This window comes from Arachis hypogaea, chromosome 3 (genome assembly GCF_003086295.3).
Source record: "Arachis hypogaea cultivar Tifrunner chromosome 3, arahy.Tifrunner.gnm2.J5K5, whole genome shotgun sequence".
NCBI classification, from domain to species: Eukaryota; Viridiplantae; Streptophyta; class Magnoliopsida; order Fabales; family Fabaceae; genus Arachis; species Arachis hypogaea.
This window is the reverse complement of record NC_092038.1, coordinates 2,935,597-2,996,544: the sequence shown is the minus strand read 5'-3', so window position 1 is coordinate 2,996,544 and position 60,948 is coordinate 2,935,597. Positions and strand designations below refer to the sequence as shown.

At 30.5% G+C, this 60,948-nt stretch overlaps 6 protein-coding genes across 10 annotated transcripts; 2 read left to right on the top strand and 4 right to left on the bottom strand.

The window, feature by feature from the left end:
• Positions 1-1,519: 1,519 nt before the first annotated feature.
• On the top strand, positions 1,520-3,882 carry LOC112787865 (expansin-A6). Its single transcript, XM_025830399.3, has 3 exons — positions 1,520-1,844; positions 2,084-2,402; positions 3,076-3,882. The coding sequence occupies exons 1-3, from the start codon at positions 1,691-1,693 to the stop codon at positions 3,383-3,385; spliced, it is 783 nt and encodes a 260-aa protein (XP_025686184.1). The 5' UTR covers positions 1,520-1,690; the 3' UTR covers positions 3,386-3,882.
• Positions 3,883-8,377: 4,495 nt separating this feature from the next.
• Positions 8,378-11,068, bottom strand: LOC112787849 (factor of DNA methylation 4). Of its 2 annotated transcripts, none has more exons than XM_072225817.1 (6): positions 10,242-11,068; positions 9,790-9,962; positions 9,430-9,498; positions 9,084-9,332; positions 8,812-9,003; positions 8,378-8,624 (listed from the first exon to the last, which is right to left on the bottom strand). In XM_072225817.1, the coding sequence occupies exons 1-6, from the start codon at positions 10,873-10,875 to the stop codon at positions 8,601-8,603; spliced, it is 1,341 nt and encodes a 446-aa protein (XP_072081918.1). In that variant the 5' UTR covers positions 10,876-11,068; the 3' UTR covers positions 8,378-8,600. The 2 variants fall into 2 exon arrangements, with proteins under 2 accessions (XP_072081918.1, XP_025686183.1); XM_025830398.3 differs by having other exon boundaries at positions 9,084-9,338; positions 10,242-11,066.
• Positions 11,069-36,796: 25,728 nt separating this feature from the next.
• Positions 36,797-39,828, top strand: LOC112787807 (serine/threonine-protein kinase PCRK1). Its single transcript, XM_025830394.3, has 4 exons — positions 36,797-37,405; positions 37,984-38,250; positions 38,723-38,845; positions 39,051-39,828. The coding sequence occupies exons 1-4, from the start codon at positions 36,974-36,976 to the stop codon at positions 39,621-39,623; spliced, it is 1,395 nt and encodes a 464-aa protein (XP_025686179.1). The 5' UTR covers positions 36,797-36,973; the 3' UTR covers positions 39,624-39,828.
• Positions 39,829-40,553: 725 nt separating this feature from the next.
• Positions 40,554-43,700, bottom strand: LOC112787833 (probable serine/threonine-protein kinase PBL10). Its single transcript, XM_025830396.3, has 7 exons — positions 43,117-43,700; positions 42,954-43,024; positions 42,233-42,558; positions 41,804-41,939; positions 41,563-41,705; positions 41,339-41,462; positions 40,554-41,254 (listed from the first exon to the last, which is right to left on the bottom strand). Exons 2-7 carry the CDS (start codon positions 43,003-43,005, stop codon positions 40,827-40,829), a joined length of 1,209 nt encoding a protein of 402 aa, XP_025686181.1. The 5' UTR covers positions 43,006-43,024; positions 43,117-43,700; the 3' UTR covers positions 40,554-40,826.
• A 5,203-nt stretch (positions 43,701-48,903) lies between these two features.
• On the bottom strand, positions 48,904-50,222 carry LOC112787780 (mitochondrial import inner membrane translocase subunit TIM9). 2 transcript variants are annotated; one of them, XM_025830392.3, is made up of 3 exons: positions 50,084-50,222; positions 49,871-49,986; positions 48,904-49,467 (listed from the first exon to the last, which is right to left on the bottom strand). In XM_025830392.3, exons 2-3 carry the CDS (start codon positions 49,963-49,965, stop codon positions 49,281-49,283), a joined length of 282 nt encoding a protein of 93 aa, XP_025686177.1. In that variant the 5' UTR covers positions 49,966-49,986; positions 50,084-50,222; the 3' UTR covers positions 48,904-49,280. The 2 variants fall into 2 exon arrangements, with proteins under 2 accessions (XP_025686177.1, XP_025686178.1); XM_025830393.3 differs by having other exon boundaries at positions 49,871-49,978; positions 50,084-50,210.
• A 764-nt stretch (positions 50,223-50,986) lies between these two features.
• Positions 50,987-54,567, bottom strand: LOC112787744 (protein TRM32). 3 transcript variants are annotated; one of them, XM_025830390.3, is made up of 5 exons: positions 54,437-54,567; positions 53,693-53,967; positions 53,333-53,406; positions 51,921-53,232; positions 50,987-51,789 (listed from the first exon to the last, which is right to left on the bottom strand). In XM_025830390.3, the coding sequence occupies exons 4-5, from the start codon at positions 51,964-51,966 to the stop codon at positions 51,101-51,103; spliced, it is 735 nt and encodes a 244-aa protein (XP_025686175.1). In that variant the 5' UTR covers positions 51,967-53,232; positions 53,333-53,406; positions 53,693-53,967; positions 54,437-54,567; the 3' UTR covers positions 50,987-51,100. The 3 variants fall into 3 exon arrangements, with proteins under 3 accessions (XP_025686175.1, XP_029151068.1, XP_025686174.1); XM_029295235.2 differs by having other exon boundaries at positions 50,987-51,786; positions 54,343-54,447; XM_025830389.3 differs by having other exon boundaries at positions 51,921-53,229; positions 54,343-54,447.
• Between the last annotated feature and the right edge of the window lie 6,381 nt (positions 54,568-60,948).

Sequence of the window (60,948 nt, the reverse complement as noted above, 5' to 3'; positions counted from 1 at the left end):
TTAATATAATCACCATTGAACACAGGAATATTGATTATATAAAGAGGAGTTTTAATTTTAAAACTAACAAAACATATTTTTTCGAATATAAATGAAGTCAAGTGAAACAAATTCTAAGCCAACATTTCTACTTTAAAAAATTCAAGATTTGTAACTATACATTATTTTTGCTTTAATTTTTATTTTTTTTTATCTCATAATCTTCAATCTATTATAGAATGAGAAATCAATAAAATCATTTAATATATAAATCTAAGTATTTAACTCTTACCAATCTTATAACTGAGCAATTATGAATATTGAAATAATAAATTAAATAAAAAATAATCATTTTTTTAAATTAAATATGCATGGAGTAAAAAGAAGCAACAAAAATATAGGGATGAGTTTTATATTTATTCTTATATAAAATTTCGATTATGGATTATGAAGTTTTGTTTTTATTTTTTATTTTTTTTATTATTGAAGATAGGAAAACTCGAACTCACAATTTCTTAAGTAAATATAAAAAAATTATGCCATTTGAGTTATATCTTGTTGACTTAGTTGTGAATTGAGGGTTTTGATTATGGATTATAAAGTATGTATAAAGTAACATGTTTATGACATATTTAAATACTATAGTCAAAGAAAGAAATCATCACCTGCAATGCAAGTATAAAAAACCTTAACTAATTTTTTTGTTCAATTCATCAAGAATTAAAAAACTATGCATTTTCAGTTCAAAAGAGTAGTTACGAGACTATCAACAATTTTATTACAATTTTATATCTATATACACATACATATTTGTGTAAACATGTAAATTAAATGGTTGAAAGAAACAAATGAAAAGAAAAGGTGAAATATAACTGACAAATAATAGTATTTATATATGTTTATTCCGCGCCGCAAGTATGTATCAAATTAAAAAGGAAAAAAAAAAGAAACTAACATTATAATATGAGAAGAAAAAAAATGAATTATGAAAAAAAGTGAGAAGCAAGGAATTATAAAAGAAGAAAGTAAATAAGTAAAAGTATAATTTTATATTAAAAAGATAAATAGTAAAAATGAGTAAAATAAAATAGTTTTATAATTTAATTTACACCTATTAAAAATAATAACAACATAGAAATATATAATAAAGTAATAAACTAAATAAAAACAAATGTTAAAGAGAGACTGAAATAAAAAATAAATCTATCTAAATGACTTAATTTATACCAGTTCAGCTAACTTATAGGCTACTTTTAGTAAATTCCAACGCAAATCTAGCTACCTTCCAACTAGCTTGGGCAAACAAGGAACTCCAATTCTCACAAACGGGCAAAATGATAGATTGGTTGCATGACTAAGGTGGACTTCTTTTACATACTGTCCACAGAAGTTATTTTTTTTTAATCCAGATCGTTTACATTTTTTAAATTATATCTTAAAGGTTTAAAATTGAGGAACAAAATGTTCCGTGTTCGTACATCGGAACACGTGAACAGCTTCCTATAATATATAATAGATAAATTTGAAAATTCCAAATATTGCCCCTATAGTGGAGGACCATGTAGGCCTTCTCATCGTCCATAAGTAGTCCACCCTCTCCCACTGCCCCAATTGCCTCACACATTTTTCATTCATTCTCTGACTCTGTTCGTTAACACATTATTCTTAATTATATTCCCCCTCCTTATTAGTCAAAGAAAAAGAAGTAGCAATGGCTATGGCAAAAAATGTGCTCTACATTGTGCCCATTATCACATTATTAATTTGCATGGTCGAAGCAAGGATCCCAGGTGTCTACACTGGCGGCGCGTGGCAAAGTGCTCACGCCACCTTCTATGGTGGATCTGATGCTTCCGGAACCATGGGTTAGTTTCTACCACATTAGCCCCCTTTTTTTATGTGGAGTAGTATTTACTATTTAGGTGAATTACACTCGTGTACGTTTTTAATAAAACGAGAAAATTAAATAACGTAACACTTTAAAGTAAATAAATAGGAATTGAAGATGGTTAAATAATTTGATATATTTTACTAGTGACAATGTGGCTAGTGAACCAACGTTTTGGTGAAGTAAAGGTTTTGTGGTGTTTTGATGTTGTTTTAGGCGGAGCATGTGGTTATGGGAACTTGTACAGCCAAGGGTACGGCGTTAACACGGCGGCATTGAGCACGGCGCTGTTCAACAGTGGGCTGAGCTGCGGTGCGTGTTTTGAGATAAAGTGCGCAAACGACAAGCAGTGGTGCCATTCCGGTAGCCCTTCCATCTTCATAACCGCCACTAACTTCTGTCCACCTAACTATGCGCTTCCAAATGACAATGGTGGTTGGTGCAACCCTCCTCGCCCACACTTTGACCTCGCCATGCCAATGTTTCTTAAGATTGCTGAGTACCGCGCCGGAATTGTCCCCGTTGCTTATCGCCGGTGAGACATCACTTCCACTGTGCCGTTTCCTAATACTTGCTTTATTTGTGTTACAAATTGTTTTGTTCTCTTTCTTAATATGCTTTTCGGCTTTGGAAAACGATTTATAACGTCTTAACTCTTAACTAATAGGCGCGTAAAAGAATCTTTATGGGGCCCAAGCTAATGCGTAATATGTGATCCTATAGGAATATATTAACAAAAAAAATTATTTATATACTAAAATAGTCTATATAAGACAAAGTGACTATCATATTTGTTCACATTAAAACTAGTATGTGTATATATATTGCGTATTGTTAGTTAATTAATTTTATTAATTATTACCGAGTGATTAGTGAGGCATAATCGTGTATATGGGTGTTTCCTTTACTAAATAATTATTGTTAATGTGATTAGGTGATTAGGTAAGTAACAGACTGAAATCTGAACCATAGGTATGGGCTTTGTGTCTGATTCAATGCAAGTGGGGTAGGGTTCTTTAAGTGCTTTTGTTTTTTTGTCAGAAGATATGGGTTATTGTTCTTGCTACTAGTAAGTTACAACTTTACCCTACAAAATAATATTTAGTTTGTTTTAACTTTATTAAAATTTGTTAATTCGAAACGAAGGAATCTTGGAAAGAGTTAGAAGGGTGACAAGTGGGTGACGGGTTTGGTTGTTATTTACGCAGGGTGCCATGCAGAAAGCACGGTGGGATTAGGTTCACAGTCAACGGATTCCGTTACTTCAACCTGGTTCTGATAAGCAACGTGGCGGGGGCTGGGGACATCACTAGGACCTACATTAAGGGCTCAAGGACGGGCTGGATGCCCATGAGCCGTAACTGGGGCCAGAACTGGCAGTCCAACGCGGTTTTGGTGGGCCAGGCCCTTTCATTTCGGGTCACAGCCAGTGACCGCCGTAGCTCTACCTCTTGGAACATTGCCCCATCCAATTGGCAATTTGGTCAAACTTTCACTGGCAAGAATTTCCGTATCTGAAAAAATATATATAAAGAAAAAAAAAATCATTGCTAGTGTCATCATATCAATGACACCCTTTATTTTTTCTTTCCTGGGGTCAATTTACCCAAAAGAAAAAAAGATTAGGTCAGTTTTTAGGGTTCCCTCCAATTACTTGTTTCTAGGTTGTCTTTTTGACTGGGATGGGTTGTTATTGGAGAGAGTGAAGACTTAATTGGGACTACTAAAATGTGTAATTTTTTTTAATTGGTGGGGTTTGATTAATTAATGTAAAATGTTGATGTGCGTGCGTGAGGAGTGAACTCTTTTTTTTTTTTTTTCTTAAATTTTGTATGGTAGGGTTAGTGGTGTGTGTAACTGGGAAGGGCAAAAAAGGAAATTGAAAGGGTTGAGAAAATATGTAGGGAAATTAAGCTGAAGTGGCTATAAGCCAAAAAAAGAAAATGGTAGCCCGCAGCTAATTTGTATTCTATAAAAATATATGAATGGTGTTTATATATATGATATTTTTACAATTGATTCTCTGTGTCTAACACTAATATGGTCAACTTTTAACGTTATGTCCTTTGTTTTAATTGAACTGAAATCTACTTCTATTTGTTATCTTACTCAACTGTGTGGTGCTTGGAATATATATTTTCGGGGACCATATACGATGTAAAATTAGATACAATATGATTTGGGTACTTTCACGTCGTTTTCATTGTTGAAAGATGTAGCATAAGATTAAAATAAAAATCAAAATTGAAGATTGGAAAGTACTGAGAAAAATAACAATGCCAAACTATATGCAATGTGTTGTGTACTGAGAGAATCCTCTTTCCTTGTCTCGACGACAAAAATAACAATGCCAACTACTACTTTGACGAATAATGAATGATATGGTTTTAATTGAGGCACCGGCAAGCTTAACTTCACTTTACTTGATCAAAAGGGAAGTGAACGAAGCAAATCGGTCTTTATGACCTAATTAATAATGTAAGAGAAAACTTCTAAGATCTACATGTTGATTGAAAATATAGGGTAACATTATTTTGAACTATCATGTTTTAGGCAATTTTTTAACGCGTTATATTTTTGTAGATAATTAGTTGGCACGTATTTTTATGAGATGTTGAGTTGCTTAACTCACATGGAATGGTTTTGAGTATTTTTTTTTGTGTCTAAACAAGGAAAGAAACAAAGCAAAAACTATCCTAAATCCGAGCGGATGATTCGTTGAAGATCAACACAAGGCTCAGACCAAATAACATGATTAGAGTTATTCTTGGCACTATATTTAGCCATCCAATCCGCAGCTCTATTTGCTTTTCGGGACACCCATTCAACGTGAACAAGCCAAGGACGAGATAAAAGCTCCTGAATCTTGTGAACCAAATCTGTTACTTCAGATGAATACCCACTTGTAAGCTCATGCATGATGGGCAGAATGTCAAGGCAATCCGTTTCACATATAATATCCCTCAAACCGCAATCCCAAGCTAAAACCAGCCCCCTCCAAGCAGCAAATAATTCACATCTGATTATAGACCAAGGGGGAATGCTTCCAGAGCAGCCCGAGATCCAATCTCCCTTAGAATCTCTAATAATACACCCAAATCCCGCTAAATTTGAATCCATATACAAGCTTGCATCACAATTAACTTTAAAACTATTACCTACCGGTGGTTCCCAACACAGGCAATTAGCCCAATTAGCCCATAAAATTTAGGGCAATTATATTGTGTTAGGGGTTAGTTTGGCCTTTAGCTTTTTTAAAGTATTCTCTAATTCAGCATGTAAGGGAATAATTTGATTAATTCTAAACTACTGAACTCTTTAAATTTTTATTGTTGGTCGAAAAATTGCTCCATATATAGAATATTTAAACTCTTGATATAAAAAAATTGAAAAAAATGGATAATATTTATTTATATTTAATGAAAATAAGAGTGGATAATCTGAAATTTGATTTCCATTGGTTTGTGTTCCGAATATCATGTATATATGCTGTGGAGGAATAAATAAGATAGAGGAGATGAGACAAGTGGAGGAAAAGACAAGAATGCCAAAAAAATGAAATGATTCTCCCACCAAGACTTAGTTTCGCTAAGGCAATGTATTATTATGTTAGCACACCATAGGCAACAAAAGAAGTCACATCATAGGAAGCACATGGGTGGGGCTTGATTCTTTGTGTTAATGGTATCCAACGGATGAGGGGAGTGATCTACAACTGTGATACCATCCATCATCCACCACCTTCACTTTTATTTTAAAGAAAATTATTTACTTTGGATACCTTAGTAGCTACCTACCCTCTTCAAAAGTGAAAAAAGATTAACAACATAGCATGCCTTAATGCCCACTGCTTCTCATGTCAATTCCTTTCTCGTGAAAATCCATCATCAACATACAACACCTAATTTCCTCATTATGTCACAAACCACTGCTTTCTCATATAAATATTAGAGTAAATAACTATTTTCATTAATTTTGACAAATAAGTTTTTATATTTATTTTTGGTAAAATAAATCCCAAAACATCTGTTCCATTTCACAAGCGATTAGGTCATTTTGTCAAACAAAACTGATATTTCAAAAATTTATTTTGTAAAAGTAAATATAGAGATCCGTATATTTTATTAAAAACAAAATTTTTCAAAGACAAAATGACTATTTACTCTAAATATTGAGAGCTTTTTGAGTAATTCGTTATTTTAATTACTATGTATAGTTCTTATAAGCAATTAAGCATAGATGATATAAGAACAAATGAGTGTTAGGGCCAGTAGTTTTTGTAATTTGTATTCATTATTAGTTATTAATAGTATTTTTAATAGTGTGAAATATATCCAATAATATAAAATTACTTATTTTTGTGCTGGCCAAATTTTAATAAAAATGCTATTCTCTAAATTTTTTCATATGAACAACTAGTACGTGTTTAATTACAAGTATAACTATTGTAAATAAGTGTTGTTTTGAACTTCTTTAAAAAAAAAGCAAAATTATATTTGCACTATTTGTGTGTTTTTTTTTTCATAATATAATGATATTTTTTATTATGTTTTTTTTTTTACGAATCACTATTAATACTAAAATTGAACGATATCCAATATTTATAACATTTTTTTAGAAATATACAACTATAAAATGCACCTAATTGTGGTAGTTGCACAGTAATTGTATAGATTAATTATTTGTGTAGCATGTGCTTTATAAGTACTTTGCCAAACTTTGTTATTACAAACTACCGTATGACAATGTATAATTTAAAAATGAGTAAAGTATTGTTTTTGTCCTCAACGTTTGGGGTAAATTCTATTTGTGTCCTTAACGTTTAAATCGTCCTATTTGTATTTCTAACGTTTGTAAAAGTGATTCAATGTTATCCTGCCGTCAATTACACATCATGAACGCTTTAGTTTGAGTTTTAAAAATCTCTTCTTGAAGTTAATATACAAATATCTGGGATAAAATCGATAATCCACTCCGAAAAATAGCTCATCAAAAGTTGAAACTAATTTCTACAACATTTACGTAATTCCCTTTTCTAGGGACATAATTGAATCTAAACACAAATAATGGGTATAATATTAAAATCAAACGCATCCAAGTGCGACCTAATTGAGAATGAATACATCCAAGTGAAAATAATTGAAAAATATAATCTGATTTGTTAGTATAATTGATAGTAGGATAACATTGAATCACTTTTATAAACGTTAGGGATACAAATAGAACGATTTAAATGTTAGGCACACAAATAGAACTTACCCCAAACGTTGGGACAAAAACGATACTTTACTCTTTAAAAATCTATACAAAACTGTCTTATCTTATCAGTAAATAAAAATTATATCCTTAAGGTAACGTATGTAAAATGATACATAAAATTTGTGCATAAAAATTTCACACCACCTCAATTATGAAAATATCATGAAATTCCCTTCTCATTTAGATCAAGTACGTTAAGATTAAAAAAAAAAAGGTGTGAGAATGAATCCATGATAGGTAGATTTGCCAACTATTTCCTCGATAGTCTTTCCCCAGCATGCTTTATTGGATACTCAGTTTACAATGACCAATTAGCCATCACTTTCTTTTTATGCCTAAATCAGATAATATTTACACGCATGCAACGAGTCCATTTTTCTTGGAAATTGAGATCAAGGGATAAATTAACAAACAAAAACAAAATTAGGTAGGAATTTCTACTAGCCAAGACAACGAAACTAAATGAATCTTTTTCAATTTAAAGGTGTTGTCAAATATCATCTCTTACTATGTAATATCTTTTATGATTTTTTATTATATACCGTTTTCACTATTTTTAGTTGTTTCATGTATCCTTCAATTAAGTCAATAACTAATCTGTCACAAATCTAAACGGTCTTTAATTCGGTAAGCCAGATCTAAACTCTATTTAAAAGTTTATCGGACCAATCAATAGTTACATGCACAAGTTAATTTTTATAAACTTTAGTTTTTTATTAATAATAATCATATTTGACAATACTAGTTGAAAAAGAATCCATTACACTTCTTTTACTTTTTTTCTGTTCAAAACACACTATTCATCTTCGGCTGTACAAAAGAAAACCTCCTGTTAGCCCAAATGACACTTTTGAACGGCCCACTTTGTTATCTAACGTGGCCCAAATGAATTATTAGTTAAAAATTATTAAATAATTTAATATAAGTAATTAAAGTTTTTAACATCACATATGTTCATATCTTAATTGTCATATTTATATAAAAATACTAAATAATATTATATATTTAAGTTTTTTTATGAATTAAGTCTCGTCAAGTTAAATAATAAGATTTAAAATAATATTAATCATAAATGATTTTTATTATGATAGACTAATTTGATTGGAGTTAGTAAACAAAAAAATTTGAATACATAACATTATTCTTTGTAGTCATAAACACTAATTATTAATTAACATTAAGTACATTATTTTCTTTAGACAAATCCTAGTGGCACCTAAAACAAAACAAAAAGAGAAGAAAAGGAGGAAATAGTGAAATATTATCACCTATAATTGTTTTCCAAAATGGAACCAAGTCTAAGACAAAGAGACAATAGATAACAGAGAAAATTTCTCAAAAAGATATTAACAACATTAAGTTACCACTTAGGCACTTACCACTTACCACTCTGAACCCTACTTAAAAGTAACATTCTTCCCTCCAACATTGTAAGCTTCATCATCAACATCTTCCTTCCTAAAACACTTGAATCTTAATCATTTATATCCGTTTCCTCCTGAATTTTACAATGACAACATAAACTCAATGCATGGTATCATAATGACAAATCCAAGAACAATTACCACTAAACTATAGATTTTTGGACGGTGGAGATTCATATGAAATTATTTTTATGTAAAAATAATAATTGATAAGCGATGGATAATTTGACATAATTGACTAAACTATCGAAAAGTACAAACCTTGTCGATTCCTTCAATATTGGAAAATGGATTCCAGCTAGGATCCTCAAGGTAGCAGTTCCCCTCTGAGGACAAACCCACTTCTTTATGGTCAAAACAAATTCTCTTGGCCACATGAAGAAACGGTTTGTAATCAAGGTCTGCATCACTTTTGATACATGTGGGAATGCTTTTTGAACATTCCTTCAAAAACTGATCTTCACATGAAAATTTCTTATTAGTACAACTTATTACTCAACATGTTTTGTTTCCTTTAGAACAATGTCACTCACCCTTTGTAAGTCCTCATGCACACCAAGTGTTTGATTCATTGCTTCTAACCTCTTGTATTTGTATTGTTCTTTCTCCTTGAGCCTTTCTTGAATGGTGTCAATCCTTGCACGCATTTCCTCATCACCAGCATCTCCCATATGCCTCATTACTTTCAGAGCCCCTTTCATTTGCTCCATTTCCAACTCCAGCATGTGCTTCTCTTCAACACCCGTTTCAAAATCAATAATCCCTCTGTGAAGTTCTTCCTTCTGTTTCTGCCAGTGTTGGTAGTAAACTAGTGATCAATAAGTAATTTCAACACACATCAACATTAATGCAAGAACTCAATTAAACTCAGAAACAAACCTTGTGTTTCTCCAACAGTAAGACTAAATTGTGATCAGCTTTTCTTTGTTCCAAACTAGCATTCTCAATCTGCAAGAATAATAATAAAAATGATAATGAAACAGTACTCATTTCACTAGCAAGCTATTCATCAGCTTAGAAGTAACATAACTCTGGAAATTTTTCAAGTATTCCAGAAATACCGGTGTTCGGGTGGTTTTAGCATTGACCATGTAGTAGTCCTAAAATACTTGAAATGCTTTCTATGACTCATCACAAACTTACAAGTTTTAACAAAGAATAAATACTGTCAAATGGCCTAAAAGTTCATCCAAATGATGACACATTTAAAGCATCTTCTTAAACTATCAAAGTATATACCATTAGTTTCTCTTTGTGGATTTTTCCCAACTCAGTTTCATTTAGGACTTGCCCTACAACCAGTGCAGTGCTTCTCATCTCAATCTCCTGCTTCAGCAGCACCCTAACATCCTCTCGCTGAGATATGATGTTTTCTAGATACTTCTGTGCACTCTGATGAGCCTCCCCCATATCTATAACACACACAGCAGCACTAACATATGAAGCCATATTACTTTAGTGTAAAGATACTATTCCAAAGTTCAGTTGCCATATTGATTGAATTAACTCACTTTCATTTAAAGCATACATGATTATATGCTCACAATGCATACTCTTGCATAATAAATATACTAATTCTATTGCATTGCTAGCATATAAATTAAACTCCCATAGAGGACATGTAAAAGAGGATCATATAATAATTTTTTCTTTTTTCTGAATAATAGCACATGAACTTTAAGATGGTGAACCTTGATGGTAACGTTGAACCACCTCATCCTTTTGCTTCAAGAGATTATCAATAAGGAAGGAAAATCTACCACCCTTTGATGAATGCAACTCACTATTGTAATGCAGCACCGTTTTCTCATATTGTTCTTCTTCTTTCATGTCATCAAAAACACCCTTCAAGTTCAAACCTCTTGTCTTCCTAAGATGCTGACCAACAATCCCTTCAAACCTGTAATCATCATTGCTAGCAATCCAACCATAGAGAAACTTGTTGGAGGGACAAACAAAAGCGTTGTTCCACTCGCATTTGCCACAACCACCCTTTTGGAAGCTCTTCCCAAACATGGTGGCTTGTTCCAACAAATCAAAGTAAACAAGAGCAAAACCAGAATGACCTCTTTGGCCACAACAAAGGACTTCAACTTTCAAGGGTCTGAACCCTCTCTTAGATAGTTGTTGCTTGAGAACAAAACCACTTGGTCCTACAAAACAACCAGTGTTGCTGTTCCATTGAAGGGGTATGTTTGCTAACACACCAATCAACGGTTGATCTTCAACTTGGGCTTCATCAGCTCCAATGTTGGTAATGGTAGGAGGAGGAGATTGTGGCTCAGCTTTCATTTTCAACTTGATGTTTTTGGTAGCACTAGACATGATCAAATACCAATGAAGTTGTGAGGAGTGAAGAAAGAAATGTTATAATGGATGGATAGCTTGTAGGAGAAGGAAGATATGGGCATTGGTATGTGTAATGAGAATTTTGATTTTGATTTGATTGATTTGAGAATGGTTGAGCGTCCCCAAACAAGTCATCTTTGGTGCCTACCTACTTTTTATGTTACAGGTCATAGTCTATGCAAAAGCTATGGATTTAAACTACAAACATCTTTGCCCGGTTTAAATTCTTTTTAATTTTATACATGGAATTTAATCCTCTAATCCATAAAGTTTTGACAAAATCTTGTGATAATTACACGGAGGAATTAGGATTCATATGTGGTGTCATAAAAGTTAGATTGGATTCATGGCTCAATTTATTAAAAAATTAAGTCTACTTATTTTATAATTTAAACTTGATTAACTAAAAGATTATGAATTAATCTCACTAGTTGATTAAAATAGTATGTACATATTTTATATAAGAATAAGGTATTGGATATAAAATTATGAAAAATACTTAAAGGGCCATTTATAATGTACAGATCTAGAGATACAGATATTCTCATTAATTGAGTGATATGTTGACATTTAGCATTGTGCTAGTTGGGAGGAAGCAGCTTGGCAGAAGTTGCCAGAGCTTGTGGTGGTATGTGTTAGGGTTGGCTTGTAATAGAGCCAGAGCTTAATTAATGTAATTAATTAGTAACTGTGTAAGCGTAATTTTACTTCTTGGACTCCGTTTTTTGGTATGTCTTTTGTACTTTTTAATGGATTTATGATACAAAATTCTTCAGTTGTTACTGGTACACAAATGTGAGTATATTAATAAGGGAGCCACTTAAATAAAGATGTTAAAAACGTCTTTTTTTAAAGATGTTTTTTAAAAATTAAAATTTAACACATATAATCAGTTAAATTATATTATTTTTATTAAAATTAGAGTGGACAAATCAGTTTAGCACAAAAATTAATAAATTAAATTTTGAATTGATGTAAATTAATATTTTTTATAAAAAATTACTATAATATCCCTATTATAAAACACAACTAAAATATCTCTATTATATATATATATATATATATATATATATATATATATATTAATTTTAAAAACTTTAAATTCTAACCTTATAACAATAGAGAAAAAGGGCTAGAATTTAGGATTTTCAAAATTAATATATATAATAAGAGTATTTTAATCATTTTATATAATAGGGGTATTGTAGTAATTTTTTATAAAAAATAATATTAATTTAGACATATTCAAAATTTGATTCACTATTCATTTATCAAATTAATTTTTCTGACCTAATTTTGATAAAAATAACATAATTTAAATTATTATATGTGTTAAATTTTAATTATTAAAAAATATCTTTAAAAAAAGACGTTTTCTGCGTCTTTATGGAAGCATCCCCCTATTAATAAATTTAACTATATGTGTTGTTTAAATATTAATTGAATTGGAAAACTGTTATAATTGAGTCTAAGCATATTTAGTTTAGACGGATGAAAATAACAAAAAGAAGAAGGATATTTAGTGAATCTTTGGTGCACAATAATTTTTTGTAAATATTAAAGAAATACATTTGATGTTGGGATTTTTTTTTTCCAAACATTCACTCTTAAGTGATTTATTTTTGTTAGTGTCTTCACCCTAAGTGTTTAAAAGAAAATTGAATGATGCGTTAGTTTTGAAATTTGAAATTTTATCTATTGTGAGATTATCAACATTAATTACGTGCCTTTTTTAATCGGTGTTGAGCAACATATTTAAGAATGGAAATAATTAATATTTATCACTTAATATACTAAAAAGATTATATTATCAAAAATAAATTTATCATACACGTTATGTAAAGAAAATTAATTTATGTTCTCTTGAAATGCACAAAAAAAAATATTCAATTTATATTTTATTAGAATTTTTAAATTTATTTTTTATCAATTTGTTTATTCCGTATATATTCTATCATTTAATACATATTATATTTTTGTACATAAGTATTTCTCAATAATTATTAAAAATATATAAATTTATATCACAATATATAATTAATAAAATTTAACATATTACAATACATAATATAATTACAAATAAACTAAAATAAAAAATTTATAAGTACATTTTTCAGTCTCTTATTATCTATGGCCTTCTTGAAAAATTCAAACAATAAATTATGTATAAAATATTATTAAATTAAAGACTTCTTTCTAATACTATATTTTAACATAACAATATTTTTTGAATAATTAACTTTTGCATCTTCTGTTCTACTAGTACATTGAAAAATTTTAAATTGCTTAGCTTAAATAGCCCCAAACTATAAAACAAGAGCATATCTCGAACCTACACTGAGGTACTGACGGCAATTCTCAAATATCACAAAACCGAATAGGATACAATGAGATAGAATGCAATAGAAACAAACAAAAAACAGGTGGAACGAATTACCTATTTTTAATGGTCAAATTGATTAACTAACATTTACATCTTCTGTTCTTTCTCCTTCAATGATTAAGAATTAGGGATAATAATGGGATGAGTAGGGGCGAATTTTTGCAATAACCCGCATAAATGGTAAAAAATTAAATACTAACTCGTTTAAGCGAATACCCGGCCTCGTTCCTATAATTATTAAAATTCAACAAATAAAATTAAATTTTAAAATTTATATAACTATTATTACATATATAATATAAATTAAAATAAAAATTTAAATATGATATAATATTATTAATTATTTTATTAATTATTTTATATATATTACATATATTATACATTATATATAACAGAGCAAATATTATCTAAATCCTATTAAAACTGCAAAAGATTAAAAAAATAAGATCATTTTTATTAATTTTTAATTATATTTGAATGTGAATTTTAAACAAGGAATTTAAGGGATTGAGAACAACTTAATTGTCACTAGGTTAGAGTGTTTCTTGTTATAAATTATATTTTTTAAAAAGAAAAATGCTAGTTATCTTTTAATTTTTTGTCTTTAATCAATCTTTTAATTCAAACAATATTATTAAATTAAATTTTAATTAAAATATATCTATTAAATGCGCGTGAGAAGGACAGTAGCTCTCATCGAACTTTGTGGAATGAGTTCTTGAGAGGAGAAGAATGTGAAAGTAGGATGAAAATAGAGAGGTTAGAGACGAGAAGATGAAGAAGAGAGAGAAAATAAAGGGAAATAGTTTTGTAAAGTGAAACAGAAAACTTAGAGTTTTTTATTAGTCATGAGGCTAATATATATAATTCATCTGTAACAAACTTGTAAGTGACCAAAATATCTACAACTAATTACCACTTTGTTAGTTATCTCTAATTGCTTTGATTTACAAATTAATTATCTCTAACAAACTATTATTAACTTATTGGATTGAACCAATCAAGTCACAATATTTATTATATATCTCTAATTTTAGAGTCAAAATATGTCACATATCACTTTTTCATGGTAATTAAAATCAAATCTTTTCTTCCAAAATTAAGGAATTTTCCTCTCCTTTTTACTAATTTTACAACCAAAATGTGCCACATGTCACTCTCTCATTGTAATTGAAATTAAATCTTTCCCTCAAAAATTAAGAAATTCTTCCTTCCTCCTTATAAATTTTACAACTAAAATGTGCCACATGTCACTCTCTCATTACAATTGAAATCAGATCTTTTCCTCCAAAATTAAAGAGTTCTCCCTCGTCTCTCTTCCTTTCTCCACCTCTTTCATTACTTCAACCACTCCATCTATTTTATATATCATTATCAATATCAATAATTAATTACTAATTTGACAATCAAAATGTGCAATATGACATTCTTTAATGGCATTAAAATTAAAATTGAAATATTAAAATTGAAATTGAAATATATCTATATTATGTATTATATATTACTATCTAATTTAATAATCAAATGTATCACATACTCACATGACACTCTCTTATTAAAATAATTTAATAATCAAATGTGTCACATGACACTCATTAAAACTGAAAAAAAAAATATATTTTTTAAAATTAATAAATTCTCTTCCTAAATTAATTTTGAGTTAATTTTATAACTATATGTATAATTTTTTTATGCTAATATCTAATTATATTTTTACGGATAAGAATACTAGTTCCTATTTTATAGATAAACATGTTGATAATTAAAATTAATGACTTTGCAAAAGAAAAAAATTGTTGCAAACATAAAAATTAATTTTTTTAACATCTTATTCGATAAAAACTCATTTAATATTTCTTATTTTTTTATTATTAGTTACATTTTTTCGCTACTCATTAGAACATTAATGTTTTTTAAATTATTAAAATGTATGTTCATAAAAATTATTTTTTTTTTAATTATAATACATCTAAAATTATTAAATTATATATAAAATATTTTTAAAACACATCTAAAATTATAAATGTAAAATTTAAATTTAAACATTACAAATAAAATTTATTTTTTATATCTTATTTGATAAAAACGTCTCTAATATTTCTTAATTTTTTATTATTACTTAAATTTTTTCATTGCTTATTTAAGCATTAACGTTTTCTAAGTTAAAATTTTTTAGATCTTATTCAATAAAAATATACCTAACATATTTTATTATAGTATTAGTTAAAATTTTTATTATTTACTCTAGGATTAGTATTTTTTCATTTTAAAGTCTTTATTAATTTTAAAATAAAAATTTTGAATTTTATTTAATTTAATTTTTGAATGTGTATTTAAATTGTAATTTGTTAGTAACATTTTAAAATTGAAATAAAAATTTTAAAATTTAAATTTGAATTTTATTTAGTTTATATTTTAAATGTGTATTTAATTTTAAAGAGATACTAAATCTATTTAGATGTATTTGTTTTGTTTTTTAAATATTATAATAAAAAATTGAATAAAAAATTATTTTTAAAAGATACCTAATTAAACTGTTTTAAAAATTATATTATATAATCATATATTATATTTGTAGTTAATATATATAATCTAAAATATTTAATTAAATATTATTTTATATTTAATTTAATTTTTTATTATTTTATATGCATTTTTTATATTAATATTTTTTAATTGTACAACCCAGTTAAAAAAATTCATGGAACAAGACGTGACTTCCTCAATTATCCTCTTCCCCAACCCAACACCTTTTTTCAAACTATTCCCTTGATCTAAAAACAAATGAACAGAGACTCACCAACTCACCAATTTGCCCGTTACGGAGGCCAGCACACAGAGGGATGAGTCGCATTTGGCTTCACCATCAAACCGTAGCTTAGGGAGACAATTGCTGGCAAAAATATGTTCCATTCTACAATGACAGTATACACGTCAACCAAATAATGAATCTCTGTATATCTGTATCAATTTTGATCTGTACCGGAGAGTGACCCTACTTAAAGACTAGCAGATTTTATTGTTTATATCCATTTCTTTTAGCTATCAATTCAATTTTTTTAGTCTATTAATCCAACAACAACATATTTTTAATTTATATTTTTAAATATTAATAATTAACTACTGACTCTCTAGTATTTCTCTAAACTATAAATTATATATTTTGAGTAAATATTTTTATAATAAAAAATTTTTTCTTTTGATTTTAAATTAAGACCTTTTTTTCAAGTTAATATTAAAAGAATATGAGAGGAGTATATTTATTTGCATAAAAAAACCTCAAAGGTTAATGATATTAAAGCTAATAATTAAGAGTTTAAAATTCTTTTAAAGTTACACACATAAGAATTATTATGAGAGGAAGACATATTGTTGCATAATGATTTGAAAGGTTAATCATATTAGAAGAAGTAAGATTTTATAATATATGCTAATAAGTAATAATCATGTCATTAATAAAATAATAGAATCTTAGGACAATTTACCATAATAAATAATGTGGGATTCAATATTATCAGATTGTTAAAATGAAAAACGGATACCAAAATGTATTTTTTCCTAATCTATATAAATCGCGACAGAAATTTCGCGGTTTACGAATACACGTAATTGGCTATAGGGATGTCGTAGATTACGTTCAAGGGACAATAAGCATAAACCGCTACACTCCTACAGCGATTTATGTTTATATGCAAAATATTAAAAAATATATTTTAAAAATAGACCATCTAAACATATTTTTATTATTTTTAACATTTAGAAATAAGGTATTTTAAAAAAAATAAATGTAAAAAATTGAAAATAAAAAATATTAAAAAAATCTAAACTTATTATTAATATTTTCCTTCTCTTTTTGTGAAACATCCAAATTTATTATTGTTTAAGTAAGAAAATTTAAATATGATCAGATATGGGTGCAGCACTGAAACTGGTGAAAATTATGCTAAAGTTAAAGGTTCAGGTTGAAAAAAAATTCAATTGGGAACAAAAAAACACATATACACAAAAATTGCGAGACCCTACCGCGGGTTTTAGTCATTTTACATATAAACATAAACCGTTGTTGGGGTGTAACGGTTTATGATTATTTCCCCTTGAACATAATGCGCGACGACACCCTTGTAGCAGATTACGTATATTCGTACACCGTAGAATTTCTATTATGGTTTATATAGATCATAAAAAAAATACATTTTAATATTTATTTTTTATTTTATGCAATCTGATAATATTGAATCCCACATTATTTATTATGGTAAATTACCAAGAATCTTATGTTATTGTATTGGAATATTATGTTAGATAAACATTTCAAATGATAACCATCTTAGATGTTAAAGTTTATAGTGAATGGTAATATTTGGATACAAATTTCAAACACTCCTTGTTAAATACAAGGTTCTAGTGTGTTTTACATAGATACATAGAGGGTAGATGGTAAGATAACACTAACGACTCAACAACTTTATAATTTTTTTTTTGGTGTCTAACAACTTTATAATTTGAGTGAAAGTATAAATAAGATACCATTTTAAAAAAATACAATATTTTTGTCCGTGTGCCTCACTACTCAACAGGCCCAGACCCATAAGTCATATCCCGTGTTACAGCTTGTACTCTACAAGAATTTGGCCCATGGGCCTTAGACACTCAGACCGACTATAAAAATGTAAGCATAGTAATCAATTTGGATTGGTCGAGTGGTCAGCTCATTCGTCCATTTAAACAAGTGTCGGAAGTTCGAATCTGCCTTGTGTATGTAACAACTATTGGTCAGCGACAAACCCTTAAATGGAGCTCATCATATTCGCGATGGATTAGTCATTGACCTGTCGTGTTAGAAAAAACCGTGGACAACTAAAAAAAATGTAAGCATAGTGCATCACGTAACTGAAATTTTAGTTTAGTGGTTAAATTTATTGCCTCTTAATATGTTCTACCTGAATTTAAATATTAGCGATTGTCAAATAGTAAATAAAACTCTTAAATATATATAAGTGTGTGATATAATATTTAAGATTGAGGTTGTCCAATCTATCTAAAAAAAACATAATGCACCACAATTAATATTACAAAAATTGCCAAAATTCCTGTCCACGAAAAAACAAATTACAATGAGTCACCAAGCCACAACTACATGCCCATTAGATCCATGACCCCCAAAAAAAAACTATATGCATGTTAGATGACATTAGAACATAATTAAGGAATTCAATAGTTATCATAACCAATTATAAATCTTTAAGCATAGAATATCTGTAAAAGGAGAATACTGAACAAAAACAATTGCCTAAAACCTTGCATGCGCATAGCTACTTATGAATCATCACTGAATTATATGCATTAATAAATTGGAATCACTTGGCTATGTTTGTTCAGGCACAAAAATAGGAACATAAAAATACAAAATCATGTATGACAGAGATATGAATATCGAGATTATGTTCTAATAAAGTATATAGCAGTTGTGATAAAGAATCTGATAAAAAAAAATGTAGTTAGTAGCACTAATGCAGTCACTTAAAGCATAAGATAGTTATGCAGTTATAACAGATTAGTTGCCCACTCTATTCATATAAAAAGCTGCATAATATGTTTTAATAATCAATAATCACATTTATTTTTAATACAATTACTCTTGAATCTCAACTTTTTTAGTGTAAAATCTATCATGTTTAGACACAATTAATTAATATATTTTATATCACTTTTATCAAAAAAGACAAAAAAAATACTAATAAAAAATATAATTTATTTTTTTATTATTTTTAATATTTTTTTATAATTATATTATTTATCATTATATTTTTTATTTTAAAATTATTATATAAAAAAATTATAAATTAAATTTTTATAATTTGTTTTTTATATTAAATTTATTATCAAATAAAATATAAAAATATTAATTTTATATTTATATTATTTATGTCTTATTTTATCTTATTCTCACCACCTACCAAATACAACCTTGAAGTTGAAGTATGTACACCATTATTATTATTATTATTATTATTATTATTATTATTATTTGTCTTCAGTGTTGAAGACTTGAAGTTGTGACTTGAAATGACAATACATAATTATTCATGAAAAGTTTTTACCGAATAGGAGGAGTTGTCTTCAAGCAGAAAAGTAATCAAGCACAATATTGTTATCTTATAAGGTATGTGTCGATAATTCAAATATCTAACACAATACTGCTTTGGCACCTGGATTTACCATCCACCAACATGGTTACCATTTAAAAAGGGTCTGTTAACTTAATAAACAACAAAGAAGGGTTTTCTTTTTAAAGGAATTTAACATTTTCCTCTTTAATTTGTGTATTGCTTTTAACATTTTATTGCCAGCTGGAAACAGTTTTGCAAACTGTATGTTAGGATAAATATTAAGAATTTTTCAAAATTCTATATTAGGAAATGTTTATTATATTTCATTAACTCATCAACTTTTTTTTTGTTATTTTAACTATAATACTATTTTCATTTACAAGCTTATAATTCAATTTCTTAAACATGCTTAGAAACAAACTAAAAAACAAAAAACTAAACTAAACGAAATGTTAAGGATACGTTTGATTTGTATTTTTATTTTTTGTTTTTATTTTTAGTATTTTTTTAATTTTGTAAAAAAAATGAAAATAAGAGATACAAAATTTTTATTATTTTTATTGTTTTTATTTTTTTTTACAAAATTTAAAAATAAAAAATACTAAAAATAAAAATACAAACCAAACTCACAGAACCTATATTACGTAACAGTCTGACTTGTTGGCTTTAATTTTTTTTTTATTTTAATAGCTAGGCTGCTGCAGTTTTCTTTCAAATAAGAAAAATGTAACCCTCTTGTATTGACGAATTAGAATGTGATTAAGCATGTGATGAGCTCAGAAGTCAACAACACGTTTATTCAATTTTATGTTTTGTTTTCACAAATAACCTTTTAAGAAAAAAGGCTTGCTAAACATTTTAACAAAGCAATATAAAATTAAGGAAAAAGGCTAAAATTAAAAAAGATAGTTTGATTTGAATCATTCCTATTTTCTGAAGAGGCCGTATAAATATTTAGGCAACAGATTGATTATATTACTATATTAGATAGGAGATTAAGAACACACCAACAAGGTAAAAAGCTAAAAAGACTTTCATTGAATTGTGTAGAAAAGAATAGTCTAAAGTTTAGAATTTACGGGCACATTATTTGACCCAAAAAAAAAAAAAAAAAAAAAGAGGACAACTTCAAGAGAAGAAAAATGTCTGCAAAATCTGCCCTACTCACACTTCAACTAAGCTATGAAGGGGACCATACAACCTTGTCATGTGATTGTCAGTGTTAGGGTAAGAAATTAACAATTATTTGTGTGTACCTTTTTCTAGGAACATGTTATGGATTTATTCGTCATTTATCCCAAGTAATATCTCTCACAATGGTGACTCATTTTGGTTTTTTATTTTTTTAATATGTTTAATACGAACAATTTTAATTTTTTATTTTTTAATATATTTTTGTTTTGTTATTTAAATTATTTGAAACTATAAAATTAGGATTAATTGAATTCTAAAATTTGATTAATTTAAAAAAATATTTTTGTCTAATCAAATAAAAGAAAGATGTTTAAGAGTTTTTATAAAATTAAATAAAAATATTTTTTTATTTTAATTTAATTAAAGAGATGTATTAGTAAAAATGGTGATATAATATATATTTAAAAAAAAATTTAAATACTGACGTGGAAAATAAATTTCACATGACTTATTATTATTTATCCGTATTTTAAATATATCGGTACGTATGAATTTATCATCGTACCATAACAAATATCTTTTTTAACACAATAATTAGTTTCAAATATGTGATAATTAGGATAAGTAAAATGAAAATTCTCACAAGTCAACTTGGTATAATGGTATATATAATATGTGTAGGGTATAAATTTTGAGTCATAATAATTTGGGCAAGTTACTTAAATAAATAGAATAGAGAAAATGTTTACCCAAATGTGCAAAACTGATTCTTGTTATCTGTATGTGTAAAAAGTCATTTCTATGTAATCTGTGGCAACCCACCACGGTTTCAAAACGTGCATAAACCGTGGCAGGTCTTAGCGGATTATGGCCAAAAGATATAGAGTGTAAACCGTGGTAGGTCACCACGGTTTACTAAGGAGAGATGGCGTGCATAAACCGTGGAGAGTCACCACGGTTTATGAAAAAATTTGTTTGCACATAAAACTTTGTGGGTCACCACGGTTTATGTGTGGTAAATAATGGTCAGAAAACCTTGTTAATTTTATGTCCAAGAGATGCAACTTATTTTTTATTTTTTTTATTATTCTTATTAATTTTTTATAATTATATTTTTATTATTATATTTTTCATCTCAAATTTTTTTAATGAAAAAAATGAGAATAAATTAGATTTTCATAATTTGTTCTAGTTTATCACCAAGCAGAATGACAAGAACACAAAATTTTGTGTCTCTATCCATCAATGTCTTGTCCTGTCCTATTTTCAGTGTCTTATCCTATTTTGTTGTTGAAAACAAAGGCAGCCTAATAAATACACACTATATAGTACATTTTATAAAGAAAAAAAAAATCATCTATTTCTATTGAATATTTATAATAAAATTTTTTCGTTCTCTTTATGTATTATTGACTAATATATACTATAAAATTTTTACATGTATTATCAATTAGTTTTTCATTATGTTTATCCCTATTTTTCATTTTACACTATATTTAAATATTTATTATACTATAATAAATATTAATGAACATAATAAAATAATTACTTATTAATATTTTTTAGAGTACTCATTAATATTCTTATAATATAATAAATATTTTTTATTTTAAATTTAACAAATACTAATGTATCAATATACACTTATATGTGAATTTATTAAATCTATATAAAAGATTTAATCAATAAGCATGTTAATGAATATTAATATACCAATATTAACAAGTAATTATTTTATTGTACTCATTAATATGTTATAGTGTAATAAATCTTTATTTTATAAATGAAAAAATAAAGATGAATATAATGAGAGAGGTCACCTTAAGCTTAAATGAACTTTTGAGTAGTTTTTATAAGTTCGCCTAAGATTTTGAAAACTTCATAAAAACTCAAAATAAAAAATAAAAACACAGATTCCAAACATTAATGTTAGTGTAATTTATTTTTAAAAATATTTTTTTATTTTATAATAGAAAAAAAATCCAAAAATTTCATGGTGTTTATTATTGGAGTCTAATTTTTTTCTAATTTATTTTACATAACAAATTTTAAATATTTTAAATTTATTAAATTTCATTATTTTAAATTAAATATTAATTTTTTATTTTTTAGTAAATAGACATCAATTTTTTAAGCACTATAAAAATCATTTTTTTAGTATTATCTGATTTTTTTTATTGTACTCTTTCTATTATAAAGAGCTGTTGTTGATAAGACATAATTTAAGATTCTGCTAATAAATTTATTGTGCTAATAAATTCATTTTCTATTGGACATAAAATTAACAAGGTTTTCTGGCCAACACATAAACCGGGGTGACCCACAAGGTTTTACGTGCAAACAAGTTTTTTCATAAACCGTGGTGACTCTCCACGGTTTATGCACGCCATCTCTCCTTAGTAAACCGTGGTGACCTACCACGGTTTACACTCTATATCTTTTGGCCATAATCCGCTAAGACCTGCCACGGTTTATGCACGTTTTGAAACCGTGGTGGACGTTTTGAAACCGTGGTGGGTTGCCACGGATTACATAGAAATGACTTTTTGCATATACAGGTAACAAGAATCAGTTTTGCACATTTGGGTAAACGTTTTCTCTATTCTATTTATTTAAGTAAATTGCCCTAATAATTTTTATATATATATATATATATATATATATATATATATATTCTAGGAATCAAATTCCTAATTAAATATTTAATAAGCCCAGCTCACCATCAATTATATGTACTAATTTATACTTATCGCTTAATGTTTTAAATTTTTCTATTATTAATATTGATTAATATTTTAATCATAATTTAGACATCTCATCGTGACTCTCTCAGTTTTTTTTATATAATTTATTTTTTTATACCACAAGGTAAATATAAAAGTTGTCTATTCATTTAAACTAAATTTCGATGAAGAGAATGATTTTGATTGTTAAAATTTTTTTTACCGAATTAGTGGAATATTAGATTGATGGGACATTGTATAGAGAAAAAGTTATTTGTTTTTTTTATTTTATTCATTAAATTATTAGTCGAGCAAATACAAATTTGATCTACACACGTACAAACTGCTTTTGCAAATATGAAGTCCTAAAATAGAAAATATTTTTTTGGTAACTTAAGTATGCGAGTCTAAATGTGCGAAAATATAATTAAATGCATGAAATAAAATATTTTTGTATCGGTATTTAAATCAGTAAATAATTAATTTTTTTATTTAAATGAAAAAAAAAATCCAAACCTGAGCAGATACCTCAGCACGAGGCAGAGTCATGGATCCTGGTCAAGTGGTCATGTCTTTTTCACTCTACACATAAAAGCACATGTACAAGTGCACAACAGATCCTTAAAAGCAATTATTAAATTAGCTTTATATGATCTTAATATTTTTTTCAAGAATCTACTCAAGCCATGTAATTTTGTAAACTATTTTTCATTAATAGGATACATAATTTATATATTAATAATAAGATGGAGGATTATTTGGATTGAAAGAAGAATATATATATTTGAAAGGATAAATTACTAAAAATGTATTCGAATAATTTTATTAATGACAAAAATAGACTCAAATTTTGTTGTCGACAAAAATATCCTAAATAAAAAAAATTAAAAACGCAATAAAAATATCTAATTTTTTTTTAAGTGGCAAACGACTTTTGTATTTGAAAATCATTTATGTATTAGATTCAAAATTTTATAGGAATAATTAGATAAATGTTTAAAAAATATATACAAAAAACTGGATAAAAATTTGATCTCTATATTTTTATTTTTAAAAAATATTGTTGATTGTTGACAAAAAATCACAATAAAATATATACTTAGCGAAAAATTGTCAAATTTTAAAGATAAAAATATCTCATTTTTTAATTATACTTGCAAAATATCGTATCAAAATTCAACTTCTAAAGTATTTTTTGAGAATACATATTTAATGTTGGACATTTTTGTCGTATTTTAAAATTATTTTAGGGTATTTTTATCGATAACAAAATTTGAGTGCATTTTTAATAGTTTATCCTATTTGAAAAATCTATTAAATTTATTGTTTTAAATTTATAGATTAAGATGTATAATTTACACACAAATTTTTTTTTATGAAAACTACATTGGTATATTGGCTCAATATTGGGAAGGGAGGTGTTTTGCCGCGTTGTGGATGTCAGTTTCGACACGCCGGAAATTGGTGACAGAGCATCAGAGACGTGGCAGGCGTTGAAAACACACATGAGGCATGGTGAGATGGCTTGCAGGGATAGGTGGCACAGCTTTAGCAACACACAAGAAGCGTGTTGCCTTTGAATCCTGGCAGCGTAATAGGGTCTTCGCTCGTTTTCGAGAAGTCTGGAGCAACACACGATGCGTGTTGCAGGTGGTCTGCATGCAAGAGACAGCCTCCTATTCCGATAATCAGCGACGCTCAAAGAAGCTCTATAAATTAAGTTTATGGGGACCGTTTTCATATATAAGTGTTGTTGTTGAATGATTTCACAATTTTACCGTGAAAGAAGAAATTGAGAGGCTGAAGAAGAGAGTTAGGAGTTAGGATTGTTTGAAGAAAAAAAATTATTAGTTTGTACTTATTAAAAATAGTACGAATTATATGGCATTCAAAAAATATATTATCAATTATTTGGATCATTCAGTTTATTTAAGTTCATAAATTTTATTATTTTTTGTATTTAAATTAAAGTTTTTTAAATTTTTGTTGTTGTTAGAATTATATAAAAATATAATATTATCACTTTAGTTTTTTTTAGTTTTATTAATATTTTTTAATAATATTTTTAGTTCTCTAATATAATTATATATTTTGATTTATATAAATATAAATATTATTTACAATTTTTTTCGAATATAAATATTATTGATATTTATGTATTTTCGATTTATTTTTAGGCATAAATATTATTTACGTTTTTTATTTTCGAAAATAAATACTAATTATATTTATGTATAATATTTAAATAAATAAATGTATTTCATGGATGAATAGAAAGAACAATATTTTATATTGATATAAATTATAATTATAAATATTTATTTCTAATAATTTTTATTTATTTAAACTAATATTTAGTGAATAAATATGTTTTTCTTGAACCAGTCAAACAATAGTTTGATAGTTCGTAAACTGGATCCGCCGCTGACATGAAATTCGATGGTCAAAAACTACTTACGCTCAACGGAATTCTACCACGTTTCTAGGATTGGGTTGATAAGAGGATTTTATCCCTTATTAGCTGCTTTGGTGGAAAGGTAGAGGCCAGAAATTCATTCGTTTGTATTGCCAATGGATAAGGTTATTGTGACACTAGAAGATGTCGCTCATATATTTGGCCTACCCATTGATGGAGAACCTATGAGCATATGGACAGATAGTAGTAGCGACTTCCTACAGAGCCAGAGCATCGCGATATTTGGTCGCGAATCGGTTGTTAGTAGTTCTTCTAAATTTTACATAAAGTTGGGTTGGGTTCGGACTATCAGAGACGCAGAGCCATTGGACACCGATGAGTCTATTAAGAGATACGTTAGATGCCAGATTTTTTGTTTGTCGGGTTTGACCCTATTCACGGATAAGTCGACCACATATGTCACGAATGAGCTGTCTCGCCCTCCACCAGTGCAAATGCGATAGGCACAATATTCTGGTTCCCATTTTGTGCAGCAACAACTATAAGTGTACCTTTGTATTTTCTATATAGGTGTGTGCTGTCAACCTAAACTAGAGGCTTGCAATGCTTGAGTGCCCTAATGCGTGGATTGAAACTCCGAAATACGCGGTGAAGTATTCTGATACCGTCCGCCTCCTCAGCCCGTTGTACAGGGATGTGTTTCTATTTGGACAATTGAGCCAAGCATCTTCTAAGTCATGACTGAGAGCCACCATGGCAAAGTTTGATAAGAATCTTCCTAACCACCAAAAACTTTAGCTACGGACTTCTGCTTTATCAACCAAGCCTTTCTGTAACTGATAGTATAGTTGAACCTTGACTGGACTTCTGCAATTATAGATTTGACCTTGATGGATGGGTCACTCTCAACCAATGGCCTTATAGCCTCAGCAATTGTGTCCGAGTTTAACTTGGAATAATCCTGTGAAATCGTTCCCATGGTGCACATGTGCCTACTGTTGTATCTTCGTATCTCCCAACAACCTTTTTTTCCGTATCAAGCTAGCTCGGATAAGTCAGTCGCACTCACACCCATACGTCTTGAATTTTGCATAGAACATCAGTGGTTCAGACTCATAAACATTGTAGTCGACTCCTCTAGAGATAGTGTAATTTATGATTGTTGCGACGATAGACTTTCTAGAACTATACTCCATTCCGATCTTGAACTCTCCGTCCTCAGGATCAGCAACACCTATAGAAAGCAGAAATTATCATTCATTGATCCATCCGAAATATAAATTTACAAAAACGTATCATTCACTCATCACATACCTATGTTTGTATATTCCAAAAATTTCGGTGCATTCATGGCGTCAAGATCCAAATTACGCATAAAAGATGGGACGTTTATCAGTTGACTAACTGCCCCTGCATTTTCCGCTGCTGCCCCAACTCCCACATCACCATCATTGTGTTAATCGCCAACTTCATATGTGGTTTCGAAGTCCTCTTCGCAGTCACTGTTCATTCCTTCATACATTGCAGCTCTGTCATTCTCTACATCTAAATCATTTTAAATCTCACCTGTGTAGCGATCCTTAATTTTAAAAATATAAATATAAATAAGTTATAATTTATTTTATAAAATTAGAATTCTTTATTTTTAGAAAATTATTTTTATTATCAGTAATTGAACTAATTTTATAATAATTTAAATTTAATCAAATCCATATTATTATTATTATTATTATTATTATTATTATTATTATTGGATATAATTGTCATGAATATTATATGTATATTATAAGTTTATATAATTTTGCTTCCTAGTATTATATATTCATTGTTGTTATTATATTCACTACGTTACTATTATTGTTACTATTATTACGTTTATTATTATTATTATTACATGATCATCATTACTATTTCTAGTATTATTATTACTATTATTATTACTATTTCTAGTATTATTTCTAGTATTAGTATTATTATTACTATTATTACAATTGTATATATACGTATATTATTATTATTATTATGCATGTGCGCATATATATATATATATATATATATATATATATATATATATATACGTATATTATTATTATTATTATGCATGTGCGCATATATATATATATATATATATATATATATATATATATATATATATATATATATAAAAGGTGGCAGCCATTTATTTAATGGAAAGCTATTGCATACGTATACCCATATATCTAGTTATGAGTATCATTAGTCTTATTATATCATTAGCTTTATATATATAATAGTACCAACTGAAGAAATTAAGTAACATTTACTTTATTATTATTATTATTAGGGCGTAAACCCCACTAAACTTCCGACTTCGGATTCTTGCAATCTGTAACTCCAATAAAAAATCTAATCCGGTAAAAGTATTTGTATCATCCTCCTCTACACGTTGGCACCACTTTTGACCAGTAGAAATTGACGGTGACGTAGCTACTTTATCCCTTGAGTTTGACCAACTGGAGTTTTAGGAGGCATAAACAATTATGGACATTTTCTTCTTCGATAGCTCAGTCAGAAAACTTCTCTGGAGTTTCGAATATTTTGATTCCGTACAAAGGTATGGTTTTGATTTCTCGTAGTTAACATTTAATGTCACGTGAAAACTCAGGCTAGGAGACCTTAAGATAGGAATAGACTGAATGTATAATTGATGGATTGTGTATATGGAATAGAATGTGTGGTTCAGCTGTTGTTAATAATTTGCTGTTGAAGTTGATTGATTTTGGAAAAAGATTTAATATTAGTATTTGTTTGATTTTGAAATAATTTGTTACTGGAAATGATTTGAAGGATTGAGAGGTGTTTGGTTTGATAGTTGGGACCCTTGAAGGGTGGCATAAATTTGAGTCTTAGAAGAGATATTGCCAAAATTTCTATAAGAATTGGAGTTTGGATTTGAGGCATTATTTAAAAAAAAAGGAAAGAGATTATTATGTGGCTTGTGTATTTGAGACTATTTGTTGACCCTCTGTCGTAAGATGTGACCGGACACTTTAACTCCCCTGATTCCCCCATGGGCATGCATATATATATAAATATCGAATATTATATTTGAGCTTGGAGTTCGTCTCCATAGAATACTATATTATTGAGCTTGGAGTTCGACTCCATGGAACACTATATTATTGAGCTTGGAGTTTAACTCCATGGAATACTATATTACTGAGCTTGGAGTGTGACTCCATGGAATATTATATTTGAGCTTGGAGTTTAACTCCATGGTATATTATTGAGTTTGGGGATGCGCGCACAGAGGGACTGTCTAATGGTTAACTACTAGGACTTGTCGGGTTGGCTGTATAACCGACAGATGAGACTCATCAGCCATAGGACAGGCATACGTCATATGCATTTGTTTGTTTGCTTGAGTGTGCATTGTTTTGGTTTGCTTAACTGTTTAATTCTGCTTATCCGCTACTTGTTCTACTTGCTGTAAATGCTTCTCTACCTGTGCTTTTCTTGCTTGAACTATATGTGTATGTTTTCTGAGAAATCCTTCTTGGCGAAGGTGTGAGGAGAGAGGATTGTTCTGCCAATGATTCGGAGGATTAGAGGAGACAGAATGTGAATTATTAGGTTAAAGTTAGATTTAGAATTAGAATACCTTAGACAACTTACCTAATTTCTGGTTTAGTTGAATTCTTAAGCTGAAATATGAGTGTCGAAGTTCTAGGAACGCCTCTGGCTTTCCCGAGACCTTTTATATTAACTATGCGAGCACCTTTATCATACTGAGAACCTGCGGTTCTCATCCCATACTATGTTGTTATTTTTCAGATGTAGGTCAAGAGACACCTTGTTGAGCGCTGGATATCCTCCTTATAAGCGAAGAACTACCTTTTGGACTGTCATATTTTGTTTTAGGCTATGTATATATGTTTATAAAATCTCCGCATGTACATTTTGTGTTTTGTCCCTCCTAGAGGTTGACTTGGAGATACAGGTGTTTATTTTGTAGTTTAAATTTTATTTTGGGTTGTATATATATATATATATATATACTCTGGCCGGCCTTAGCTTCGCAGGTTGAGTCTGGAGCTTGCTATCTAAGTTTTGGAACTCTGATATGTATATATGCTTTCAGCTTCCTTTTGATCTTGTCTATCCGTTTTATGAATATCCATGCGAGTGTCACACAATTTTTCTGTTTATCGTTCTTGTTTAGCTTATTCTTCAAGACTCTTAGATATAATTTCTTTCAACTATATTTATATGTCTTTTTTTTAGAGGTCGTAATACCTCGCCACCTCTACTTTACGACTTAAGCGTAAAACTCTGTGTGGTAAGGTGTTACATTATGGTATCAGAGCAGTTCGTTCCTATAGAGCCTGAGGGATGGACTGATTATGCTTCTGGGCATACTCTGGGTGTGTGTATGTGCTATTAGGATATCTGATTGATATATGTGGCATAAATGTTCATGAGCATGCATTTGGAACTTGAAGCATTAAACTTGCGATATTGAGACTGATCAACTTAATATCACTTGCTTGGTGTGAAGGGACCAAATGTCGTCTCGTGGATCCGAACGAGGTATACGGAGAGGAAATCCCGTGGTTGAACCAATGCAAGGACGTCACGGTGGAAACTCTAGTGCTAGTACAAGTAACATACGTCGATACTATAGGTCAATGACCCTTACTGACTTCCTCAAGAATGGTCCACCTCGGTTTAACGAAAACGTCAATGCCCTAGAGGCTGATCAGTGGTTTCGAGAAGTCAAGAGGTTTTTGTACACTCAGCACGTTCCTGAAGTACAGTCAGTAGAAATAGTGATTCATATGTTGGAGGGAGATGCTCAGAATTGGTGGCAAGAGTTGTGTCATACCTTGCAGGTGGAGTTAACGGATGTCCCTTGGAAAAGATTCAAGACAGAGTTTTACGGGAGATATTTCTTGCATGCATTTCGCACTGCAAAGGAATTGGAGTTAATGCAGCTGAAGCAAAACGATATGTCCATTGCCGACTATACCCGTGAATTCAACAATCTGTGCCGTTTCTCAAAAACTTGTCAAGGAAATCCAGCTGATTATGAGGAATGGAAGTGTGCTCAGTATGAGAAAGGACTAAGGAGAGATATCTTTAATTACGTGTATCCACAAAAGTTAACAAATTTCACTGAGTTGGTTAAGAAGAGCCAGCTCGCAGAGGATCGCTCCTTGAAGTGGACACTGCTACAGGAAGGCTTTGGTGAGACTGCTCCAGAGGAGCCGCACAGGGCCGGATTGAGAATGTGCTTTCGATATAGAGCACCAGGACACATGTCTAGAGATTGTCCACGTGGGAGAGCCGCAAAATCGGGTTGGCCACGACAGGATCGAGGTAAGTATGATACAGAATGTGTAGGACAGATTTGTTCTGTGTAGAGCTAGGACCCTGCTTTCGTTTAGGTTACATAACCGGATATGGAAGTTTAGGACTGGAAAGACTGGACGTAGTTTTGGACTCGGATACAGACTAGGAATTTAGGTCGATAGAAATATCTCTTTGTTAACCAGTTAGGTGTCGAGAGAAAAAGTAAGTTGTGATAGATTCAGAGTCAGAGGCTGAACCAGTTTTGATTGTATTATGAAAGGTGATACCATTAGAATCGGCAGAACTTAGGAGCTAGATGAAGCGAGCATTAGGGATGATAAACCTATCGTTCTAATACCAGCCTGCCTTATAACCTTTCTGCATCGAGCCTATCTTGTATCTTCCGCTTTGTGTAGACTTTTAAGCCATAAGAATATTCTGGGCTTGCAAACTAAACATGTCAAATCTTTCTGTTTTTCCTTGACATGTTTAAGAAGGAAAGTTATGTTAGTATGAATCTTTTTCATTTTATATCAATTTTCGAGGGCAAAAATTTTTGTAAGGTGGATAGAATGTAACGATCCTCAGTTTTAAAAATATAAATATAAATAAGTTATAATTTATTTTATAAAATTAGAATTCTTTATTTTTAAAAAATTATTTTTATTATCAGTAATTGAACTAATTTTATAATAATTTAAATTTAATCAAATCCATATTATTATTATTATTATTATTATTATTATTATTATTATTATTATTATTATTATTATTATTATTATTGGATATAATTGTCATAAGTATTATATGTATATTATAATTTTATATAATTTTGCTTCCTAGTATTATATATTCATTGTTGTTATTATATTCACTATGTTACTATTATTATTACTATTATTACGTTTATTATTATTATTATTACTACATGATCATCATTACCATTTCTAGTATTATTATTACTATTATTAATTATAAAGCAAAAAAACAAAAGGCGTTGATTATGCATTACAATTGTATATATATGTATATTATTATTATTATGGATGTGCGCATATATATATATATATATATATATATATATATAAAAGGCGGCAGCCATTTATTTAATGGATACCCATATATATAATATTTAGTTATGAGTATCATTAGTCTTATTATATCATTAGCTTTATATATATAATAGTACCAACTGAAGAAATTAAGTAACATTTACTTTATTATTATTATTATACTTGCGCTGCGAGATATATATATATATATATATATATATATATATATATATATATATATATATATATATAGAGAGAGAGAGAGAGAGAGAGAGAGAGAGAGAAATGAGAGGCGAGAGAGAAGAGTAACCGAGAGAGAGGAACGAGAGGGCGTAAACCCCACTAAACTTCCGATTTCGGATTCTTGTAATTCGTAACTCCAATAAAAAATTTAATCTGGTAAAAGTATTTGTATCATCCTCCTCTACACGTTGGCACCATTTTTGACCGGTAGAAGTTGACAGCGACGTAGCTCATCTACCCCTTGAGTTTGACCAACTGGAGTTTTAGGAGGCATAAACAATTCTGGACATTTTCTTCTTTGATAGCTCAGTCAGAAAATTTCTCTGGAGCTTCGAATATTTTGATTCCGTACAAAGGTATGGTTTTGGTTTCTCGTAGTTAACATTTAATGTCACGTGAAAACTCAGGCTAGGAGACCTTAAGATAGGAATGGACTGAATGTATAATTGATGGATTGTGTATATGGAATAGAATGTGTGGTTCAGCTGTTGTTAATAATTTGCTGTTGAAGTTGGTTGATTTTGGAAAAAGATTTAATATTAGTATTTGTTTGATTTTGAAATAATTTGTTACTGGAAATGATTTGAAGGATTGAGAGGTGTTTGGTTTGATAGTTGGGACCCTTGAAGGGTGACAGAAATTTGAGTCTTAGAAGAGATATTGCCAAAATTTCTATAAGAATTGGAGTTTGGATTTGAGGCATTATTTTAAAAAAAGGAAAGAGATTATTATGTGGCTTGTGTATTTGAGACTATTTGTTGACCCTCTGTCGCAAGATGTGACCGGGCACTTTAACTCCCCCGATTCCCCCATGGGCATGCATATATATATATATATATATATATATATATATATATATATATATATATATATATATATATCGAATATTATATTTGAGCTTGGAGTTCGTCTCCATAGAATACTATATTATTGAGCTTGGAGTTCGACTCCATGGAGCACTATATTATTGAGCTTGGAGTTTAACTCCATGGAATACTATATTACTGAGCTTGGAGTGTGACTCCATGGAGTATTATATTTGAGTTTGGAGTTTAACTCCATGGTATATTATTGAGTTTGGGGATGCGCGCACAGAGGGACTGTCCAATGGTTAACTACCAAGACTTTTCGGGTTGGCTGTATAACCGACAGATGAGACTCATCAGCCATAGGATAGGCATACATCATATGCATTTGTTTGTTTGCTTGAGTGTCCATTGTTTTGGTTTGCTTAACTGTTTAATTCTGCTTATCCGCTACTTGTTCTACTTGCTGTAAATGCTTCTCTACCTGTGCTTTTCTTGCTTGAACTATATGTGTATGTTTTCTGAGAAATCCTTCTTGGCGAAGGTGTGAGGAGAGAGGATTGTTCCGCCAATGATTCGGAGGATTCGAGGAGACAGAATGTGAATTATTAGGTTAAAGTTAGATTCAGAATTAGAATACCTTAGACAACTTACCTAATTTCTGGTTTAGTTGAATTCTTAAGCTGAAATCTGAGTGTCGAAGTTCTAGGAATGCCTCTGGCTTTCCCGAGACCTTTTATATTAACTATGCGGGCACCTTTACCATACTGAGAACCTGCGGTTCTCATCCCATACTATGTTGTTGTTTTTCAGATGTAGGTCAAGAGACATCTTGTTGAGCGCTGGATATCCTCCTTATAAGCGAAGAACTACCTTTTGGACTGTCATATTTTGTTTTAGGCTATGTATATATGTTTATAGAATCTCCGCATGTACATTTTGTGTTTTGTCCCTCCTAGAGGTTGACTTGGAGATACATGTGTTTATTTTGTAGTTTGTGTTTTATTTTGGGTTGTATATATATATATATATATATATATATATATATATATATATATATATATATATATATATATATATAATTATATACTCTGGCCGGCCTTAGCTTCGCAGGTCGAGTTTGGAGCTTGCTATCTAAGTTTTGAAACTCTGGTATGTATATATGCTTTCAGCTTCCTTTTGATCTTGTCTATCCGTTTTATGAATATCCATGCGAGTGTCACACGATTTTTCTGTTTATCGTTCTTGTTTAGCTTATTCTTCAAGGCTCTTAGATATAATTTCTTTCAACTATATTTATATGTCTTTTCTTTTAGAGGTCGTAATACCTCGCCACCTCTGCTTTACGACTTAAGCGTAAAACTCTGTGTGGTAGGGTGTTACAACCTGCCTCTACGTTTTCAAACTCAACATACAACTCAATCTGTGGTTGTCGCATCTGAGCTGCCGGTGAAATTTGACCATATTCTGCATACTCTCTTCGTCAACGATCGGCATAATATCAAATTGTATTAGACCACCAAAAATTATAACCGAATTTCGATACAATATACTGCTCACTCTCCTCGATATACTGTTCTCCATGCTTTGACAGAGACCGTTCTAAAGCTTGATGAACGTCATGGTGCATGGAACCACAAACGAAAACGGATTCTAACACACAAACCTCACTCCCTCATGAGTATTCCGTATAATCTCACTGATGTGATACACTACTAAGTTTGCAGTACCCTCTATTACACTAGTAACATACTCAAAGAACACTCTTTCTCGTAAAAAAAATGGTACCGAACTTTGCCTTATATAGACGAAGCACTCAGCATGCCTCTCCCGTGTTGCATCACCAACCAACTAGCCTTAGACACGTGTAACATGCCCCTCGCGTATTGCAGTTCCGTGCAACCAAACTTTGCCACATGGCATTCACGCCCACCCATGTGCTGGCTCAGCACGTCTCCTCACGTGTTGCAGTCTCATGAAACCAAATTTTATCACGTGTCATTCATGTTCACCAAAATGCTGCATGCAATACGTCCTCCTACATGTTGAAAGTACCTTCTGACACCCTGCCAATCTGCTAATACACATACTACACCCATTTCCAACTAAAATACCAAATTTAAATCCATAACCAAATTATTTAACCTATAATTTAATTCATTTTTTCTTTCTCATTACAGAAAAATATTCTCATACATAGAAACGAATGAATCATTGAATTGACTAAACACACTAAAAATGATATAATAATGGAAAATCTAAATACTATGCATAACATTTTAGACTTTAATTTTATGAGTTACGACTGCCAATGTTATAAATAAATAAATGACTGGCAGCCACATTAGGTAGGCAGTTGGTTTGGTTTTATCTTCCATTGCTTTCTTGTGACCACACTAACGCCAATTGCTCCATCCTTTCTTAGTTTAACTTTCAAATTAATTTAAAAACGGTTCACTATATCCTAAGATGATTTGTAAAGATATTAAAGAGGATAATGCTATTTATCAATTTAAAATGTGAGACTTTAAGTTTCCCTGTGTACTGAAAAAATATTATATAAAAACAAAAAATTAGTTACTAAGTGTATATTTATATATAATTATGTTAAATATACACTAAAATTAGCTACTAAATCAGTCACTATAATAGAATATATATTAAAATATAAATACATAATGACTAATTTTAGTAGTTAATTTTAATTATAAATATTATTTTTAATTTATATATTATATTATTATTTTACAGATATTTTAATAAAAGAATGCATCAAATAATTAAATGTATCATAATAAAATAAGTAAATATATTATAATATATAAAGTACAGACACTTCGTTGAATTGTCGTGTTTACGTGTATCGGACACATTTCAGACACGACACTTATCGATACTTGTATCTTTTGTGTCTAATCGTGTTTTAATAAAAAATAAAAAATAATTCTCGAAACACACTTAAATACAGTTAAATATTATCACATGTCAACATGTCTAATCTTATTTTAAACATATATTTTTAAATGAGTTTATAAATAATATATTATTAATTATTAAAATAAAAATATTTTAAATACTTTCTATAATTAAATGAAGATATTAAAAAAATTCAAAAATTAATTTATATTTTAATACTAATAAAAATATATTATATTTTATATTATGTTGTGTACCGTGTCTTTTAAAATTTAAAATTTATGTATATATGTGTCCCATATTATATCGTGTTATGTATCCGTACATCATATTTATGATTAAATAATTAACTTTTAACAGTAATATAATCAAAATATTTATGAAAAAATAAATATATATTCATATACAGTAATTCATCCATCCGGGGACTATAATTAAATGTTTGTATATTAAGAAATTTAAAATAAAAGGCAAGAAAGCAATGTTATTAAGCTATCCTAGTTTAAAACAAAAACCTTTAAAGTTATCAATATTATTTCACGTGTATACTAAAAATTAGTATCTAAATTAATTATTTATATAAAATATATATTAAAAATAAATTAAATAACGTATACATTTATATAAAAATATATAAATTTATTTTTTTAATGTGTATATAATATTTTTGTAAAATTATAATTGATAATTCAATCTTAATTTTTTGTGCTAAAAAGTAAGAATGATAAAAATTAAAAAATAATGGAGTGAGTATATATATAAGGCTTTAAAGTGTGGGGAAAAAAATAAAAAAGAAAAGAAATAAAAAGAAGAAGAAAAAGAGAGTCGATAATTGAATTGAATTGAAAGTTGAAAGTTGAAACCGAAGAAATGAGAAGGGAGTGCAATTGACCCCTTCCAAGTTCCAAGTTCCAATCTTTTCCTTCTTCTTCGTCTTCTTCTTCACAAATCATCTCAGCAATGAAGTGCTTCCACTTCCCAAGCATCGAAAGAGACCACCGGCGAGACTACGACAACGAAGACGGCGTCGTTTCAAGCAGCTGCAGAACCTCAAGGGTCTCATGGGCCCGCTCCCTCAGCGTCGCTTCCTCAACCCTCGTTCGCAACTCCGAGTTCGACGACACCGACTCTTCCTTCAACGACACCCTCGCTTTCCATGACTTCCTCTCTCTCCGTCGCGCCAACAACCTCCTTCTCTTCTCATTCTCTCAGCTCAAAACCGCCACTCGCGGATTCAGCAGGGCCCTCTTGATCGGCGAGGGTGGCTTCGGCCCCGTCTACAGGGGGACCCTTTCTGTTCCTGATGACGGTGACGGTGACGGTGACGGTGACGGTCTTTCAGAGGTGCAGATGGAGGTTGCAATTAAGCAGCTGAATCGTAACGGCCACCAGGCATGTGTCAACCACCGTTAATGGATTTTCTTTTTTGTGTTTTAAATTTTGATTTTTGGTGATGACCCATTTGCTAGTTGCTTCAGTTTCGTGTATTCAATGCGTCAAAATTTTATTTTGATAATTTCTAATGCAGTTTTGGGGATTTTGCGCGGAATAAAATTGTGCATTAAACACCATTTATTATATTTATATTTCATACCATTTTTTTTCCTTCGGATGATGACCCAATTATGTTTATGATTGATTCGATTGGTACTATGATATGTTTTGTCTGGCTAGTTGCCTCAGTACAGTGTTTAAAAACTTTGATTTTGATCATTTTGGATGATTACTTATTGCGTGTTTGGTAATAATAGTCTGTTTTAAGGAGAATAATTGAATTTTTCTTAATGTTGTGAGGGTTTTAATTTTCGATCAAGAAAAATTACTGTTTTTGACTAAAAAAATGAGCTAAAAGAAAGAAAAGATATCAGATTTTGCTGTTCTGGTTTTTGCCCTTTTTTCCTAGTCTAATGGGTTGTTAAAGGAGCTATGTTTTAATGGGGTTTTCTGTGTTTTGCATTTCTAGCTTTCAGGGGCATAAAGAGTGGATCAATGAAGTGAACTTGTTGGGTGTGATCAAGCATCCGAATCTCGTGAGGTTGGTGGGGTATTGTGCAGAGGATGATGAAAGAGGGATTCAAAGACTTCTTGTGTATGAACTTATGCCTAATAAGAGCTTGGAAGACCATCTTCTGGCTCGAGTCTCATCGATGTCAACGCTACCATGGACCACGAGATTAAAAATTGCTCAAGATGCAGCTCGCGGTTTGGCATACCTTCATGAAGAAATGGATTTTCAGGTATAGATTTTACATGCCTTATTTAAAGCACCTTGAGATCAAGCATAACAATCAAAATTTGTCACATCACAGTCATTCAGAAATCAGATCCTAGGTTATCATTTATTGATCTGTTTTGCCAAAGACATGGTTGATATAGTTTCCGTCCAAAAAGTCACTAATTAATACATGTATTTTGGTGGGTTTTTAGCATTTTTGTGAACCTTTTATTATTGTTATTATTATTTTTCTTTCGGTAAATGAAGCAAACTGTTTTATCTTTACTTGTTTAAGGTTCTTTCTTTAACTCTTTTTTTAAATGTAAAAATAATAAAAGAATTATCAAGAACTGGTTTCATAGAATTCTTATTTAGCATCTTAACAATGTTTTTTATATAAAATAGTTGTGGTTTTGCCATGTTTTATGGCATTTTGCATCAGCTTAGATCCATAAAGTAAGAAACCATTGTGATTCTCATTCCAACTGATGCAGCTAATATTTCGAGATTTTAAGACTTCCAACATTTTGCTGGATGAGGACTTCAATGCAAAGCTTTCTGATTTTGGACTTGCTAGGCAAGGTCCCTCGGAAGGGCTGGGCTATGTTTCAACAGCAGTAAGAACAAGTCCATTCTCCGAAAACTCATTATATATAATTGGTGATAATTATATTACATGAACTTCTTTTCTCAGTGCTGAATGCTATTTGGAGTAGGTTAGATGAATCCCATTATTTCATTGTTGAATGAGTATCTCATTTGTTTGTGATCCTGATATTCTACTAATGTGAGAAATAAATGACTCATTTCGTCTTCACGAAGGTTGTTGGTACCATAGGTTATGCTGCACCAGAGTATGTTCAGACTGGTAAGCTGACTGCAAAGAGTGATGTATGGAGCTTCGGTGTAGTTCTTTACGAGCTTATCACTGGTAGGAGAGCTGTAGAACGGAACCTACCCAGAAATGAACAGAGGCTCTTGGAGTGGGTAAGACCTTATGTTTCTGATCCTAGGAAGTTCCATGTTATAGTAGACCCAAAACTTGAAGGACAATATTGCATGAAATCAGCTCAAAAGCTTGCTACTCTAGCAAACAAGTGCCTCATGAAGCAGCCTAAGTCACGTCCGAAAATGAGTGACGTGGTTGAGTTTCTTGCAAACATTCTCAATGATACTATTCAGGAAGAAAGCATCCCTCAAGCTGTTGTACCCAACGGAGAAGAGAAAGTGAAGCCATCATCTGTCAAGGACATAGAACCTGAACCAGCTGCTAAGCAAGGGAACAATTATCTGAAGAAGGTTTTTGAGTTTAGAGACATGGTGAGCTTAAGAAACAAGTCCATTGGAAGGTTAGATTGGAAAAATTGGGCACCTGGGCTTGTAAGAACTTGGTGATATGTAATGTGCATAATTTGAAGTGCCTTGCTCATCACAATGTTTGGTAATCACGTAGTTTTGAATCAGTGAAATCAACATTGTTAGGCACAGAGTTGACATACTCTGCTAATATCCAATTTTGTGTTGATTAATAGTTGTGTGTAGTGTGTACAGGTTAATTATGAGTAAAGCAATAATATCAATTGATCTGGCTTTTTCAGAAGATACTACTATTTTTATTTTCTTTTTCAGTAATGCATTCATATCAGATAGACTTGAAATATTACACTTAAATAGTCAAACACAAAAGGAAACAACTAATCTTTATCTCAAAAAGCTTGAGTTAAGCAACAACTTGTGTGAAGTCTTACTTAAGTAACTAAATTTCCCAATCAATCGATAATCTTAATTACCAAAATCTAAAGAGGGTTCAATGTTTTGGAATGTTCTTAAGATATGAAGCATATCTATCTTTCATTTAATAAGGATATGGCGTTACTATATAGTTGCAACATGCCAAGATTTTGTTGGACTGCAGAGTTCACTTTTGTTTCATTTATGTGTCATTTTCTGGATAGGTTGTGCCATGTGGTGGCCATGTCGGATAGACCAAGTTGGATGATGGCCCGAAAAAGGACCATAACCGATTTAATCGATCATGAATCATTCATCAATAGTCACTTTCTAGTGACACAACAATGGCCATTGTGGATCATCTTTGCTAAAGATAGTTTCTATAAAGTACAACTTGGCATTCTCAAGTCATTAGCATAGAGTGAGTTCGAAAATGATGTCAAAGATTCCAAAATCCAAACCATTGACATAGTAGAGTCCATTCTGCAACATCTTCTTTTGTTTTCTTGTGGGGTTAGGCTTCTCTATTGGACTACTTACTGCAAAAAGCTTCAACTCTTGGTCATAAACATACAAATAATATAACATTTAAGGTTTAGAATAAATGCTGCTTTTGCTCCTTAATGAACCGTTCTTACTTCTTAGTGACACTTAAACCACAGTTTATTCCATCATTCTCCAAAACCAAATCTACAAGGTATCCCTTTTGGCCTAAGGATGAAACAGCTGAACATTACACGAGCAACAAAATAGATCAAGAGAAATTAGGCTCTGAATGTATTAGCTACAGTAAGATATGTACAATCTATTATATAAACTATGATCTAAGCTTGCTCGAGTTCATGGAGATCGAATCAGCAGTAAGTTTCAAGTGCAGAGTGCAGTTGCAGATGGCCGAGGATATGCGGTGCTAATTCTCCCAGGTTTAGCATCATCGGCGCTTCTTCTGCGAACTCTATGGCCATTGCCAGGACGATTCTGATTTACATTGACAATCTGAAGCTGCTCCAAACTGCTAACAACTTCATCCATGCTTGGCCTCAGCTTGGACTCTGGTGCTAGGCACCTTAGTGCAAGGACAGCTACCTTAAAGGCCTCATCTGGAGAGTATTGGCCTTCTAGACGGTTATCTATCACTCGATGAACCTTGCGCTTGTTCGCAAGGTATGGCTTCGCCCATTCCACCAAGTTGTGCTGCCCAGAAGGACGGTTCTTATCAACAGCCCTCCGGCCTGATAACATTTCCAATAGGACAACTCCAAAACTAAAGACATCACTCTTAGCAGTGAGATGACCTACACAAAAAAGTGAATGTCCATTAAACAAAATTCTATTAAGCTTAATCTTGGATGCATTAATGATAATTAATCCCACAATACCAGTTGCTAGATATTCAGGAGCTGCATATCCATAGGTTCCCATTACCCTTGTGGAGACATGACTTTTGTCACCAGTAGGGCCATCCTTCGCCAAACCGAAATCAGAAAGTTTTGCATTATAATTCTGTAATTAAATCCACAAATAAATGTTCAGATATGATATCTAATTTGTTTCCTAAGTTCATCAAATCTAGTTCTGATGTGTGTGTACAGAGGACGCATACTGAATCAAGCAACACATTTGAAGTCTTGAAGTCCCTATATATCACTTTTGTTTCGGCACTATGAAGAAATGCAAGCCCTTTTGCAGCACCAAGTGCGACCTTCAAGCGAAGGCACCACGAAAGAGGTTGAAAATATGAGCCTCCTGCCACCACAACATAGCTAATGTTTTAGAAACACTTCTCATCATGTTTAGCAATGTGAAAAAAAAAAAAAAAAAGAGATGAGGCAGGAAGAACTCACTCCTGAACAAATGATTCTCCAAGCTTCCACGAGGCATGAATTCGTAGACTAGAAGGCGGTGTTCATCTTCAAGACAATACCCAATCAATTTCACCAGATGGGGATGAGAAAGCTGGCCTAGATAGTTCACTTCAGCCTAAAAGATAAAAGTAAAACACAGTAAGACAAATCCACATTGATCTGAGACTAAGAAGTGAGAACAAACTACTTAGTTTTTCAACCAAATAACAATATTGTCTATTACCATGCTTATTCATACTAAACCAGTAATGAGGAGGATCACATTTTTACTATGCTACTAATTATAGAAATTCAGTTTACCCCAGAGGAGAAACATCAATCAGAAAAGATTACTTGAGATCTGCTTCTTAAATTGTTAACCATACGTTGCCTATAAGGTAAGAAGTAAAAGAAGCAGATTAAACTCACCAACCACTCCTTGTGACCTTGGAAACCATCCTGATTAAGTTTCTTCACAGCAATAACAATGCCAGTGCCAGGTTTAGCAGCTGCAAATGTCTGCTCATCAATCCATCCCTTAAAAACTGATCCAAATCCACCTTCTCCCAAGACGCTGTCCGGACGAAAATTTCTTGTTGCAGCCTTAAGTTCTATCAAAGTAAAGCTCTTTAGATTCGGTGACTGCAAGATCTCACCCTCAGTTCGTGGATTTTGAGGCATTGAAACCGTTGACACCTTACTATTTTGGTTGCTGAGATCATTTCTATGGCTACCAACATTCTTTGAACTTAACCCTGACAGAAGACCAATGATATTAACACAATTGAACTTTCACTAACAAAAATTTACATGCATACAGCATTCCTTCAATGAACTATCAAATAGGTTCTTAATCCTTCAAAAAATGTTATGAATCTCATTGGTACACTCAGAAGAAAACATGCATGATTTTAAGATTAGGACTCAAGACTACAATCAATGAATATATTGAACTTCGATGAAGAGAAACAATGGAAGAACAAGAAGGCTAAGCCGAAATCCACTTTGCTAATTTGCTTAGTTAAAATAAACAAAAAGTAGATATTTAATAAAACCAATCAACATGAATGGATATATCTAAACTAAACTCAGAAACAGAAACCAAACCAAGGTCATGCCAAGGATGAAGGAAAAAAAGAATCTTTAATACCAGTGTTATATGGGGTCTCAGCTTTAATTTGGTTGCTCAAACAAATTCCCATGGCCAGAGAAACTTGTTGCCTAAAACATCACCAAAGAGAAGAGCAAATAATCAGAGGGGGTTCAGCAGAAACCATGATAATTAAGAAATGAAAACCAAGGTACATAAGAACCTGTGGTGCAATAGGACAAGATTGGAGGGAAGATAGTAGAATCTTGAATAGGTGTTGAGGTGGTAGTGGTTGCTTTTATATCGATGGTTGAATGGATTGTGAAGACAAGAAGAAAAGAGATGAGAAGCTCTTTTTTGTTCTGTACTTAAGAACAGACTATTCAAAAGGTCAGAAAAAGCAAGTTGACTCAAGTGGTTTCACCTAAATACAAACTGTGGTACACATAAATATACTTCATCTCCTAAAACTAAAAGAATGGTTTTATGGATGGTTTTTTATTTCCAATGAATTGGATAATTCCTAATTCTAAGCATTACATTACAAATTTATTCACACTACATACTCACACGCTTAACACCAAAGAGATTTACTCTTGTGAAAAACAGCATTTTTACCTCAGAGTAATTCATATTAGTTTGAAGAAGGAAAAAAAAAGAAAAGAATGGTTGAGTATAATATTTTGGATAAAGTATATTTTTTATTCTTGAAATTTGGCAAAAGTTTTAAAAATATCTCTAAATTTTATTTTATTTTAATTTTGTTCCAAAAAATTTTTATTTGCATCAAATATATTTTTGATGGCTAAATTTGCAAAAAATTTAAGACCAATCTAACCATAATGCATCAAAATTATATTTGATTTGTTTGTGTCGAGGATTGTTCTTATAAAATTGTTGTCGAATTGGTCTTAAATTTTTTGAAAAATTAGTCGTCAAGGGTATATTTGATACAAATCGAAAACTTTTTTTTGGAATATTTTTGAAACTTTTAATAAACTTTAGAGACAAAAAATATATTTTACCCTATTTTAATTTTAATGTATCATATTCATTTTCCATATAAACTTTTTCCATTTTTTTAGCCTTGACTAAAATCTGAGACCAAGATTCAAGATTGTTGAATCATCCAAAGATATTTGCATATTAAAATAAGTTACCGTGCAAATTAAATATATAAAAAGCGACAAGAAATCTTAGCTCTGTTCACCACCACTAAAAACCTTTGGGGTTCCATGATGTATGTTTTTGTTTTGGCTTTATATATTTATCTCCCATGTTGGTGATGGATGGCTTGTAACACTTGGCTTCATAGCTGGCTTCTCTTCTCTTTCGTAATTTGTAGTGTTCTCTCATCTAATTTCGTTAACCTTGTCTTGTCCACATCCTCCTCCATAACATAATTGGACCCTTTAGGCATTTGTCTCTTTGAACTTTCATTATCCATTAATAATGTTAAACCACACTTTAAGCAACCACTAAGCAAGTTAACAACAACAATCATGACTTTTTCCCAAAATTATAAATCCAAACTTAGATTCTTCCAATCAAGGGAATTATTGTTCTTCACTTGATTCATCTTGGTTCTTGTCTTATTATTATAATTTGGTGTCCAAATAAATATATGGTATATTATAAAATTTTTAGTTTTAATGTATCATATTTGTGCAATTAAAGATATGTATGATGGAGTCACAATTAGTGTGAAGACTTAAAGTGGTGTGACAGAAAAATTTTCTATTGGTATAGGATTACACCAGGAATCATCTTTAAGTCCATACATTTTCACATTAATCTTAGAAGTACTCATAGAGCACATCTAAGAGCCTGTGTCATGGTGTATGTTTTTTACCAATGATATCATCCTTATGGGAGAGTTAAGGGAAGACCTAAATAAGAAGTTGGACTTATGGAGAGAAACTCTAGAAGTGTATGGTCTGCGCATAAGTCGTAGCAAGACAGAATATATAGAATGTAAGTTCGGTTTGAGAAGGGAAAACCCTAATATAGAGATGAAGATTGGAGAAAACATGCTACGAAAAGTTAAAAGTTTTAATTATCTTGGATGCATCATACAAGATAATGGAGAGATTGAAGATGATATAAATCATAAGATCCAAGCAGATTAGTCAAAATGGCGGAGTGCATCTGATTTTATATGTGAGAAAAAAATGTCTAAAACTTAAAGGTGAATTCTATCGCACTGCTAGTATGCTATAAGACCGGTTATGATTTATGGTACGGAGTGTTGGACGGTTAAAAAGGAATACGAACATAAGCTAAGTGTGGTATAGATGAAGATGTTAAGATGGATGAGTAGTCATACGCGATTAGATAAAATAAGGAACGAAGATATAAGGGAGAGAGTTGGAGTAGTACCTATTGTGAAAAAGATGGTAGAATCGCATCTCAAGTGGTTTGGACATGTGAGAAGAAGATCGACAGAACATCCAATCAGGAGTATGGATGAAATAGAAGATGGACAAGGGGTGAAAGACAGAGAAAGGCTTAAGAAGACCATCCATGAGATGGTCAAATGAGATCTACATGTAAATGGTCTCTTTGTAAATGTGATACATGACAAAGCTCAATGGCGTCATTTAGTTTATATAGCCGACTCCATCCAGTGGGACAAGACTTTGTTGTTGTTGTTGCTGTAATATCATATTCTTGATGTTGCTGGTTTAAATTTTCTCTTGAACTTTGCTACACGTCTTCTCATCAAAGTAGTTTTGTTAATTTATTTTTGAGTTGGACCCGTTACATATATAAAATTCACCTATGTAATTTGACTATAACGTATGATCACGTGCGAGTTCATAAAGAATGTCAAAGGAGACATGCATGCAAGCTAGTTACATTCACTTTAGATGCAATAACAACGTTATCATCACAGTTTTCTCGTCAGCATTCTGAGATCTATGATATGTTATCTACGAGTCTCTTATTTCATGTGACATTCATAAATATTAATCCCTTGGTTTTTATGGACTATATAAAACCATGTCCTACTGTTACTTTTATGGAAACACCATCAATAAAAGTTTTGATGTGAAACTCTCTTATTTATAAGTGAATTTACTAAATTAGCTACCTAGGGGTGTGAATCCACCGTTCATAATTTTAAAATTAATAATAATGTCAGGATGAATTAAAATTTGAACCACATAATTTTATGTGAATTACGTATACTTTGTAATAATTGATTCTATATCTTTATCGAATACATAATAATTTGTAATCAGTTATATCTACCATCTTCTTGCAGCTTGTGTTACATCGTATGTACTATAACCTGCATCTGCATACGCATATTATGTGCATTAGAGTTTAGAAAGGGGAAAATTCAGTTTTGTAAAGGAAACTTCGCCAAAAACAAAAAGAAAGAGCAACGTAACACACATGTTTCCTTTTTTTTTTATATATATCAGCAATTTGCTCAACGAGTTATTGAAAACAATGGATGGATCGATTAATCTATCTAATGGAAATAATTTTTGAAGATTTTTCGAATAATAAAATTTTTTTAAGAATTAAAATATTTAATTTAAAATTGATTAAAAATTAATTTGAGTGTTCTTTTTATGTTTATGAAAAGTTAAAAATAACTCTATTTTTTTAGTGTGATCAAAACTTCATAAATAAAATAGAAAAAAGTTTAAATATTAAGTGTTGCCTATTTGTATATGCACCTTTAAATAATAATTTAACATCTCTAAAAAAGCTATATTAGATGTACAAAATATTTGCTAACTATACAAGAATGATATATTTTGCATGATGAAATTAACGATTTGAAGTCAAAATGGTAGATTTTATTTGTTTATGCATTTATACAAATATATATTGGAAATATAAAAATTTGTTGTATAACTTTTTAAAATATTTCTTATTATAAAAACTAATTCTACTAGTAATAATGATTACCCAATTTAATTTATGAAATGATAGATTAATATTCGCTTATTAATTAATATACTAGTAGAGTATATAGTAGTATATATAAAGCTGTTACTGATATTTAAATGTGATGAATATTCCTTCGTTTCCGACACACACCATGGCCACTTGGCCAGCAAAGCCAATCAAGATATTTTATTTTTTGGTTTACCCAAAACGGTATCCCCCAACCCGACAGGTTAAGGAATAATTCATCGCGAATCTGAGTTTCATTTAAGAGTTTGCCGCTAACCAATGAGTTGCTGCATGCATAAAGTGGGATTCGAACTCCCAACACTTATTTAAGCGAACGAGTGAGCTGACCACTCGACCAACCTAATCAAGATTAATTGATACAATATTGCCACTGTATTGCACAGGGCGTAGCGGGTCCATGCTTTTATCGAAGAATAGACAGATAAAATCAAGATGAATAAGATAGAATCAAGAGCGTACAATGTGCGTACTTTTTTTTTCAATCAAATCAAATAATAAAGAAGGAAGCTTCGCCTTAAAAAAAAAATCAAAATAAAAGATATCATGCTTTGCCCTTTGTCACCTAATGCTTCGTGTTCTACCATAGTTGGCTCCAAAACAAACCCTACACAAAAATCTAATTTCACACACTTATATCATATTAATATTATTATTATTAGGTAGTTTTTAAATAAAATGTATAACAGAAGCAACTAACTTGAGCTGAGCCTTAATCTAGGGATGTCCATGGATCGGATCCGATCCGCATATCCGCAGTATTTATCCGAATCCGATCCGAAAATTGCGAATATGGATCCGATTCGCAAGGCTTTCGGATCGGATCCGCACACTAATTGGCTCGAATTGCGGATTTTGTGTTGGTATCCGCATATCCGCGTATCCGCAAAATTAAAGAAATAAATAAGTAAATATTCTTTTTATGTTTTATTTCAATTAATAATTATCATATATGTTATATTATTTTAATTTATTATTTAAGAAAAGTATGTTTAATATTATTTTAAGAGTAAACATATTTAAAAGAATAAAAAAATGAACTTTATTGATATTTTTTTAATAAAAATAAGTTTTTAAAAATATTTTTGTGTTTTGCGGATATATCCGATATCCGCTCCGATCCGATCCGCAAATGTGCAGATCGGATCTAACCTTAAAAGCTGCAGATATTGAATCCGATCCGATCCGATGATTTTAAACGGATCGGATCGAATTTTTGGCTATATCCGATCCGCGGACATCCCTACCTTAATCTGAATTTGAACAAGTGCGTACGGATGATGTCCTACAACTACAATAAGAGAAAATTATTATTTATTTTGTCTTCTTATTATTGTGTGTGGTCAAGTATCTTTTAGATTGGCTTTGGTATAATCAATTACTCAATAAAGTCAAGTTATTTGGCATAGAGTTAGTTGCTACTTGCTACTAGGCCAAAACCAAATTAAACTAATAAGTATATTACATTGGGAGAAAAAAGGAAGAGCACTAATAAAGTAAAGTGGGGTTAACCAAATTTGTCGGTTTAAAGGGTGAGATTCCTTATTCATTGCCACTTGTATTAGGAAAAGTGAAAGCGATGTACAGTCTACAGAGCAGAACAATTTCTTTCTTTTTCTTTTTCCTCAAGAAAAAAGTCCATTATTCAAACTTATACATTATTCAAATCTAGAATATGCAGTGTTCAAGTATTTTTCTTAGACATGTAAATGTTAATAGTAATAGTAATATATTAAGATAGAACATATTATTCGTTTATATATAAATTTAAATAGGGTTTAGCTTCCCTAAAGCTTGATAAACTTGACTCTTTGAAAAGGCCAAAGCCCATATGGCCAAATCCATTGACAACTTATAGCAGCCCCAACCATTCATAAAATAAAATTCCAAAATAGGGTCTTGTATCTACAAAGACCCTAGAAAGAACACCTCATATGAATAACATTTCCAGGCCCAAAGAAAAATGAATCTTGTTCAATACCCAAAAAAAAAAGAAGAATCATGCTTGACCCGACTGGAAAATTTTGTTAGCATACATTACAGCAGAAACAAAAACTTTCTCTAAATAACATAGAAATTAGAAAAGTTGAAATTCATTGATGACTTTTTACTTCTAAATTAACCTAAAAAAAAAAAATTGCATGCGTTCTATAAACCGAATAGCTAGAGTTTCTGCTTCATTCCATTTTACGCCTATTTTCAAGTACATAAACTAAGCTCTTTTGTAAGACATAGAAACCTTTACATGCAGAGAACTCACTTGGGTAGCTCATCCTTCGGAATTTATTTAACACCAGCTCTTGGCTACACAAACCAACCAGGAAAATTCACTTCTCTACACTATATTGTTTGTTTGTTCAAGGGATAAAATTATAAATAAACTAACTGAATGACACACCAAAAAGAGGGACTAAAACAGAAAAACAGTTTGGCATGGGAAGATCATGAAAGACATCAATCTTGTGTAGGAGCTCCTTGGTTAAGCTCAGCATATCTCATGCCAACGCGCATTGAATGCTTCAGAAACTTCTCAGCACACCTCTTAACACAGGTTTCCTCTTGTTTTTGCAGGGATTTATGCTTGAATGTATCCACACAATCAGTGAAACACTTCTCCACCAATGAATTATACATTCTCAAACTGGAATGCAATCAATATAAATCATAATCATGTCCCAATAATCTTACACCAAGCAAATAACAGTGAAAACAAACATAAATTTCCATTCATCTGTTCAATCATTTACACTCCTTAGAGATAAATAAACAAAAATAATGTCATAATCTAGAAATATAAAGGAAATTATACATTAAAATTCAATTTCAACCATTCTAAGTAATTAAAAATGTTGTTCCCTTAACGTCCAGATGCAACATTCAAAAGTGGTTACACTGGTTTAAAGGAGAACTTGGCTATGGCTTCAGAACAACGAGCACCACAAAGATCTGAAACTATTTGTGCTGCCCTAACTTAGAATTTAGGAACATGAAGCTCAAATCAAAACACATGGAATTAGTTAACAGATAAGGTGAAGAGGAGGTACCTGTCACGGATTTGAACCTGTTCCATCATGGACGCCATTCTTTGCTGATCAGCTTCTGGAAGTGATTCCAAACCAGCTAACATGCTCTTATCCATGATTCAATTCAACCTAGTGTTCTTCATTCACATTAATCAAATAAATCACACACCTCAAGCAATTATAGTACATCCACTTCAATCTCGTTAATTAAAATAAAATAGTAATAAAAAAAACCTGTGGAGACGGAATCTCTGGACCAAGAGAGAGGCAGCGAAGGCAACCGGTGAGTTTGGAGAAGAAACTGAAACCCTAAACAGAAATGGGTATTAGTGGGCTTAACGCTGAATATCAACACATCGGGAATGGGCCAAGACCAAAAACCAATCGATTTATTAATCTATGATCCACGGACAATGGACCCAAGATACTACATGACATGGAACACGTTAAAATATAAAGTATTTTTTAGATAAATTTTAATAATATTTTGAGATTTTATTGATATTAAAATATATTTTTTTAATTTTTTTAATGTCTATTTTAATTATGTCAAATATTTAAAATATTTTTTTATTTTAATAAATAATAATATATACTATATCTAAATTTATTTCAAGAATATACATTTAGAATAAGACTGGATATGCTGACACGTAATGATATTTAAGTATGTTCAAGTGTGTTCGGTGAAAAATTTTATATTTTTTATTAAGACACGACAGCAAATACGCAAATACGCGTGTCAATCAAGTATCAGTGAATGTCATGTCTAAAATGTATCTAACATGCAGATACAATAATTCAGCAAAATGTCCGTACTTCGTAGGATTAAATTCTCAGATTAAATAAATTTAAATCCAACAAGATTAATTTATTAAATATGTAACTGAAAGTTAGTGCTTATAGAAAAGTTAAACTTAAATAAAGTTTGAGGTTAATTTTGTAAAAGAAAAATATTTTATGTATAATAAAAATTAATTATTATATGTTTATGTATATTTATATACATTAATTGTAGTAGTATGATAATAATTTTTGTGTGTGTGAGTGAGTAAATAGTATATAATAAAATTTAGCTCAAATTATTTTCTTTATTAATATTATTATGGCAGTGTTAGTGAATTAAAGTTGGAGAAATTAAGATTGAAACATGTACACTGGTATTAATATACACTCACATGTAAGTTACATGAAAATCAAGCCACAATAAATAAACTCCATTGTCAAACCCTTACACAACATCTACACTATTTACATGAACTCACAGAATCCTATAACACTTGAAGAAATTAAGAACCAAGCAGGCATTTTGAAATAAGTAGTGCATCCACTCTTTCTCTTGAAAAATTTTAATGTGAAGATTATTTCATCTACTAAATCTTTGAAAATATTCTCTTCTAGTTCAAGTGCTGCACACTCCTCTTCATGCTTGAGGATCATCCAGCCATTGTTTTTGGCCAAATCTCCACCAACAACATCATCTAATGTCTGATCTAGCTCTGGCCTCAATCTCAGGTATAAGTTAACTCTAATCCATACTTCATTAAGAAGATGTTGTTGCCCCTTATGCATTATTGTGGTGTTAGTTGATGATGATGTCTCATATATTTGGAGCAGCACCTCTTTTACTATGTTAGAAAGAAGAAGGTGATGATGATGATGGTTGGATTTGGCACTATCTTCTCCATTGGATTCAATTTCATGGAACCAAGATGTATCAAAATCCATGAGCAAGGATGGCTTAATTGGTTGAACAATGTTCTCCTCATTTCCCATGAGGCCTAGATACTCAAGAACATGTTTCACATATTTGAAATTGGAATCAATGTCTTCATTATCTGATTTAATTCCTCTGCTTTCTGCTATTGCATTTGTGTTATTTGGTAATTCAATCTCCAATTCATTCATGCTAGAGCTCCTTGTATTTAGTTCTCTACCTGCTATCATTTGGCAATAGCAAAATTGGATTATATTGAAATGTATCTATATCTTCTTTTTTCTTGAAAGCATGCAAATCAAATAGTACTACACTAATCTAATTATCTAATGCATATAATCACAGATATCTTACCTTCTACATCACTGGCTTCAAGTGTTGCTATTGCCTCCTTGGCCATACTTATTTGCACTTGTAGTTGTTCTTGGAGAAAACTTCCATCTTCTAAAGCTAGCTCATGTGTATCCGATGATACATCATCTTCGAGTTCCCCATCGTTTTATCAGATAAAGGAGCAGCATTCGCATCGTTGCCACTGATATCCATTGCTTCCTCCATTTCAGTTTCTGTAATGTGATCAAGTGAAATGTCCTTGTTTAAAGGAGTTTTCTCTGAACATGGATATCATTTTTAACAGAAAGTGCCTCATGTAGAATCAAGAAGTTGAAAGAATCAAGATTAGGCAGGGACAAATTCCTTCTAGAAGCCTTAGGAGGACACTGACACAAACTCATGCTATTATCCTTATCCTCATTTGGCAATTTTAAGCTTTTAGACATTGATCCATGACACTTGATATCTTTGCCAAAGCTTTGCTCAAACAACTGAGTGTATCTATCAAGAGACTCATTAAGAGAGGATTCTATTTGCTTGCAGCCGCAAAATTTGTGTCTGCTGGAATCAAAACAAAAATATTTATTCTGATCTGAGATTCCATTCTCAGTATTGGTGATGCCATATTCGATGAAGCTCTATGGTGGTGGATAGCTTCAACAGAAGTTTGGTAGCCACTTTTCTTGAATTCCATAAGAGCATGTTTAATCTTCTGTTTAATAACCTTGAAACGATGAAGAACTAATTGGTTCCACCCTTTGTGATTCAAACCTTGAGGATTGCTTGGAGAGGAAGAAAATCTTTGTTTTTGTTTAATGGATGCAAAGGTCTTTAATGCTTGAGTACTATGAAGCAACTTGTTCTTCTTGTCGAAAGGCCAAATTTCGCTTTGCTTGTGTTCAAAGGTGGTAGGACTAATAATGCTTCTCATCTGTGATGTCTGATGAACTGAACCTGATTTTTCCAAACTTGCTTTGTTATTGAAAGCCAATTGAAGTTGAAGATTTTCCCCACCAACATGAAGATCATGTAAATATTTTAATATCAAATCCTTCTCCACTCCAAGTACCTCCAAAGAATCAGAATACCTCTTAGAATTAACAGGAGTATCTCTGTTAAGCTTATTTGCTTCCATAAGATTTTAATCAAGGACACCTTCTTTGGTATCATGTGCTTTACTTTGCACAAATTTATGTGATGAACCTGAATTTTTGGATTCACCATGGAAGCTAATGATCCAGCCTTTGGAGTTTTCAGTTTGTGATCTTTTATTTCTGCTCTTGGAAGAACTTTTGCCTTTAGCACTACACTTTTGTTCATGTTGCCTAGCCTGCTATATATATATATATATATTAAATTTTAGTTACAATAACTATGTACATAACATTTGGTAGCCAATACCTTAAAATAGAAGCTTAAAGGTTGAAACTTACCAAGAGGGGTTCTGTTTCTTCATCTCCAATTTGTTGGTCTCCCCAATGGCTATGCAAAATGTTTATTCTCTTATCTGAAAGAGTTTCAAACAAGCAAGCTATTATGCCAAATTAGGTTTCTACTTTCTAGTGCTTAATATCTCATTTTAGAAAGATTATTTAAAATTGTATTAACTAGAGATCAGTAAAAATGGTTATAGATGTATGCATATAGATTCTACAATATGAAGAGGTACATATTACTGTTTAGAATTACTAATAATGATTCCATTCAAGTTTAAAAAAGTGCTGATTATGCAGCAAAGCAAAATGATTGAAGCAAAAGTAGAGAAAATAATAAAATGATGTGAAATTTCTTACATGTGGCAAGTCTTGAAGGGTAATGGTGCTTTTTAAGGGGGAACACATTTCTGATATTAAGCCAATGATGGTAATCAAGAATATGAAGCATACCCCACATGCATCCTGGTCCTCCATCATTATTCTCCTGATGGAATTCAATAGTAGCTGATGTCTTCATGCAAGAAAGAGAGTGCTTCTTTCCCATATTATCTTATGATAATAGTTTTAAATTCCACATTTTGAGTGACAAATTTCTAATCAATTTCTTCCACTAGGCCTTGTTCTGTGGAATCCTGATCAATCACATAAAGAAAAAAATAACAAACAAAAAGGCCTTATTGGCACTCTGCAAATATTAACAAGGATTAAAGAGTAATTAAGTACATACTATTATTATATTAAAATTCATATGTAACAAATATCATAATGTTTAGACAAAAAGTTGTCTACAATATAAAAAGAAGGAAATTTATGAACAGAGGCAGAACCTATACTATATCAGATAAACAGAACATGCTGTTAGATTTTAATTACAAGTTGTAGTTTCATCCAACTTGCTAAAAACTGAAACCAGAATAACAACACTTCAAGACATATGAAACTGACATATATAGCAAAAAATTCAACTAAGAATTGATCTCTAAACATAACTGGTTTGAAACACCTACCTCCAACTTCAAAGTTTTTTTTTTCCCTTGATAGAACTGAATGCAGAAGCACAAAAGTAAAAAGAGAACAAAAAAGGTTAAAGGGAATTCTAACCTCTTAGGCTTGAGAAACAGAAGAAGGTAGCAAGAGAAAATGGATTTTGTTATATCTGCAATGTTATGTTGTCATTGTCTCTTACTCTTTGACTTACATCTACCCATTCAACTTTCTATTGTAAAAGCAAGTCACACATATTATATAACTACTGATATACAAATATCATTCTTATCACTGTCTCTATAAAATAAAATATGAGTGCACTAACACCAAATTCACATTTTTCTAACATAAATTTAATCACTTTTATTCCAATTGGTCTATTTTCTTGAGGGGAAATAGAAACATGCAGAATGAAGTAATCATATTTCGTCTCACTCATTAAAAAAAAACGGTACAACATTATTTTTGTTTTTTTGTTGCTAATATTAGTACAAATATTAAAGCAATTTAATATTTTAAAAAAGAAGTTGGAATATATATACAAGAAAATACTGAGTTAAAGAAACTCCTTAGTACTTGCACAAAGAGTATACAAGGTTTTGTTAAGTCACTTGTTATATCGTTTTTAAGGACTTATACAAAACCATAATTGAGTGTGAAATATGACCGAAGCATTTAACATCATCATCTTATATTAACAAAGAAGCCTAAGTTGATAATGGGCCAGGTTCTATGGATCTAAATGGAAAATCAGGCCCGGCCCATCATGATATTAACAAGGTCTATGACATTGCTTTAGACCAAAGTAAAAAAGAGTCCATGGTTGGATAGGCCTGAAAAGCCCATTGCTTTTGTGATTTGAAATGTTCACAATTGGAAGAGAGTCGGATTTAATTTCACTATTTCAGCAAACCTTAGGTTAGTATTGGAGGTCATGTATCTGATTATGAAAGAAAAAGGGAAACAAAAAAAAAAGAAAAAAAATATATTATTATTATCTTTGGCAAATAAGAAATAAGAACTAACACAAATCATAACAATAATTCATTAGCAGTAAGTTGACAAGACGAGCCAAAATGCATTTAAATCAATACATTACTAGTAAGCACATAGATAAGCATGTAAACCTAAAATAGTGAAAATTTATAGCCAATTACATCATAGAGTTAATAGTTATATGAATTTTGTTTTTTTTTTCAGCTTAAAAAATTATTGGCATCTATTGTAATATGTTAAATAACTTGAGTTAGTTAAGCAAGTTTTGAGATTTGAATCTCGCATTATACATACAACAATTTATTGACCAACAAATTAATCATTGACCTACTCGACCGTGAAAAAAAGAAGTTGCGTGTGCTCCCTGATTTGAGAGGACGCATAAGCAAGCATGGGAAACAATGGAATGAAATGAAATCACATTCACACATACACGAATTCAACGCACTCTATTGTCAAAGTTGTGAATGATAATTCATAACACCATACAATCAAATTTTGCGACAAAAACGCGTTTAAGTGTTTTCAAGACATTATCTATATATGTTGCATGTTCATTGCTCACGGCTAATAATAACTTGACTAATGTGACCATATAAATATTAAATATATATATATATATATATATATATATATATATATATATATATATTCTTCTTAGCTTATTATTACTAAGGTCAAATCTAATGGATTGTGTTTGCTCAATGGCTGCCACTACATACAATAAAAATATCATCATTCACATCTTATTATTACCTCCCTTCTTAATTCAATTCTATTTCCACACTCATCATCATGCTCATGGATTATTAGCAATTCTTTCTTAATAATCCTCTCATTGAGATCATCATATTCATATATATTATATATATGTACAGTTTCCTTGACTTTGAAAGAGACATTCCATTTGCCGGTCTAACAAATCTAACTTGAGAAAGGATCAGAACATACATATATAAGGTTTCCCAATCAGCTTTGTGTGTTCACAAAATTGAACTAGCTAGCTATATATAAGTTTCAAGTTATTTTTTAATATAATAAAAAGAAAAATTCTAGAACTTTTTTACGTATAACCGACTCCAAAAATGTTCACAATGGTATTTAATCCCATTATTAATTAGTCCTACTTTTATATACGAATTTTTTTTGAAAAAGAAATATTTTTCATGTCTTGAATATCAGCAAAAGAAAATAGTTTATTTAAAAATAAAAATTGTTGTTTTGTTTTGATGAAATCTTTTATTATGTGAAAGAATGACTGTTGATTTATTTGAAATTGATAATTTTAGATTGAAAAAAAATATATAGAAGATGATATTTTTTAGGATTTTGTTAGATAGACAATGATTTTTGTGAATAATGTGAATAATGGATCTAAAATTGGTCCAATAAAATTAAAAAATACTCTACTATCAAATTATGTCCTAAACTTTAACATTAGGATAACTATTCACACACCTAATAAATTGAACATCTATTCATTATTAACTGAGTACGAGTAAATCGAATCAAAAGGAATAATCACATCCAATTAAAAATAATAAACATAATCATCAGTATACCTATTAAATTAAACATCCAATATATTTATTATTCACATTATTTAGTATTCTCATTATCTACTTATATTTTTCCTTTTTTGTATGTCTATTAGTTATTGATTGGAGAAGACTATTGTAATGAATTTTACTTTAGTTTTTTATAATTTAGAAGTTCATAGCAGTTTAGTCATATTCATTATCTAAAGAATGGTTATACTTTTAACAATTAAAAAAAAAAAACATTGTAATATATAATTGCATCTATATAGTTTGCATTGCAATCAGAAGGTAGATAATAATGTAAATAAATTTTCATAAAGAAAATATTAATCAACAATACATATGGACATAATGGCTGAAGTGGAAAGCATTAAGGTGATGAGTACCAAATTGTTGTGGGCAAAAACCAAATGGTCCACGAGGTAATAAGAGACATCGCACTAACTAAGCTTAATTATAAATAAATAAATATCAATGGTTGAAGTATACTCTGAAATTCTCTCAAGTGGAACCATTTCTAATTGCTTATAATAATATTATACCTAAGTCAATTTTAAGGATCAAAAGCTAGATTAATATAATTATTACTGATCCTTTCATCAAGAAGCCCAGTCAATACATTAGTTCATAATGTTTCTTCTAGATACGTTATATTTTTCAAAGATTAAAAAAAAATTACAATTGTGCTCCGGACACAAAATTATTCTTTGAAGGTGCAACTTGTTTCTTTGTTTATTCTTAAATGAAAGCTTATTTTCTGGGTTTCAACAATTAAAATATCACCCTTGTTTAAATGTTTAGCATTTGCTTTATTACATATTAAGTAGTAAAATTATAATTAAATTAAACTTTTACACTACTATCCAATCACTTATTTCTAATAATAATAAGATTCTTATGGTAATAAACAATTTTCCTTCATATAACTACTTTTGTTGATATAATAATATAAAATAAAGATATTTATTCTATATACTTTAAAAAAAAAAGTTATACACGCACTAACAGTAATAATTTAGTTCGTAACAAGTTAATTTGATTATAATCAAACTAAATCTCTACATATATAGACTGTGATTTGTATGAATTAGGCCATAAAGTATGTTGTTATGTGTGTAAATAAAGAAGTCCTATTTGAATTTCATTACTCTTAGTAATAAAATATGAGCAATTTGTTTGTGCAGCTGTTAATGAAAGGACAAGCCAAAATAAAATAATAATAAAAGTAATAATAATATTGAAATGTATGTATATATAAAATAAGAAAGACAAAAGATTGAAAGAGAGTAGGTGGGTCATGCAAGCAAATGGATTGTGGAGAAGGTGGCTTAGGAGGGCATTGCCACTTGCAAATAATGAATGATCATCGATACCATTCAAATTTAATTAATCAATTCTATACATGATTATCCCTATCGCGTCTTATTAACATTAGTCACGCTACAATTAAATAATACTATAGTATGATCAATGTAGTTTTTATACATAAATAATAACGATTATTTGTTTGAATTTTACAGTAGTGGACTTTTATCAATTGTCAATTTTTAATTTGTAAAAAATTGGTTGAATATTTAGGTCTAATATTTTTATAAATCTAATGTCTATGAAGTAATAAAATGTTCTACTTTAAATGTTTTATATTATCATGTATTATTAGCAGATTTTATATACTGGGATATTCTTATAAAGACGCATAAAATGTCTTTTTTGAAAGATATTTTTTTAATAATTAAAATTTAATATATATAATCATTTAAATTATGTTATTTTTATCAAAATTAGGTAAGACAAATTAATTTGATCAAAAAATAGTGAATTAAATTTTGAATCGGTCTAAATTAATATTATTTTTTAAATGACTATAATACTCCTATTATATAAAATGACTAAAATACTCTTATTATATATATTAATTTTGAGAATCATAAAATCTAGTCATTTTCTTTTCTGTCGTTATAAAGTTAGAATTTAAAGTTTTCAAAATTAATATATATATATATATATATATATATATATATATATAGAATATTTTAGTTATATTTTATAATAGGAATATTGTAGTGATTTTTATAAAAAATATTAATTTATACCGATTCAAAATTTAATTTATTAATTTTTTTGTTATACTGATTTGTCCGATTTAATTTTAATAAAAATAATATAATTTAATTGATTATATGTATTAAATTTTAATTTAAAAAAATATTTTTGACATTTTTATCTAAGTAGTTCCCTTTATATATAACTCACTATTAGTATATATGATAAGCTCGATATATAAAATAATAATGTATGATTTTAGTGATTTAAGTTTGATAATTAAGAGTTGTTCGTTATAAATATATATTATAAAAATTTTATACTTTTATCAAGATATTTTTTATGATATTTAAATTTTACTCAAAATTTAAAAATAAAATAAAAATTTTCACTTTATTTTTTTTTTATTTTTATTCAAATTATGAACAACTTTTATGGACACTAAAAAATTCTGCTTCCATCAATCAATTAAACACAAAAGGCGTGTTTTCAAATACCAACACTCATATATATATATATATATATATATATATATATATATATATATATATTTCGATCCAGTCTAACAGTGACTAAGAACTTGGGTCCAGACATCTGATCGATCTGACGGATTACCGAATCTGGACCAGGACGTGACTCGTATGTCACTCCCTTAGTGCGATTCTGGACAACTGAAAAGAAAATTTTTAAGGAAGAAGGTCTGTTTGCGTAAGACTCATTTCAGTACAGGCTATATAAGGGGAAGGCTCTATCCCTCCTCCAAGATACGACACCTAACCCTAATCCTAATTGCAGCCTCTTATAACGGACACTGACTTGAACATTGGAGTCTTTGCAGGTAGTCCCATCTCATCCTCAACTTGTCCAGATTAGCAGCCGCCTCCGCAGCAGTAGCCCAAGCCTTCTCCCTCTCTACAACAAGCTCCAACTCAACATTCTTGGCCTCCAACTCATCCTTCAGACCCTTCACCCTATCATAATCCACCTTGGCCTCCCCAAGAAAAATCTTAGTAGCACGGACAGGAGACTTTTTAACAACACGAGATAAGGCGACACTGAGATTAGCCATCCGGATACTATTGCTTGATATAAAGTCAAGATGGTGAAGGATTGACACGTCATTAGTAGGAACCTTGCCAAAAAGAGCAATAAGTTATAAAGCGAAAGCCACACCATCAAAATCTTTATCATCCAAATTATAAGTCTCAGCGGTCCTCGACTTCTTGGGAGGAGGACCAGATGAAGTATGGGAGGAAGCAGCACTAGAAGTTGCGAAGGGAGACTCGGTAGGAACCGTCCAAACTTGAGGGGTCGGGATGACCTTCCTCGGACCCTGAGGGCCGGACTCTGGCTTTTTTGGAGGAACCTGGCTAGATCCCTCCCCCGACGTCTTGTTTTGAATATTTTGGGCAGCTACTGTCTTCTTGGTCTTTCTGAAAAACTTTATCGAATCAAAATTGGCCACCATCTCTGAAATAGAAGGAAAGAGAACCACAGAAACAGTCATACCATGGAGGGATGTAAAAAATATGTATAAACGAAATAATCAAGAAAGACCTCCTTATAAAAAAGTCGGACACTACCTAGTTCGGATCGGAGGAGAGTTGGATTCCCTAAAAACTTCTTCATATCCAAATGAGGAGGCGGCCCTCTCTACCTCATCTAGATTCTCCCACGGATACTTAAGGACTACAACATCTTTTTTCCACCACAGGAAAAAGGTCGGCTCATCATTCTCATCCAAAAAGAAGGGGCAAACACCCTCAACAGCCCAGACTTTGAAATAAAAGTTCTTAAAATTTCGGAAAGAATCATCAAACATGGAGAAAACCTTCTTCCGCTGGCTAGCCCGGAAGAAAATCCAAGAAGCCTTCTTCTTGGCTGCTCCCGGTTTAGTCATCACAAACAAATAAAGGAAGAGGGAAAGGAAAGGTCGGACACCCAACTCTTGACACAGCAACTGAAAAATCTTCATAAAAGCCCAAGAGTTTGGGTGAAGCTGCGAAGGGGTCACATTACAGTTCCACAGAATTTCGGTTTCAAATG

Coding starts and splice junctions, on each gene's coding strand:
- LOC112787865 (XM_025830399.3), top strand. CDS start 1,691: ATGGCTATGGCAAAAAATGTGCTCTACATTGTGCCCATTATCACATTA. Junction 1,845..2,083: donor TGATGCTTCCGGAACCATGG/GTTAGTTTCTAC, acceptor ATGTTGTTTTAG/GCGGAGCATGTGGTTATGGG. Junction 2,403..3,075: donor GTCCCCGTTGCTTATCGCCG/GTGAGACATCAC, acceptor TTATTTACGCAG/GGTGCCATGCAGAAAGCACG.
- LOC112787849 (XM_025830398.3), bottom strand. CDS start 10,875: ATGTCTAGTGCTACCAAAAACATCAAGTTGAAAATGAAAGCTGAGCCA. Junction 9,499..9,789: donor TCCACAAAGAGAAACTAATG/GTATATACTTTG, acceptor TTATTCTTGCAG/ATTGAGAATGCTAGTTTGGA. Junction 9,339..9,429: donor TACTGTTGGAGAAACACAAG/GTTTGTTTCTGA, acceptor CAACACTGGCAG/AAACAGAAGGAAGAACTTCA.
- LOC112787807 (XM_025830394.3), top strand. CDS start 36,974: ATGAAGTGCTTCCACTTCCCAAGCATCGAAAGAGACCACCGGCGAGAC. Junction 37,406..37,983: donor TGAATCGTAACGGCCACCAG/GCATGTGTCAAC, acceptor TCTAGCTTTCAG/GGGCATAAAGAGTGGATCAA. Junction 38,251..38,722: donor ATGAAGAAATGGATTTTCAG/GTATAGATTTTA, acceptor CAACTGATGCAG/CTAATATTTCGAGATTTTAA.
- LOC112787833 (XM_025830396.3), bottom strand. CDS start 43,005: ATGGGAATTTGTTTGAGCAACCAAATTAAAGCTGAGACCCCATATAAC. Junction 42,559..42,953: donor TGAGACCCCATATAACACTG/GTATTAAAGATT, acceptor GTCTTCTGTCAG/GGTTAAGTTCAAAGAATGTT. Junction 41,940..42,232: donor AAGGTCACAAGGAGTGGTTG/GTGAGTTTAATC, acceptor TTTATCTTTTAG/GCTGAAGTGAACTATCTAGG.
- LOC112787780 (XM_025830392.3), bottom strand. CDS start 49,965: ATGGATAAGAGCATGTTAGCTGGTTTGGAATCACTTCCAGAAGCTGAT. Junction 49,468..49,870: donor CAGGTTCAAATCCGTGACAG/GTACCTCCTCTT, acceptor ATTGCATTCCAG/TTTGAGAATGTATAATTCAT.
- LOC112787744 (XM_025830390.3), bottom strand. CDS start 51,966: ATGGCCAAGGAGGCAATAGCAACACTTGAAGCCAGTGATGTAGAAG. Junction 51,790..51,920: donor TGAAGCCAGTGATGTAGAAG/GTAAGATATCTG, acceptor GCCAAATGATAG/CAGGTAGAGAACTAAATACA.